Here is a 72,089-nt window from a genome sequence, read left to right as displayed (position 1 = left end):
TTCATTAACTCTATTGTTTAAAAAATCTACAGGGAAACATAACCCTTATTTAATTTCACATTATTTAAAAGCAAACACATTCTAGCTCTTAAAACTTTACCTGTAATTTCTATTTAGTAAATAATACCAGCATCTTCTTAATCCAGGTTCAGATGTTAACTCAGGTGCATATATACCCACATCAAAAATTTTCTTTTTTTTTACTTTTTTATTTTTTTACTATACTTTAAGTTCTAGGGTACATGTGCACAACGTGCAGGTTTGTTACATATGTATACATGTGCCATGTTGGTGTGCTGCACCCATTAACTCATCATTTACATTACGTATATCTCCTAATGCTATCCCTCCCCCCCACCCCACCCCACAACAGGCCCCGGTGTGTGATGTTCCCCTTCCTGTGTCCATGTGTTCTCATTGTTCAATTCCCACCTATGAGTGAGAACATGCAGTGTTTGGTTTTTTGTCCTTGCGATAGTTTGCTGAGAATGATGGTTTCCAGCTTTATCCATGTCCCTACAAAGGACATGAACTCATCCTTTTTTATGGCTGCATAGTATTCCACGGTGTATATGTGCCACATTTTCTTAATCCAGTCTATCATTGTTGGACATTTGGCTTGGTTCCAAGTCTTTGCTATTGTGAGTAGTGCTGCAATAGCAATAAATATACGTGTGCATGTGCCTTTATAACAGCATGATTTATAATCCTTTGGGTATATACCCAGCAATGGGATGGCTGGCTCAAATGATATTTCTAGTTCTAGATCCCTGAGGAATCGCCACACTGCCTTCCACAATGGTTTAACTAGTTTACAGTCCCACCAACAGTGTAAAAGTCTTCCTATTTCTCCACATCCTCTCCAGCACCTGTTGTTTCCTGACTTTTTAACGATCGCCATTCTAACTGGTGTAAGATGATATCTCATTGTGGTTTTGATTTGCATTTTTCTGATGGCCGGTGATGATGAGCATTTTTTCATGTGTCTGTTGGCTGCATAAATGTCTTCTTTTGAGAAGTGTCTGTTCATATTCTTTGCCCACTTTTTGATGGGGTTGTTTTTTTCTTGTAAATTTGTTTGAGTTCTTTGTAGATTCTGGATATTAGCCATTTGTCAGATGAGTAGATTGCAAAACTTTTCTCCCATTCTATAGGTTGCCTGTTCACTCTGATGGTAGTTTCTTTTGCTGTGCAGAAGAAGCTCTTTAGTTTAATTGGATCCCATTTGACAATTTTGGCTTTGCATCACAAATTTTCTGATGGGAACCTGAAAACTGATTTCAGGAGATGACTTTTCAGATCCTCAAATTTCTGTCTGGTAACTGATCTCTGTGAGAAAGTACCAGCCCTCATTTTATCCTTTCCCACTTCCCCTTTGACAATTACCCTTCTCTCTGTAATAACGTGTACCCCTTAGTCAGTTGGCATTTTACCATCATGCAAAAACCTTTAGAGTGCCAAAGGAATAATTTGCAGTTCCTTTAATAGAAGCACCATAAAACCATGCTGCAATTGTTTTTATTAAAAGATTCCTTCTCAATAAATTTATCTCTTACATTTATTATAAAAATTTCTTATCTATTTTGCTTTCATCAAGTGTATACTACTACTAATTGTTACAGTAACACAAATGAGCTTTTAAAAAAGCACTGAAGAGTTAATGGTTGCAGGAAATTAATAAACAATTAAAATTTCAATCTACATATTTTTTGATACAGAGGAAAATAATAAATGATCTATAATAACTTGCAAGCATGATGTTATTACTTTTGAAAAAACTGTAGAGGAATTGAAATTAAAATATAACTTCAATGATAAAAAGAAAAGATATTAAAACTCCAACTATTTCAGAAGCACTTGTTCATGTATTGTTTAAACGAATAGTGAAAGATACCCAATCACTCTGATATTTACATACCATTCAATGCATTTAAAATAACACAACTTTTACATTTAAATATTTAGCGCATTCTGGCAATTACACTCTTTAAAATTATCTAAGCTTATAATGAACATTTTAAAATATCAACTTAAAAATAAACAGAGTTAAATAATGTTCAACATTCTCTTAGGGATTACACAAGCAAAAATTATTTGAAAACCATTTCCCTACATTATTCTGAATTGTTTAGGTTCTAGATTTACTCATCATTTATTCATTCATCGAGTCAACTTATGCTAAAACCTATTAAATGTCAGTAGTTTTGCCAAATGTAGGGGCCTGAGCTTATGGGGTTTACCAGAGATAAAGTAAGCGTTCTTAAAATAAAAGGGTTCACAGTCTGGTGAGAAAAACACAAATAAGTAAATGACTTTAATACATTCCAGTGTTATTGTGAAGAGAAACACAAGCTTTACGGAAACAACAGGAAGTTCACCAAACTTGGGTTGTTGTGGGCTGGGCAATTAGGGAAGACATTCAAATTTCACACGTTGCATGATGATCACTTCACTGAATATTAATAGATTATTAAAATGTAGGTGGGCTGGGCACAGTGGCTCACGCCTGTAATCCCAGCATTTTGGGAGGCGGAGGCAGGTAAATCACCTGAGGTCAGGAGTTTAAAACTAGCCTGGCCAACATGGTGAAACCTCATCTCTATTAAAAATACAAAAATTAGCCAGCTGTGGTGGCAGGCACCTGTAATCCCAGCTACTCCGGAGGCTGAGACAGGAGGATCGCTTGAACCCAGGAGGCAGAAGTTGCAATGAGCCAACATTGCGCCAGTGCACTCCAGCCTGGGTGACAGAGTAAGACTTTGTCTCAAAAAAAAAAAAAAGTTAGCCAGGTGGTGTGTGTGTGTGTGTTTATTGAAAGATAGATTATGAAAACAAACCCAACTAAAAAAAAAAGTAAGCGGGAGGTGAATGTGTGACAGAATGATAATCTGGAATATTCATTTGTGGGTTCACTAGCTCTATCCAAGCAGCATCTCAACTCAAAACATAAAGACCAGTTACCCAGAAGGGAATGTTCACCCAGAGAACAAATGAACCAGATTCTCATCTTCCAACATCAAATAATTATGAGAAGGGTATAAACAATATGTTTGAAAAAAGATGCCATCAAGTTTTTTCTTGGCCCACCCACTAAGAGTAGGAAAATCCTGCACTCTGGAAAGAGAGCAAGCTTGAAGAGGAGGTGAGTTTTGTATACTGTAGGATCCATAAACTCTTTGTCCTACTCTGAGATAACCAAGCACCATGTAGGGACATAATAGAGTTATTTTGAGGTTTGACAGAATCTGAATTCAGAGTACTATCTCTCTGCTTCTTGAGCTCTACATCACCAAAACACTCCTTGACAACAGGGGTGTGGGGAGGGGTATAGAGAGGATGGTGTGAAGGGTCCAGGAAGAAAAGGATCAGAGAGAGTCCTGCCAATGTCTCTAACTTCTCCTAGATGAAGTAAACAGATAAGGAGCTTCCTACCATCCCCAAAGATGATAAAAAATAAAAAAATTAGGTTTGTGCCATTAAAAGTAATAGCAAAAACTGCAATTACTTTTTTTATTTTTTATATCCATAGGTTTTTAAGGAAGAGGTGGTATTTGATTACATAAGTTCTTTAGTGATGATCTGCGAGATTTTGGTGCACCCATCACCCAAGCAGTATACACTGAACCCAGTTTGTAGCCTTTTATCCCTCACCCGCTTCCCACCCATTCCACCCGAGTCCCCAAAGAACACTGTATCATTATTATGCCTTTGCAATCTCATAGCTTAGCTCCCACTATGAGTGAGATGATACCATGTTTGGTTTGCCATTCCTGAGTTACTTCACTTAGAATAATAGTCTCCAATCCAATCCAGGTTGCTGTGAATGTCATTAATACATTCCTTTTTATGGCTGAGTAGTATTCCATTACATATATACACATACGTATATGTATATATACGTATATACATACATATATATGTGTGTATATATATATATGACAGTTTCTTTATCCACTTGTTGATTGATGAGCATTTGGGCAGGTAACAATTACTTTTGCACCTACCTAATAAATAAAGACTTTCTGGGACTTCCTAAAGGTCACCACAGCCAAAATAAAGGCACTCCACAGTAGGTTGTGGAGTAACTCGTTTCCAGCTGGGATCGAAGGAGGTTTAGCCACCAGTTCCAGGAACCAAGATGGGAGTGGAGTCACTAGCTATAGCAAAGGCAGCCTGGAATCCATTTGGATTACAACTGACACACACATGTCCTCTACCACACTCACCCTGGTGCCTCTTAAATATTCTACTAACTGATGTGGGTGGGGAAAATACATATAGGAGACATTCTGATTATGATTGAATGTTAAACCTGTGCTGACTGAAAAACAGGTGAATTAGACAGAGAAATCTAGAAAATATCTAGACTAAATTGTCTACCATTTTGCAGACTGAGTTCTAAGAATTGGAAAGTCAAATTGAGTTACTGAAATAAAGAAAGTTACATTTTTGCACATCCAGAGTCTGTAACTTGGATATTTATAGCCACCAAACATGAAAGGCCTTGTGTGTCAGACTAAGGAGTTTGGGTTTTATCCTGAAGGCAATAAGAGGCAATTGAAGAATTTCAAATAGAAAAATGAGAGAAGCAGATTTGAATTGTACAGAACACATTCTAGCAGCAATGTGGAGAATGGATTGGTGAATTAAAGAACAGAAATATAGAAAACCAGAGTAAGGGAGCCCAGAAAAGAGACTTTTGACTTAATTACAGAAATAAGTAAGAGACCACAGGAATAAGGTGTGATAGCAAGGAGGAAAAGGAGAGGACTCACTTGAGAGTGCTTAAGTGACAGCTGTCTCCTTCCAGCTCAATCCATTCAACCTCAGGAGACTGGTCACTGGGGCAAGATTCTGAACACAATGTTAGCAGTAAACCACCCCCCTACTTAAGCCAGTTTGCTGCTCCTGTGCTGACCTCCATGGCTCCTGAATTCCTGCACATTAGCTATTATGTTTTGTTTTATTTTATTTTATTTTCACTTCTTAGAAGGTGATAAGCTACCATCTGTACATATTAATACGATTTTATATATATTACATACATTGACCATATAAAGTAGCTAAAGTCTAAATATAAAGTATTTCCAGATTAAAACTGTATAATGTAAAGCAGTATTGGTTGGCTGAGTGCATTTTTCTATTCCTACAGCCAACCTGCTTTTTATATAAAAGCTTAGAATGGTGTATGAGTTCAATGCATTCTATGAGAACAGAATTCCTTAGTTCAAATCCAAACTGTAGAACTTATTGGTCCCATGATTTTGTTGGTCCAAGTCAGTCTCTCTTTAACTCTTTTATCTGTGAAACGGGGATAACACTAGGACCTTCTTCATTAGTTCATGTAAGAAACTTAGTATAGGGCCAGGAACAGAGAAAGCACACAATGAATAGTAACAATTGACTCCGTGAGAAATTTGACATTTCTTAAAATGTGTTTACATTTTTAAATTGTATTTAGCACCAAGGAGCTTCCTCACCAAAATTTGTCTTCTCATACTATACATATTCAAACAAGGGGAACTTTATATTAAAATCTGTGAGTACAAAAGAGTAAACAGCCACATAATTCACACATTTTTCATTAGTCTGTATGTTGTTTTGGCCGTATACATACAGATATCTCTACATCTTTAATTCTAAAACATTTTACAGAAAGGCAGGGCAAATACTGTCCTTTATATTTTATGTGGTGCTGAGTTTAGATGCAAAGGTTTAATTTACAACAATAATAAAGGGTAGATAAGAAATAATCCAAATGGAAAGAAGACTCTTGCCAGTTGGGTTATTTCTGCTGAGCAGAATGTTTATTTTTTCATAGAACAAATTAGAAGTTTTCCAGATGGTTTATCTAAAGTATTTTTCTCTCCTCCAGGCAGAGGATAAATTAAAAGTGTTAGGAAAAGGTCATTCCCACCTCTCCAAGAAGCACATTTTCATAATTAAAAGAAGTAAAGTTCAACCACAAATGAAGTGATCTCTACTTAACATATAAGTTACATTTGTACATCACAGGTAATGGTTTAATTTGAAGTCTGTTAAAAATATTTTAAAGCTATTAATCACCTTTTGTGGCCTTTTTTAAATTCAAAACACTAATCTTTATCATAAGACTAGCAAAAGAATGGGTATGGTGGCTCACGCCTGCAATTCCAGCACTTTGGGAGGCTGAGGCCGGCAGATCACCTGAGGTCAGGAGTTTGAGACTAGCCTGACCAACATGATGAAACTCCATCTCTATTAAAAATACAAAAATTATCCAGGCATGGTGACAGGTGCCTGTAATCCCAGCTACATGGGAGGCTGAGGCAGGAGAATCACTTGAACCTGGGAGGCGGAGGTTGCAGCAAGCCGAGAACACAGATCACACCATTGCACTCCATCCTAGGCAACAAGAGCGAAACTCCGTCTCAAAAAATAAAAAAAATAAAAAAACCTAGCACAGGAAATGCATTACACTAATTTACCAACAGCAAAAAATGAAGAATGGTTTTATTCAACTCATTCCTAGCTGAAAACATATAGGTGGGTGCATGATTTGTCCTATAACAACCCCTTGTCAGGGTATTATTGGAGGGAAGAGGGATCCTGTCTCTGGCACCATATTTTACATTAGATAAACAATTTATTTCTAACTTGATCCTCCCAAGATGGTAAAGGAGGAAGAATCTAATATTGAGTTTTACAGGAGAGATTTTATCACTTGTCAAATTAAGATCGCTACTTTTGTGAAACGGAAAATGAATCTTAAAACAAAGCTGAGACTCCAGCAGAAATTCATCTCGATTCTGTAATGGTTTGCAGTTCTACATGACAATATGCTGTGGAAATTAAACAGGAAGCAGGCCGTCCACCTGCCAGTCAAGCAGAAGGGAAGCCTCCATCCAGCCCCAAGCTTACAAACTGGGCCATGAACATGTAAGCCTGTTGATGTTCCTGTTTATGAGGTTGAACAAATAGAATTATTAGCCAGTAATTACGCAAGCAAAACAGGATGATTTCCACAGACAAACATTCTTCTGTTAATAATCATGAGGCAGCTGTAATTACAAATAGAGATATCATGGAGGCATTTATATAGCCACATCTTGGCTTTGCCCTTGTTATTTGAGGGGAGTCACTTGCACTAGAGATAAACTTCATCTTTGAATAGTAGAGAATTTTCTTATAGTTTAAAAGGGGAACCAGAATCAATTTTGATAGAAGATTTAAGGTAATCTCAGTACTTTCAAATTTTAAACTCAGGAGAGTGAAAACAGTAGCATCATCTATGGTCCCTGATAACTGGAAAACATGCTCATTGAAATTAAATTTCTAATGCAAGACACCATCAAGGTACCAATTCATTAGCGTGATAGGGCGGCTTATTTAGTGCACAATTAGGAAGGACTAATCTGTTTTTCATTATGGAAAATTTTCTCTCTCTCCCTCTGATGACTACACGTGGCAACGTACTGGAATCCTTTTATTATTCTGTTATATTAAAAAGTAAACAATGTTATAGCTGTAACATTTAAGTTCAGATGATCCAGGGGAATTTTAAAGACTATTATCACACCTCATGAATATGTTTGAACATAAACTCCAGGTCAATAAAAAGACTCTGTAAGTCCCCTTGCAATACTCTAGCCAGGATGTGGTAAAATAAATTTCCTCAGAATTGTTTAGCTCTTTGAGAAAAAGATGTAAATTTTTATTCCATATAAAAAAGAGAGATCCTTCAATGTTTTCTCAATTTCCTTGTTTCTCCTCTGTCTCCAAAATGGAAGCAACCAGAACCTTCTCAGTTTCCCAATTAGTTTGACTTAAGAAGAACCAGTCTATGGTTGTCTTTATGTGTGTGTGGGGAAACCATTGTAGGATATTTTCTGAACCCAAGTTCTGGACATTAAGGCCATACACTGTCACTCAGCAGTCCACGCAGACAGCCCACCCTTAGGAGTTGGCCATTCTCATGGTCTCTGCCCAAAAGCCATCTGGGAAAACCTTTCTTTGGGGAAAGACATGATCTTCTCATTTCTTGCATTGCTTGTGTATGATTTCTTCACTTACAGTGGGAGGGTCCAAAAAAAAACACTGAAAGGAGAAGAAGTGAGGCTGCTTCCTCCCCATTCATTCTCAGGACCACAGCAGCAGCTCCACAGACATTGTTTACACGTGTGTTATAAACTATTTCACTTGAAGAACGTGTTCCCTGTTAATAAAACAAACATATTTGCTTTTCTACATTGAATGTAAGACTCTGATAGCTGCCAAAATTGTCAGCATAACATATTATGGCTTCTGAAGAGAAAAGAAAAGAATATCCCAATGCTGAAAACTTAACACTATTGTGACACCAGACACCAGAGTGCAAGGTGAGTCATTTTTTTTTTAACAGGGGTTGCAAGAAATGTTATTGGTTTCCACTGCTTTACTAGTTGGACTTACTAATATTTTGTTTAGGGTAATCTACTTAAATTTTATCCAGACACACCTCAGAGATGTTTTGGTTTCAGTTCCAGACCACCACAATAAAGCACATATTGCAATAAAGCTAGTTACACACATTTTTTGGTTTGCCGGTGCATATAAAAGTTATGTGTAACTATACTGGAGTCTTTTAAGTGCTCAATAGCATTATGCCTAAAAAAATGCACCTACCTTAATTTTTAAAATACTTTGTTCCTAAAAAATGCTAACAATTCCAGGAGGCTTCAGCAAGTCATAATCTTTTTGCTCATGGAGGTTCTTGCCCCAATGCTGATGGCTGCTGACTGATTAGACTGGTGATTGCTGAAGACTGGGGTGGCCATAGCAATTTTTAAAAATAATACATCAATAAAATATTCCATATCAATTGACTTTTCCTTTCACAAAATATTTCTCTGTAGCATGCTATGCTGCATTTTACCCACAGTGGAACTTCTTTCAAAATTGGAGTCAATCTTCTCAAGCCCTGCCACTGCTTTATCAATTAAGTTTCTGTAATATTCTAAATCCTTTGATGTCGTCTCAACAATGTTCATAGTATTGTCACCAAAAGTAGATTCCTTCTCAAGAAACTACTTTCTTTGCTCATCCATAAGAAGCAAATCCTCATCAATTTAAGTTTTATCATGAGATTGTAGCAATTCAGTCACATCTTCAGGCTCTACCTCTAATTCTGGTTCTCTTATAATTTCTAATACATCTGCAGTTAGTTTCTCCACTGAAGTCTTGAACCTCTTAAGGTCATCCATGACAGTTGGAATCAGCTTCTTTCAAACTCATGTTAATGGTGATATTTTTACCTCCTCCCATGAATCGTGAATATTCTCAATGGCATTTAGAATGGTGAATCCTTTCCAGAAGGTTTGCAATTTACTTTATCCAGATCCATGAGAGGAATAACTATCTATAGCAATTTTAGCTCTAGGAAATGAATGTCTTAGATAATAAGACCTGAAAGTCAAAATTACTGCTTAATCCACGGAGTGCAAAATAGATATTGTCTTAGCGGGCATAAAACCATTAATCTCCTTATACATCTCCAGCAGAGCTCTTGGGTGACAATGTGTACTGTAAATGAATAGTAATATTTTCAAAGAGGTCTCTTTTTCTATGCAGTAAGTCTCAACAGTGAGCTTAAAATATTCAATAAACCATGCTGTAAACAGATGTGCTGTCATCTATGCATTGTTGTTCATTTATAGAGCACAGACAGAGTAGATTTATAATAATTCTTAAGGCCCCTAGGACTTTTGGAATAGTCAATGAGCATTGGTTTTAACTTCAACACACCAGCTCTATTAGTTCCTAACAAGAAAGTCAGACTATCCTCTGAAGCTTTAAGCCAGGCATTGACTTCTCTCTAGTTATGAAAGTCCTAGATGGCATCTTCCTTCAGTAGAAGATTGATTTTTCTACATTGAAAATCTGTTTAGTGTAGCCACCTTCATCAATGATCTTAGCTAGATATTCTGGATAACTTGCTGTAGCTTCTTCATCAAAATTTGATGTTTCACCTTACGCTTTTATGTTATAGAGATGGCTTCTTTTCTTAAATCTCATGGATCAACATTTTCTTTCTTTTTTTTTTTTATTTTTTCTTTGAGACAGAGTCTTTCTCTGTCACCCAGACTGGAGTGCAGTGGCATGATCTCAGCTCACTGCAACCTCCGCCTCCTGGGTTCAAGCAATCCTCCTGCCTCAGCCTCCTGAGTAGCTGGGATTATAGTCCTGCACCACCACGCCTGGCTAACTTTTGTATTTTTAGCAGAGATAGGGTTTCACCATGTTGGCCAGGCTGGTCTTGAACTCTTGACCTCAAGTGATCTGCCCACCTTGGCTGGGATTACAGGCATGAGTCACCATGCCCGGCGAACATTTTCTAGTTTCAATTTTTTTTTTTTTTTTCTGCAGCTCCTTCACCTCTCTCAGTCTCCAAGGAATTAAGGATAGTTAAAATCTCACTCTGGATTAGGATTTGGTTTAAGTGAATGTTGTTGCTGGTTTAATCTTCTATCCACGCCACTCCAACTTTCTCCATATCAGTAGGTCTATTTTGCTTTCTTATTATTCATGTGTTCACTATAGTAGCACTTTTAATTTCAATAAATTTTCCTTTGTATTTACAACTTGGTGAACCATTTGGTGCCAGAGGCCTAACTTTTGGCCTGTCTCAGCTTTTGACATGCCTCCTTCACTAAGCTTAATCGTTTCTATCTTCTGATTTGAAGTGAGAGAGATAAGACTCTTTTCATTTGAACACTGAGAGGCCATTTTAGGCTTATCAATTGGCCTAATTTCTATATTGTTGTGTCTCAGGGAATAGAGAAGCCTGAGAGAGAGAAAGAGAAGGGAGAATGGCCAGTTGGTGGAGCACTCAGAACATACACAACATTTATCGGTCAAGTTTGACATCTTGTATGGGTACAGTCCATGGTGCCCCAAAACAATTACAATAGCAGCATCAAAAGTCACTAATCTCAGCTTACTTTAACAAACATAATCATCATTAAAAAGCTTGAAGTATTGAGAGAATTACCAAAATGTGATGCAGGACACAAAGTGAGCACATGCTGTTGGGAAAATGGTGTTAATAGACTTGCTCCATGCGGGATTGCCACAAACCTTCAACTTGTAGAAACTGCAATATCCATGAAATGCAATAAAGCAAAGTGCAGTAAAATGAGATATGTCTGTATACTATAAAAGTTACGTACAAATAGGTTCTAAAAAGGTTAACCTAAAAAAAAAGTTAGAAAGGCTTGTGGTAACTTGCAAGAAGTAATTTTCAACAATTAAAATTTTATCTAGGGGTATAGATGAGGTCCTATACTAATAACTTGGTTTTAGAATATCTCCATCCCCAAGGCAAGTGCTCATTATTTATTCCACCTTGTCAGAAGCTCTATAAATACATATTGCTCTTCTAATAGGATAACAATTAAAAGATAGACTAATGAAGGTAAAAATAACTGTAAGAATCTCAGAGTGTGGGCTCCAGCCAGTTCAGAAGGAAATGCCTAACACTTGGGGTGCTCTTTATGAAACACCATGAAAGGTTTAGCTGTGTAATGGCCTCATACAAATGTGGGATAATTTTACTAGCAAAAAATAAGTCAATGTTGCATGCCAAAATATGACGTCACAACCAATGCCATGTGTTTTCATTAAACAATAAGCTGGTTTTAATTATGTCAGAATTTTTTATTATTTGTATAATTCATTTTGTCATCTGCTAATATACAGTAGCAGAAAAATAACAGCAGTCACAAAAAGTTAAAGAAAAAAAAAGATTGCAGGAAACTTGAAGTTCAGATAACTGTCAGGTTAATTAAAAACCACCAAGATTTTATTTTATCAAGAGAGAACCTGGACCAATTCATCAAACTTTGGTGTTCCTTAAGAGTGTAGTTTGAGAACTGTGAACCTAATATATTTGCCACACTTTACAAATGAAGCAAACAAGTCCCAGAGAGGTCAACAATTCACTCAATGATGCACTGTTATTAGAAAAACTAGAGCCCAGATCTCCAGCTGCCAGGCCAGCTTACTTGCTTTCTTTTTTCTTTTTATCTCAGGACTTGTTCCATAGGAAACTGTGTAACTGTTTTTCTCCATTTTATACTCATTGCTGGCTCAGAGGTTGTATATTGACTGAATTTCACTAAGTTCCTATATGTCTGTACTGGTTTGCATACCCCTTACTATTAGTACATGAGTGTATACATTTCTTCTCATCGTCACAACAGTCAAAGTGACAGAGCTATTAATGGCCTTCTCTAAAGTACTCCTGCCATCCTTTGTCTTTGTTAATTTTTGTTATATTGACAGTGAGCTCAGCTCTAGGAGCAAATTAGTCTAAGCCAATTTCTCTTTGCTAGATACACAATTTTCCAGCATCCTTGCAGCTAAGTGTTGGTCACATGACATGCTTCCGATCAATGAGATGCAAGAAGAACTTGTCCAGGAAATACTTTATTTTCCAGCAGAAAGTGATGGGCATGAAAGTTGACCCTCTTTGAACAGCCCCATCCCATTCTTTCTCTGAATGGTGCCATAGGATATGATGCCTAGAACATAAACAACCATCTTATCCCCCACAAAGCAACCACTTAAAGATGAAAAGCCAAACAAATAAGAAAGCTAAAGAAAAAAAGAAGGCCTTAATGGCATTGCTAAATTTCTGCATGAATCTAGAGCAACCCCACCTCTACACTCATCATTGAGTGAAATATTTATGTCTTGGTTGCTTGGACCAATATTAGACAGGTATTCGGTTCCTTATAATGTAACCAACAGCCTTAACTAATATGCTTGCAATTACATGATTTTCCAGTTAGCCATTCCAATGAATTTAAAGTGGTATCCCACTTTTTGTATTCATCTGAATTTCTCTGATAATAAGTAACATTAAATATCTCTATCATGCCATTATTAACTATTCAAGTTTCATCTCCTGTGAATTTACAACCATTGTCTCTTTTTTAATCAATGTATTTATTTTATGTTCTAGATATTAATTTTGTTACCCATTCTTTAGTTCTGTGTATGTATCTTTGTTAAATAAATAAAATAATTCTGATATTGTTAGATTTATTTTTTCTTATGATTTGTGCTCTTTTGTCATGTTTAAAATGTTTTTTCCCATCCTCTGCCCACAAAGATATTCTCTTCTATTTTGTTTATAGCTTCACCTTTCACATTTAGGTACTTAATCAGGAAGGTTAAGGGTGTTGACTTTTGCTTATGATCTCAGGCAGAAATTACACTTTATTTTTACCCATACAATTAATCAGTTTGTCCAGTGCCATCTATGAGACAGGCGATCTCTCTCCCTTTAATTAGTAGTGTCATCATGATCTGAGACAATGTTACCATTTGGACATATGTCTATTCTATTCTCAACAGTCTACATAGTATGTCTTCATATTTGCTAGCATGTGTCTCCCTCTTTAATCTTAACTAATCATAAACATGCAATTTACTTTACTAATTTTGAATCTGCTTGTCAATTTTCTCAAAAATTTCTACTGCGATGCTGATTAGACTGGCATTACATTTGCAGATTAATTTGAAAAACTTATCTTTACATTTTTAATTTACATCATCTATAAATGTAGCTGAATTCTTCATTTACTTACTTTTTAAATTTATTTTTTTCTTGTTTTTATTTATTTTCTTTAGCATTTGGGTATTTTCTATTTATTTATTTTCTTTAGTATTTTTTTTTAATTTCTTTAAAAATAATTTTAGTTTTTCTGTGGTTTCCATTTATTATTTTATTAGGTTATTTCTCGTGCACTTTATAGTTTTCATTCTTTCACAAATGTTTTTAGTTTTCTATACTTTTTTTGCTTTCTATTCTTGGTTTAGAGCAGCAGGCTTAATTTTGTATAAATCTAATAGCTTTTTCTGTATTCTTTTATTAGTTCTAATTGTTGACTGTACATTTAAATCAATCTCTTATGAAGGTAATTTTCATCTGTAAATACAAACCATTTTTTGTTATCATTTCAAATGTTTATAACTATTGTTTCTTTTTCTTTTTTTAATCTTTGGCCTGTACCTTCGGTATTAGGTTCAATAATAACTATCCTAGCTGACAGCATTCTTGTGCATTGAGATTTTACCCTACTCAAAATAAGTTTGGCAGAAAAGAGCTAGAAGTAAATGAACTTTCACACACACACACAAAAACAATGCAAGATAATAACTTAACCTGCCACTGTTTTTATTGGTGCTGACAGAAGACACAACAGTCCTGGTTCAGAGACAAAGCAATTTATTATTCATAAGAATAGCAGTAGCTGGAGTATTAGTGTAATTACACTAGTTCCCCAAACCGCAAATTTCAGACAGTGTCATAAGTGACAGGTGGAGGCTTCACATACAATAGGATGCTCCAAATGAGAGGAATCCTATGTCTAGTGAAGCTGCCACTTTTTTAGCAAGCAGTGGGGAAGACTATACTTTGTCTGCAGGGAGATCAGGTGCATTGCAGAACTATGTGATTTACGTCTGCAAGGCATTATTTCATTTTTCAAAATTTCCAGCTGCATAAACAAGACTGAAAAATAGCCCAGGTGAATAAACAAGGCTTTGCAATTTTGACATACTCAGCAAGATGCTTAATAGAGCCCATGGCTTCACAACACTATGCTATTGCTGGTCTTACATGGAATTATATAAAATTAAACTATCTGCTAAGTATGATGTTAACCTAAGCTTTTTGTCATATAGACTCTATAATTTAGGATGTTTCTTTGTATTTCTTTTTAAGAGATTTATCATAAGGAGATGCTGAATTTTTTAAGCACATTTGCTCTATTTATTGAAATAAGCATGTGATTTTATTAGGCCATAAACAGGAAAATTTTCGGTATCTAGTGAAGATTCAACAATTCTCATAGTTGCAGGATAAATAGTGCTTTATGACAATATGTCTTTTCACACACTTCTAGATTTACTTAGCTAATATTTAACTTAAGATTTTGTATCTATATGTGAAGTGAAGTGAGCTTATAATTTTTTTTATAAACTATGATTCTCTCTAACAACTAAGGTTGTACTAACCAGTCCTAAAAATGAGTTATCCAGCTTTCTCTTTTTTTTTTCTATTTTGTAGAACAACCTGTCTTTTTCTTTAAAATTTGGTACAGCACACCTATAAAACTATATGGACGTGAGTATGGGGGGTGTAGTTTTGATTTGTGGAAATTTTTTTTAATTTGTTTGTTTTAAGTTTTGCTGCTGAGGAGCTCTGATTACTATTTCAATTTTCTTTTTAATGGCTATTAGTAAATTCATTTTTCATTTTTTTCCCTATAAAATTGCATCCCCTTTATTTAAATTTAGAATTTATTAATATAGAGTTGAGTGTGTTCTTTAAATACCTCACACTTTTTTCCTCTTTTCCAGTACATAAATTTAGGTGTTGTTATTTTCACTCTCAATTCCACTGAGTTTTGCTCTTATTTTCATTTCCTATTTCCTGTTTCTTTAGGTTTACTCTGTTGCTCTTTTTCTAGTGACATGTGTTAAATGCTTTGTTCTACTTTAATTATTCTTGGTTGCAAATGTAAACTATAATTTTGTCTCTAAGTACTGTTGTACTTAGCTTCTTGACAGAAAGCTAAAATGCTAATTACTTTTTAATTGTTTTTTCTCTTTCTTCCTATTATTTACAAGTGTTGATATTTTTTAATTTTATTAAGTTATAACCGAAAAACATAATCTATGAGATGCTGGCTTATTCATATTGAAACCTTTTTGTAGCCAAAAACATGGTTAATTCAACTTTGGGTCAAAAATGTACATATATTCTAAGTTGGGTATAAAGTTATTTGTATTAATAAGAATACTAGTACAGATATATATGTATACATTTGATCATATTAATAAAATCTTTTTGTCGGCTTGATCTTTCAGATTTTGATAGTTATATTTTTAACTTTCACTTAAAGTTTTTCATTTATCTATATCTTTTCACATTACTGTTCTTATTTATTTTTATGTTGTTTATATATTTGATATATGCCATATCAAAGAATATATTGTTAGATGCATTCAGATTCATATTTAACCTATTTAATCTACAGTCTATTACCATAATAGAAGAGTCTAACACATATCCATTCGAAGATGGGAAATATATTGGGGAAATATTATCTTCCCATAGTTTTAAAGATCTAATATGTAGCTTTTAATATCATTTTTAAAAATAACTTCAACTTTTATTTTAGACTTGGGTACATGTGCAGGTTTATTACAGGGTATATTGCATGATGTTGAGGTTTGGAGTATGATCGATCTCCTCACCCAGTTTTTGAGCATTGTACCTCTCAGTTAGTTTTTCAACCCTTGCTCTTTCTCCCCACTCTAGTAGTCTCCAGTATCTATTGATGCCATCTTTATGTCCATGGGTACCTAACGTTTAGCTGTTCCTTATAAGTGTGAACATGCGTCAAGATGTTTTTTTTAATGTCATTTGTAGTTTCCTGGGCTTTTTAAAAATAATCAATAACCTGGTGGCATTATCTTCCAAGCTAATCAATACATATATGAAACCTGACATTGTAAGATGGATTCTGAAAGTAATTTAAGAGTTAAGACCAATTCCATAACTCTCACGAGGATTTTTAAATAATCCACAACACTCCACTGTAACACCTTACATTCACTCCAGGGACTACATCCTCCTTCTCTGCAGTTATCACCATAAAAAATCTTTCAAGTGCTCTTATCAAGGGTTCTATATGGTTGGTCTGATGGCTTTGAACAATAGTGGCAATTTGTAATATAGTAGCTTCTCTCTCTTATACTCAGAAAAATCAAAGCATACAAAAACGATTTCTCCTGATGCAGTTTATGATCAAATGAAAGAAAAAGGAGTTTGGTCCAGTCTAGGAAGACTACTCTTTATCTCACAAACCTTTAGTAGAAAAATGTTTCTGAGGTCTATTTCCATGGGTTTTTGTTGTATAAAGACACTTTAGAAAATAGACAATTTTGTCCATTTTAACATTTCATGGCATGTTGAAGACTTTAAAAAAACAAATGTTCTTTCTTTAATCAGCCTGTGAATTAACTAGGCATGAGAAATTTAAAGTCTATTGTAATCAGACATTTGATTTCTATGCCTTCAGAGTGTATGCCTTTCATTCTCCTACACAGAATATTTCAAATAACCTATAAGATATGAAAATCATAAACAGAAAATATTATTTTATAAAATAAGATGAATTTTTATTATAAAAAAGACATAATAAGCATACTGAATACCTGAGATTTCAGTCATCTTATAGAACTGAATTACTATTATTTTCCATGAATCTGTTCTCACTAGCATTTTGAAGACCTACAAATCATAACCATGCAACTTCATTTTAATAGATAAGATCAATCAGTCAATAGAACATTATTTACTGATCCTTATTATTCCCTTTTAAACAATTGAGTGGCTACTATATGCCAGGTAATAAAAAGCTACATGATGTCTCCCTGTCCACAGAAAGCTCACACTCTGGTAGAGGTACAAGGTAGAGTTTTTAATGGTATTAATACATTCATAAGTATAGCAGGGTGATTCACTAATAACAGGCAATGTTTTCTTTTCAAATCTAGTAATTTCCTTTCACCTGGTGACCCCTTTTCCACCCCTATATTGCCACATGGGAGCGACTAGGGTTCTACTTGTGCACAGCCTTAGAGAAAGGAGATGACGAGGAAAAGGTTTAAAATCAAAAAGTCTTGCTCAAGGTGCACCAAAAGCCAAATTCATCATAAATAATGAACTTGGAAACAATTCATGATGATATGAGTCAGGTTTTTTTAGACTGTTTTTTATCTTAGATTTGGTAAAAATTTCCATGCCTAGAATAGAAAAATAAATATTCTAAAGAAAGCAAAATTTTTAGAGAAGGAGCTATGAATGCCCTCCAACCTCCCACAAAGAGTTAGCCTGTATGAACAGAAAGTTGTGGGAGGTGATATGACCACCACCTAAGTACAGAGAATCTTAAAGGGTGAAGGTAGCACTGCCTTAGAAATTCTCCAAGTCACTATGGCCAGAAAATTTGAGTAGCAACAAAGACATGGCATGAAATGTCAGGTGTAGAAAGAGCCCGAGGCAGCTTTCTCATTGTCTCCTGCTGCACAAAATCACTTAGGAGAGCAGCCAAAGTTTTCTGTTCCCTCTAAAAGGGAACAAAAGTTGAGAGTAAGTGAGTTTGTGTCAACAGACCTGACAGTATCTTGGGGGACTGACAAGCAGATGCCACAGAGGAATGCAGCATAAACCAGAGACTGAAATTAAACGGAGCTGTAGATACTCAGGGGATATCCTTAAGGACAGATGCAACAACTGAGGACCAGATTTTGCAGCTTCTGCTACTTAGCCCCTTCCTAACCCTCCCATGCTAAATATCTAGAAACTTAGATGTCACACTGGGGCAAAAAAGTAAAGGAGGGAGGGAATCCATAAATGAACGCATTTGCACCTGAAGTAACTGAAGACAGAATATGCTAATCTGTCTTTCTTAGGGGTAAAACTGGGGTAGGGGACTTATAACAGAAAAGTTGTGTTACAGAAATAGCAGTTTTCTGCTCCCCTAAAATTTGTGAGTAATTAAAGAGTTAAATAAAAAGAATTTTTCAAAGTATTGAAGCTAGTGTCTCCTGCCAAAACCTGTGAAGGGGCTGAAATTTTAATTTTCTTCCAAGTTAGCTTGCCGCAGTTACGTAGATGCTGGTAAAAGACACAAGACTCTTAAGTCAGTGATGGGAGGCCATGTGTTACCCACAGGAATAACACTGGCCAGAGAATTAACATTTTAATGACAGTTCCCTGAGCCCCAGTTCCCACAGGACAACAATAATAGGGCCAAAAGACACCAGCAGTGGGTTGCATTACAGAAGAGCAACCTGAAATTTAGGAAACTCGAACCTTTCATAATGAGCAGTAAATATGCCTGCACTTTGCTCTGGAAGGAGACACTATCTCTATTTTTCAAGCCTATTTACTATCAATCATCCTGAAAAGACCGTCAGAACAAAGGAAAATCAGTGCTTCACTCATAGGCAATGCAGAAATTTTGGAGACCCATAGGGATTTGTCTCCCTATACCATTCCTAAGAAGTGCAAAGTAAGTCTTGACTATGACTAATTATTATTAGAAATTAGAAAGCAGTTAATACGATATGACCTACTATACCAATACTTCCTAACATATACTATGCTATTGGACAAAAATGTTTTCACCAAGTATTTGATTCAATTAAAATATCAAATTTAAAACTGCTTTATGTGTATGATTATTTTAAACTACTAAAATTGGCTAAAGTTTTTTTAATCTATAAGTCAGATTTTCTCATAGGAATTGAAAATATTTATCTGTCTTAGATCCTTCTTTGAACAGAGGAAAAAGGGAATTTTAGAATGTTTCTCATCACTTTCATGAAAGATAGTGCTCTATTTAAAACTATATAGTAATTATTTTAGAATAATAGTACCTCATAAGTTTATTACAATATAAATTTATTTATCTATATACCCCATCTTTGCTGAACTTGTTGGCAGGATTCTTCTCAGTTTAACAGTTAAAGAACACTACAAGCCATAGTGATATAAACACATCCATACAGTGTTCTGATATGTCAGAAATGACTTTCTTTCTTTCTTTTTTTCTTTTATACATTAAGCTCTGTGGTACATGTGCACAATGTGCACGTTTGTTACATAGGTATACATGTCATGTTGGTTTGTTGCACGAATCAACTCGTCATTTACATTAGGTATTTCTCCTAATGCTACACCTCCCCTAGCCCCCCACCCACCCTACAGGCCCCGGTGTGTGATGTCCCTGTGTCCACGTGATGTCCCTGTGTCCCTGTCTCCCTGTATCCATGTGTTCTCATTGTTCAACTCCCACTTATGAGTGAGAACATGCAGTGTTTGGTTTTCTGTCCTTGTGTTAGTTTGCTGAGGATGATGGTTTCCTGCTTCATCAATGTCCCTGCAAAGGACATGAGCTCATTCTTTTTTATGGCTACATAGTATTCCATGGTGTATGTGTGCCACATATTCTTTATCCAGTCTATTATTGATGGACATTTGGGTTCGTTCCAAGACTTTGCTATTGTGAATAGTCCCACAATAAACATATGTATGCATGTGTCTTTATAGTAGCATGATTTATAATCCTTTGGGTATACAGCCAATAATGGGATTGCTGGGTCAAATGGTATTTCTATTTATAGATCGTTGAGGAATCACCACACTGTCTTCCACAACGGTTGAACTAATTAACACTCCCACCAACAGTGTAAAAGCATTTCTATTTCTCCACATCCTCACTAGCATCTGTTGTTTCCTGACTTTTTAATGATTGTCATTCTAACTGGCATGACATGGTATCTCATTGTGGTTTTGATTTGCATTTCTCTAATGACCAGTGATGATAAGCATTTTTTCAAATGTCTGTTGGCTGCATAAATGTCTTCTTTTGGGAAGTGCCTGTTCATATCCTTTTCCCATTTTTTGATGGGGTTGTTTGTTTTTTCTTGTGAATATGTTTAAGTTCCTTGTAAATTCTGGATGTTAGTCCTTTGTCAGATGGATAGATTTGTTCTATCCAAACCAATAAGATTTGTTCTATTGAAACCAATGAGAACAAAGGCACAACTTACCAGAATCTCTGGGACACATTTAAACCAGTGTGTAGAGGGAAATTTATGGCACTAAATTCCACAAGAGAAAGCAGGAAAGATCTAAAATCGACACCCTAATGTCACAATTAAAAGAACTAGAGAAGCAAGAGCAAACAAATTCAAAAGCTGGCAGAAGACAAGAAAGAACTAACATCAGAGAAGAACTGAAGGAGATAGAGACACAAAAACACCTACAAAAAAATCAATTAATCCAGGAGCTGGTTTTTTGAAAAGATCAACAAAATAGATAGACTGCTATCAAGACTAATAAAGAAGAAAAGAGAGAAAAGAGAAGAATCAAATAGACAAAATAAAAAATGATAAAGGGGACATCACCACCAATCCCACAGAAATACAAACTACAATCAGAGAATACTATAAATACCTCTATGCAAATAAATTAGAAAATCTAGAAGAAATTGATAAATTCCTGGACACACACACCCTCCCAAGACTAAACCAGGAAGAAGCTGAATCTCTGAATAGACCAAGAAAAGGTTCTGAAATTGAGGCAATAATTAATACTCTACCAACCAAAGAAAGTCTAGGACCAGATGGAGTCACAGCTGAATTCTACCAGAGGTACAAAGAGGAGCTGGTACCATTCCTTCTGAAACTATTCCAATCAATAGAAAAAGAGGGAATCCTCCCTAACTCATTTTATGAGGTCAGCATCATCCTGATACCAAAGCCTGGCAGAGACACAATAAAAAAAGAGAATTTTAGACGAATATCCCTGATGAACATCGATGTGAGAATCCTCAATAAAATGCTGGCAAACCAAATCCAGCAGCACATCAAAAAGCTTATCCACCACGATCAAGTCGGCTTCATCCCTGGGATGCAAGGCTGGTTCAACATACACAAATCAATAAATGTAATCCATCACATAAACAGAACCAATGACAAAAACCACATGATTATCTCAATAGATACAGAAAGGGGCTTCGACAAAATTCAAGAGCCTTTTATGCTAAAAACTCTCAATAAACTATGTATTGATGGAATGTACCTCAAACTAATAAGAGCTATTTATGACAAACCCACAGCCAATATCATACTTTCTTTCTTTTTTAAAGGCATTTAGTTACAACTTTAGTACAATCTCTTTAATTATTTTTACCTAGTCATACCAGTTTCTGCCACCAGGGTCAAGGGTAAAGAGTTCGGAGGTCACTGTAATTAATATGGTGGTGTCCGTTTTGACCAGAACTGAATTCTGGCATCAAGTTCCTCAGTAAGTCCAGAAAATAGATGAAGAAAACTGAAAAAGGAAGGGTAGCATAATATTTATATTATTTAAAAATCAAAATTAGACTTCTACACTTTTGACAATTCCTAATACTCTGTCCCAAATTCTTTCAGCTAGATTTCAGCCACCTGATGGTATAATGTATTTGGTCTTTGATTAGACAGTTTATCTAATGAAATAATGCTTATGAAGTGGACATTACTAACATTATCTCTCAGGTTAGTTTAAATTATACCTTTAATTAGACATAGTATTAAAAATTATTCTAAGAAAACTGCTTATCTAATTTTAGAAAAAAAATGTAGCTTGGATGAAAGAGTAAGGCATTTTTAAAAAAGACAAATTCCATAGCAGTAAAAATTCTATTTGTCCAGGATGATTAAAGGGTAAGTGGCTAATTAAATATTGTGTCTTTAGTCAACAATTAACACATATAACATAGGCAATGCGTAAGAGTTAACATTTTTCCAAGATTTAAAAAAGACAACCCAATAATTACAATAATTTTTCCCAGTTATCATTCCTCAGAAGACAATTCTAGATTCCAGGGTTATCCAGAGTTATAATTTTTGGCAAAAAAAAAATTAGAGGGTTATAAATATGAAGAGTATAGGAGATTTAGATGAACTAAACATGTGATATACTCTGGAGGCATTTTAAAAAATAATCCTAATGTTTTCTATTTTAGTTTTAATTTTAATATTGTTCTTACTACCAAAATAAAATTTTAGATGTATAGAGAATTTTATTTTTCCTTCACTGGTTTATTTATTTATGATGATTCATTTGCATAAATAAATGACTTTACATTCAGAAATTTAAAAAGTTTTTTAAATTCCACAAGAAAATATTTGTCTAAACACATGTCAATAACACTATTTTTATTAAGTCTTCTGGCTAAAGATACTGGCAGAAATTAGAGCCATTGCATTTTAAGGAAAAAAAAAACAGAAATATTTATGACTCAACTATAATCCATTAGTAAAAAATAAAAAACAAGAACTAGCATTTTATTTCCAAATTGGAGACATATTAAGAGAGAGCATTTCCCAAATTGTAAGATATATTAAGAGGTGCAGATGGTATGTTTTTAAATTTTTTATTTTATTACCATAAACATGAAACAAATAGTGCACATTGTTCTGAACTGAATTGTGTTTCCCCAAAACTTATATGTTGAACTCCTAATCTCCAATGTGACTGTATGTAGAGACACAGCTTGTAAAAAGGTAATTAAGGTTAAATGAGGTCCTAAGGGTGAGGTCCTAGTCCAGGGGCGTCCAATCTTTTGGCTTCCCTAGGCCACAGAGGAAGAACTGTCTTGGGCCACACATAAAATACACCAACAGCAATGACAGCTAATGAGCTAAAAACAAACAAACAAAAAGATTGCAAAAAAATCTCATAATGGTTTAAGATAGTTTATGAATTTGTGTTGGGACACATTCGAAGCCATCCTGGGCCGCATGCACACATGCGGCTTGCAGGCCGTGGGTTGGACAAGCTTGTCCAAATCCAATATGACTGGTGTACTTAAAAAAAGAAGAAGAGACACTACAGATTTGCACACACAGAGGAAAGGCCATGTGAGGGACCCGGCAGGCAAGCAGCCACCTGCAAGTCAAGAAGAGAGGCCTCAGGAGAAAGCAAACCTGCTGACACCTTGATCATGGACTTACAGTCTCCAGAACAGTGAGAAAATACATTTCTATCTTTTAAGCTATATGGCCTGTGCTATTTTGTTATGGCACCCTAGTAAACTGAAACACAAAATTGCAAATGTTTTTGTTATTACATGATAATCTGAGTTTAAGAAATGCTGTGAGCCCGGAAGGCAGAGCTTGCAGTGAGCCCAGACCGCGCCACTGCACTCCAGCCTGGGTGACAGAGCGAGACTCAGTCTCAAAAAAAGAATATCTGGAAGTTGTCCTAGGAACAACTTGTCTCTTTTAATCATTTTGTGCTCTTTTAATAATTTTTTAAATAAGAGTATATCTTTTCTAATGTGTTAACTTTTGTTCTGACATAATGTTTAAGTATATATCTGAATCAAATTTTTACCATTTCTGCTGCAACTGATTTATCTGTCCTGTAGTTTTTATAATCTGCTTTAATCCAATGAACATGTCTCCTTTTAGTGTTTTCTCAATATAGTATGCTTTTTAAGGTGCTCCTTGGTAAAGACTGTTTAGGAAATGATGAGGTAGTATAACTAAAATGAAACTGTATTCTTAGCAAAATCCAAGCCCTGTAATGCTATATGTACAAACAATTGACAAATAAGGATAGTTAAAAATGTCATTTTCATTCCTTCCCACTGCTTCCCAATCAGCCCTGAATATATACTTGCTATGCAATGTCTTCAAAAAACAGTGTTGATGTAAATGCATGTTAAACTGCTTTCCCCCTGAAATTTCCCCACATAAAAATTATTTTAACTAAATGTAATTTAATTCACCCCAATTGCTTTCAACAAAGTATTTTATAATATTCATCTAGAATATTTCAGAATGTAGGTTGACTATGATTTCACCCATCCATTGTTTTAACCACAGATGACCTAATGAACAGCAATTCATTTCAATGGTCTGAAAGTTTCCAAAACCTTTTTTTTTCTGTTAACCCACAGCAAGTTAATTTTAATTATATCATACCCATACACGCACACACACACACACATGCACACACACTACACAAACACACATACACAGTGGATATCAATATCTGCACGTCTATATTCCTCTTAGCAAGTACAATCCTCAACCACTAGATCAATGTATAACTTTTCCATATCAGGCCAATCCTGTCTCAATATCCCTTATCAAAGGAATTTTTTAAAAATTACCTCAATCATAAATGATTCAGAATTTCTCTCCTTAGCACAACTTTTCTTCTTACAACTTTAGCTAGTAACATTTTGTTCCTCAGCAATCCACGTGCATGTGTGTGTGTGTGTGTGTGTGTGTCTCAATAAAGTGGAAAGCAATACGTTTCCAAGAGAATTAAAAATGTATCCAAACCATAAAAACTCTAGAAGAAAACCTAGGCAACACCATTCAGGACAGAGGCATGGGTAAAGACTTCATAACTAAAACATCAAAAGCAATTGCAACAAAAGCCAAAATTGACAAATGGGATATAATTAAACTAAAGAGCTTCTGCACAGCAAAAGAAACTATCATCAGAGTGAACAAGCAACCTACAGAATGGGAGAAAATTTTTGCAATCTATCCATCTGACAAAGGGCTAATATCCAGAATCTAAAAGGAACTTAAACAAATGTACAAGAAAAAAACAAACAACCTCATCAAAAAATGGGTGAAGGATATGAACAGACACTTCCCAAAAGAAGACATTTATGTGGCCAACAGACATATGAAAAAGTGCTGATTATCACTGGTCATTACAGAAATGCAAATCAAACCACAGTGAGATACCATCTCACACCAGTTAGAACGGTGATCATTAAAAAGTCAGGAAACAACAGATGCTGGTGAGGATGCAGAGAAATAGAAATGTTTTTACACCATTGGTGGGAGTTTAAATTAGTTCAACCATTGTGGAAGACAGTGTGGTGATTCCTCAAGGGTCTAGAAATAGAAATATCATTTGACCCAGCAATCCCATTACTGGGTATATAAACAAAGAATTATAAATCATTTTGCTATAAAGAGACATGCACATAAATGTTTATTGCAGCACTATTTACAATAGCAAAGACTTGGAACCAACCCAAATGCCCATCAATGATAGACCAGACAAAGAAAAAGTGGCACATATACACCATGGAATACTATGCAGCCATAAAAAAGAATGAGTTCATGTCCTTTGCAGGGACATGGATGAAGCTGGGAACCATTGTCCTCAGCAAACTAACACAGGAACAGAAAACCAAACACTGCATGTTCTCACTCACAAGTGGAAGTTGAAAAATGAGAACACATTGACACAGGGAGGGGAACATCACACACCTGGGCCTATCAGGGATAGGAGGGAAAGGGGAGGGAGAGCACTAGGACAAACACCTAATGCATGCGGGGCTTAAAACCTAGATGATGGGTTGATAGGTGCAGCAAACCAACATGGCACATGTATAACTATGTAACAACACACTTGCACACTCTACATATGTATCCCAGAACTTAAAATAAAATAAACAAATAAACAAATAAATAAATATATTCAGATGGTGGCTTCCAATTGCATTCTAAATTTTTTGATATGTTTATATAAACTAAAGAAACTGGAGTCACTTAAAAATGTTATTTCCCCCCTACTTCAATCAGACAAAAAGAATTCACAACGACCAATGTCCACATGGTTAGTTCTATCCTAATGAAGGGCTTTAGCATCATGGCAAACTTTTCAGATCAACAGTAAAATGTATTTAGTTATAAGTAGATCCAAACTCTACTGATGATGCCAAACATTTTTGTAATATGAACTTCCCTGCATTTCTGCCAGGAAAATAGAAATGTGGTTTGATTCATTATATGAAAATTTGAAAAATGGTGGAATGCTTAGAAAGCATTTCATTAAGTTTTCAGTCAATCCAATAGAAATCTATAACTTGCCTAGTGATAAAAAAGAGTGAAGAAAAAAAATCTCAATTTTTTATTTGAATAAGTAATAATTGAATTCCTAGTATGTTCCACACACATAAATTGTCTAATTCTCACAACATATAAAATAAAACTATTAGGTTCTATTATTATTCCCATGTGGAAAATACTGAGGATTACACAGAGAAGGAAATATTTCAAGACAGAAGCAATGCTGTACCAGTGGAGGACACGGAGAAGCCTTCTACCCCAGAGTATACAATGAAGGACTGCATTGTATAGAGAGAATTTGAAAACAATAATAAAAGCAACTGAAAGTCAGCCTGCTTTATGAATGTGCACTGATAGTGATAAAATATTTCTCCCAGAAATAAAAATTTATTTAAAATTAAAAAAAAATCAAATTCTAAACAATTGCTGTGATTGCAGTTGAGTTTTCAATTAGCTTACTCCTATTATTTACTCTTAAATAAACATTGTATTCTATGCAGTCATTTTAAAGTAGAAAACACTAATCATGTTTGGATGTGCAATAAGCCCAAGCATATCATTACACCATTAACAGAGAATGTATATTACCCATCACCAGTAATCATGCCACAGCAGGTAAGTTGCTGGACTTTCTCTGAAAGCATTCTTGCTCTTTCTCTAAGAAACTAACATCATGGTTATCCTTTTTCCCTCACAGTCTGTATTACCTAAGTATATCAAGTCATTGATTAATTAATTAATAATTAATAAGGTGGTATTATGAATTAGATGGTGATTTTGAGAGCATTCGGTATAACTTTACTACAGAATTTTGGATTTCCTAGGGCATGGTATGCAAATCAGTCTTTGTAGTTTTCTGAAGAATATAGAAACATAAGGAAAACTGGGGAAAATACACCACTTCATCATCACCTGAGTCAATGCACTGTTCCTCCCAAATGCAAGATCTCATGAATCACGGTAGAAGTTGGAAGCTTTGGTTTTGGCCTGAGCAAGTTCTCTGTCAAATATAAAATTATAAAGTGGATGTGTTTTTTTCAACTATGTGTTGACTTTTCAAAGATTCTAATAATCTTCCCCTCAACATATTGGTCATGCCCAAGTATTGCATAGATGGGAGGTCTAGAAGGAGTCAACTGGTCTAAGGTTTATGATAATGGTCACAAATGGCAGGGCATCCCCATCAGCCTTACGAGCTTATCTCCTTGGATTGCACTAGTTGTGCCCAGGGGTGGTGAAAGGAAAGGGTATTGAGGAGCTGAGGTAGGAGGAAATTCTCCCTGCATCCTCCTCTCTCATCATCTCCCAGCACATGTGCCTCCTGAACAATCTCTTATATCTACAGCTTGATAATGCCAAACTAATTGGTCTATGTGAATCCCTTCTATGCTCTTGCTGTGTCACCCAGGCTGGAGTGTAGTGGCGTGATCATGGATCACTGATGCCTTGACCTCCTGGACTCAAGTGATCCTCCCACCTCAGCTTTCTCATGCCAGATTCTTTTTCTTTTCTTTTTCTCTCTCTCTCCCTCTTTTTTTTTTTTTTTTTTTTTTTTTTTTTTTTTGTTAGAGACAGGGTCTCCTTATGTTTCCCAGACTGGTTTCAAACTCCTGAGCTCAAGCCATCCTCCTGCCTCCACCTCCCAAAGTGTTGAGATTACAGGCAGAGCCACCACACCCAGCTACTATCACTATTTACTTACTCCTGAATTATTCCCAAACTATCTCCCAAATCTCTAAAGGACTAGAGAGAAATTAAACCACTTCTGTGGCTTGTACATATCAAGTCATACTAAACCCACCTCTGTCTGCTCTCTTTAACTTTCTAGATATCACTGAAGATGAGCAGCCATATCCCTGAGCAGCCACACACACTTTCCATCTATGGCCTGCACCCAACTTCCTCTTATTTGCTTCAGTTATTATGTGCACCTTTTGCATTTCGTCACTTAAAATGTTGCTCCAAATTGGGGATTTTGAGGATGAGTTACACAGTCTCTCTTCTCTGGGAACTTTGCTCCCTCCAATGTGATTCATATGACCGTGGAGGAAGGCTCCCAGCAGTCATGTTTGTTCCCTGGGATAGTACATGCTGGGCAGAACTGTTAGCTCAGGGTGGGCACCTGACCCAATTAGGATAGTCAGAGCCCCTTCTCATAAACTCTGTGAATAGCACGAAGAGATGATCTCAGCTGAAGGAGGTTTCTTAGGCAGAAGACAAGGAAAACTTGTCAGCTATATGGGCACCTTATTTTCTGCATATTGGCCATGATGCTCATAAAACTGGGCCTGAGGAATAGAGGGAGAAGACTGAAGTGACCATGCAGAGAAGAGAGAGAGAAAGAGAAAGAGAGGAAGACACTGAGCCCTTGTGTGGTTCTGGCACAGAAGAAGTGCTCAATAAATATCTGTTAAATGAATGCATGAACAAATGTGAGAATGACTCCAAACAGCTGTTCATACCCTGACTCCAAGATCTTCCTAAGGTCTGTGAGGAATGCATTATATTAAAATAACAATAAGCTTTCCATTTTAGCTAGGTCACTCTTTTCCTTTTATCCAAAAGACTAAAGAAGAAATATAGTTTGTTCCTATACATCCACTAAGGTCAAACTCAGCTAAAGAAATCAATGTGGTAACATTTACAAATCCCTTTCAATTTCAAGTCCATAAAATAGGCAATTTGCTTCTATATGACTTTACGTATTAGCACCAAACATTCTGAAATCTGGCTTGAGAACATTTACCTACAGAGGAATCACACTGGGAAAATTACATACACACACACACACACACACACACACACACACACACAGTATATCCATCTTTATTATTTATGTAACCATTTGCTATCCCTTTCAAAAATAGAATGATATTGGTTAGAGGCAGTGTGGCATGGATCTTCTTCAAACTGAAGACCTATAAAAAGGCCATAGAATTGTCCTGTTTCTCTGATTAGATGTTTTAGGCATATTATAAGCATCATTCCCACCTTCTTGATATCCTATTATATATAGGCCATACTGAGAATCACATGATAGCCTAGGGCAGTAGTTTTCAATTTGGAATCATTTTGTCCCCAGGAGGACACTGGCAACATCTTGAAACATTTTTGCTTGTTGCAACCAGAGCAAGGAGGTGCTACTGGCACCTAGTGGGCAGAGGCCAGAGATGCTGCTAAACATCCTACCACTCATATGCAGGACAGCCCTTCTTAACAAAAATTTGTTTCCAAATGCAATAGTGCTAAAATTCAGAAATGTTGGTCCATGAACCACCCATCCTAAAGTCCTGGAATACAATTAAGCTAGGATAGGTGTACTGTTTGTAACAGGAACAGAGACTGACTGGCTGGTAGGACTTCCACAGAGGGGCTGAGATGACATAACCATTAGCCAAGCACTTCAAAGAAATACAATAAGACCCCAAGGAACAACACAGCTAATAATATGTCCTCTACATAGATAACAGGAAAATCACCTGACAGACAGACAGACAGGCCATCACCAGTGCTTCTTCACAGAGATTCACTGAACCAGTTTCAACAAAGGTTTAAAGCTTCCTGAATCTTTCTTTCTACACAAAAAGCCACCACCACCACCAGAGAAAAAAGACTACCGTCAGACACTTCTCTAACTTTGCTCTCACTCAAACACTAACAGAATATAATGCCCATTCGCAGTGGCATCTTCAAGCACAAAAGATGAATATAAGAGTGTCCGGGTATATTCCAGCTAATAATCAAGCAGAAAACAATGTCCAGCAGAGGGGAATTGTAGATGCAAGCATAATTCATACGCTCCTAAAGTATAAGCTTCAGAAAAATCCTGGATCTAATTACTAATATCATTGAATGAAAATATTGTTAGAGTCTGCAGTATCTGTTTTGAATGAATTCCGTGTTGTTTAAAATCCAAGCACATTATTTAAAACTTTAGCATACCAACTTATGTTAACGACTGCATGTAACTTTAATTCAACCTGACACACAGTTGGAAATAAAAGATAATTTAATGGCATTCCAATCAATAAACATTAATTATTTTTTCTTAGTTCTAGGCTGATTTTTTCTGAATTAATATAAACCCACCTACAAACGCATCTCACACAATGTCATCATATCATAAATCCATTTTATTAACCTGATAAATGTTTATCATCACAATTGCACCACAACACTAAAATAAACTAGGCCTTTCTTCATATGCTCTGCATCAGCAATTTTCAAACCATAGGTCACAGAGCAATTGTTATGTATCTGCTAATCTATATTTGTGTGCAAAGCCCAGCCTTTGGAATGATGTCTCTCTTATGCTGATTTTTCTCCAAGTGTAGTTGCTGTTGTTATTAACAAAATAAACATTTTATTTAAAATTGTTGAATTAATACTAACATATTCTCCATCGATAGTTGGTCAGATCAATATTATTATCCACTGAGCAGACCCTTTTTTGTTATTTTACAAATGAGTTCTTATCTTCAGAATGCTAAGAACCAGTATCCTGTGTGCTAGGAGAACTGAATTTCTGCTTATGTTCCTTGCATTTATGTAAAAAGCAAGTCATCTAACCATGGGATATTCCTTCTGATTCCACATTTGCTCACTGTGGCATTCATAGCACAGCTGTCCAAATCCACCTTGGAATTCATATTTTCCTCCAAGATCAAAGTTTAGTGTACTTAGCTGTGGGCTTTGTTGATCCATTCCTCTTGAACTTCGTTTGGGCCCATAATTACATGCCCAATATAGAGAAAAATGTCAAGAAAGAAACAGATTTCAATTTCAAGCTTCAGAGGAGTTCTGATAATAAAAATGTGGTGAAAATGATGAAAACTACCTTGACTGATGTACTCTTGTTTTTAGGGACAATGTACTATATGGTGGTTGCAAGAAAGGATACGTGTCAATTCTGAGATTAGGCCTTTGCCAGGGGAAGTTGCCATTTTTCAAAAGGAAAAGCTCTTTTTGATGTAGGAAAAACGTCCAGCCATGCTACTTGCTATGCAAAAACAGTGGGATTGCTTTCTGCATGCCAGAAGCAGGGCAAAGGTACAACCCACCCACTGCCGGGGCCCATTAGCATCTTTTGTCATAATACATGGCAAATGGACCAGTAAGTACCCACTGCCAATTAGAGTGATGATGAGCCAACCTAAAATAGGCAGGTGAGCAGACTAAGTGCCCCTGTGGTTTGCCAATTACCTAAATTATCTGCAGTTGTTTTAGTGCACAGCTACCATGAATACAAATACAAACCACTCTAGTATTCAGGGGAGTTAGGCGCGGCTTGGTGTCAAAAAGCAGAGAGAAAATAAGCAGGATTTTCAGAAGCTGAGTTCTAACAATTGTGATATCCAGTTTCACCCAGATGAAATACTCTCCTGCATTTTGTTTGACAATTCTGTCTCCTCTAGGAAGGACTCCCAAAGCAATGAAGCATCAATTCTGCGCTCGATGTCACCAATCAATTGCACAAATCACTCCCAGTGATTCTCATTAAATGGACATTGGAATGGATCTACAGCACTGAATGTAAGAGTTAGTAGCAAAAGACCTCAATCAAATAAAACTACCTTTACCAGAAAAAAAAAGTCATTCATAGAGAGAAAACAAGAAAGAAAAAGCAAAAAAGAGACTTGCAAGTCCTGCCATTCCCTCAAATTATAAAAAAACATCATAAAAGAAATCAACAGTGTCCTTTGTTGCAAACACTTCAGAGCAATCATGACATCCGAGCAGTAGTCTTGTGAAAAGACTCCATCCTAGAACATCTACTTTGGTAACAGCTCCACTACACTATCAATGAAAACCACTTTCAATTTTCCATTGTTCTCACGTTTGCAGTTCCTAGGAACAATGAGATAGCTCAACACTATTTTAAAGGCACTACAACATTTTCTAATAAAAAAATGATGCTAACTTATGGGTTTAACATTTTCCCATCTTTCAGAAAATTACACACATACTTGCCTCCAAACTTGGCACTGGATGTGGATACACGATCTAATGCCATTATATTCATGTTCTCTTAAACTTCTTAATAGGTTGGCATAGAGTAAGCGGTTTCAAAAGAACAGTGCTGTGCTCTCTGGATAATATGCATGGTGGCTGTGCTTAATGTTAATAGCAGCAGTCAGGAATCTGAGTTATATTGCTCCAGTATTGAACTAATATGTGATCTTTGACAAGTCACTTAATCTTTCATCTTTCTTAACTATAATGATAGTTTATCTAAATTATAATAGCAGATAATAATACCTGGATTGGAGTAATGTGGTAAGACTTGATTAATTGTCATATGTGAAACACTTTAGGGTCTTTGAATAAAATGTATTACTAAAGTGCAAGGCATTAATATTATTCACCCATTAACAATGTTTTTCTGTGTAATGGTCCAATATACTATCAGTTTAAGACACATATGGGGATACTCTTAAGGTGTATAAGGGAATAAGCATTTTACCGTTCTTTGCATACACTGATGTTGTACAAACCAGTCTACTTTATAGAATATTCAATATAGTTACTAAATTCCATACTGACTGTTTTGTTATGCTAATTGATAATCTAGTGTGCTCCGAAGATTAAAGAAAAATGAAATTAAACTGAAAAATCAAAGGGTAACAACTTTATAATGCCTCTTTCATTTAGCGAAATACAATTAAAGTCACACAGTGGTGGAATTGACTGTGAATACTAAGATGACTATAATTGACAAAGTAAATGTTACAGAGCCAAGCTGAATAAAAGCAAAGGAAAATGCCAATAAAATTCAGTGTCATGGGATATCTATGTGGGCTCACTAAAATAAACTATAAGACATCCATAGATGTCACAGAAAAGGATGTTCTGAAGAATGCTTATGTCACTAGAAAAGCTTTTAGAATCAGATAAAAATGAACACATTTTAAAGTAACACAAACATTCATTGTTGTCCTTACTAGAGGAAAAACATGATGCTGCAAAAGAATTAGACTTTACTAACTAAGCTTATTTATTATTATTACTTGATATTTGTAAACGCATTGGACTCAATATTATTTCCTGCTTTAAATAAAAACATAGACAAAACATGCATAAGCACGCGTGTATATTTGCACACACACACACACACACACGAGGTCTATGAGTGCAGTATACAATTTAAATGTCCAATTGAATAATGACTTCGATGAGTTTCCCTGATGAAGCTAGTAGGATTTGGCTTATTCTGTTATGTAAGTTTACAATTAAAGTTCTTTACATCATTACAGCCTTAATGGAAAAAATGTGTACACTTAGATACTGTTGCGGGGGGTGGGTGGTATACTGATACAAAGTCATAGGTCAGCAATTGCATAATATCTTTAAAATTCTTATAAAATTCTTCTTCTGGGAATTTAGCATCCATAATGCTGTATTTTTGCATTCTGATTTTTTTCACCAAAAATCTTGGAAGGACAGAGTAACCTTTACTAAAGGAAAACTATCTCTGGAGTAAGCGTAACTTTTAAATTCATACAAAAATGTATATATGTTTTGTTTTAGAAATAAACTTTTCCCCAAATATTTAACAAAAAGATGGTATGTCATTGTTACTCCTACATCTATCTGTAACTCTCAGCATACCACAAAGATACAAAGATAGAAATTGTGAAAAACAGTATGAGGTGAATGAACAGGGGACAGTGATGGAGTACAGATAAATGGAAAATCCTTACTTTGTTACAATGGCATCTTTAAGAAACAGGGTGTGCAAGGGTTCAGAGGGGCAAGGGTTAACAAAGTTGATTTGAGACTGTTTAAAATAAATGTACATATTTACTTTTAATTAGCTTACTTATTATAGTACCGTGAGATTTAAGAACACATATGTCATATTTTAGCAGAACTGACTGTACCAGCTTTCTCTATGTGATGAGATCATGGATGATTTTTTAAAATAAACTGTCTCTCTTATTTGAATTTTTACAATGTTTGTACTACTTTTATGATTAGAAAAGGAAAAAAGCTATTAACATTTTTGGCACAACACTGAATGTAGTTGCTTCCTGAAACACTGACGATTGCTCTAAAAATTCCAATTTTTTTATCATCACTTCTAAAATCTCAGTACATCAAACTTATAAAATTAAAATAGAAAAATAATATTTATATTTATGAACACTAAAGTCCCAGAAGCACCTAAATATGTTTCATGTATTTGAACAATACATCTATAGATTTCATGAAAAAAAATTAAGCAAAATTAGGGTCTTCTGAATGTATCATTGGTTGATATAAATAATTATATCATTATTTATAGCGAAATTTCAGGGAGGCTGCTCCCAACTAAAAATAATAAAACATTCTGGATTCAAGAAGACACCTTTTTAAAGAAGCTATACATCTTCTTCTGAGCCTGGGTGCCAGAAATAGCATTGAAATCATTGATAATGCAAAATTCCTCCTCCACAACTAAACAAGTTAATGTTCATCATGCCTGCCAAGGACATCAAAGAGAAAATAAATTCCTACTCTTCTCATAATATTTCTAGAAGGGAATCATTGTTAACAGAAATAATGCAAGGGAGTGGGACAATGACAGTCAAGATTTATATGCTGATCTATTTATACAGGTTCCTGCTCAGTTGGATTTCTTCAAAGTCTAGCCTTCTCTGTAAAAGGTAGTCATATTAGCCACAATCACTCATTCACTATTGACCATTTAACCAAAAAACAACCATAGTAACTCCCTATAGATACACAAATTTAGCGAGATACACACTAATTTTTTTCCAAAATTTCAATCTCTCGTATTTTAAAATATATATGATGAATGTCTACTAAAGAAATAAATAAAATTTACTCTTCTGTGTATGGCATTGTACACTTTGTTGAATCAATATTGGGCCATGGCATTTCTTAGAAATTGCTTTTTTGGTTACATTAGCTAGGATATAGTCTGGGTAGTGCTGTTATTTACCAAATTCAGATAAAATGAGAATGTATACAATTCTCTGGGAATATATTATAGTTATGGTTCTGTAAAATATGTTATCAGGTAAATTGTTGAACAGCATTCTAGTAAGGCAATGTATTCTTATCTTCAATCATAATGTCTTTTTTAACAAAATCTTTCAACTTTCCAAGTATTCAACTCATTCTCTATTATTTTGATAATAAACATTATAGCATCTTGTATTAGAAACTGACCAGAGAAGAGTGTCTGCTTTTAATGGACAGGGAAGTGCAATTTTAAGAGGAAAGTATTGGAGTTGCTCACTTGCATTCTATTTCTCGTTTCACCTCATACTGTCTAAGACCATGGGCAAATTACCTGGACACTAAATAGTTTTTCCAGTAAGATTCTCATGGTAATATCATGACAACTGAGTGAAATAATCCATGTAAAGTAGTTAACATAATAACTAACATATACTAAGATTTCATATCATAGTTATTATTAGAATTCATCTTCAAAATAATAATTTTATAAAAAAGAACACTGCCATCTTGCAGTCTTCATGGAAATTGCTATTAAAGAGACAGAAATAACAGTTGATTTTTTTTTTACTAGGAAAATATATTTCATTCTGTTTTACTTGCTGCACTGCTTTTTATTTAGGGTATCTTTTATTTCTAAGTTAAACACAAAACACGGTAATCAAAATTATTGGGCCTAAATAAATTTAAGATTCTTCTTCCACACTTCTGAAGATATTTTCAATGAAAATGTTACTTTTTGCCCTGAAGGATGATAAAGAACTCTGACTAAATCTTTCACTTTTCACTAATTGTTTTATATTCATCTAGAGGTTGAGCTATAAAACATACTGTCTTTCAGTAAATAAACAGTGCTGACTTATTGTCCATCATTAAATAATGCACCATATATTCAGTAAAATAAACCGCCTTTTTTTCTTCTTTTTAAGAAATCAAAGTGTGGTATCATAGAAAGTATTTGATCTTTGTTTCCAGTTTTTGGAAAAGAGTTCCTTAAATCCTTGGGACTTTCTGAGGAATTAAGGTGATAGGAGCATCTTTTGTTCTAATGAGGCAACTCTTGGTGGGCCCCTAGATAGCTTCAGGATGGGAGCTGTCGCCAGAAAGACCAAGTCTTAACTAGAAGCTTGGAACTCTCAACCCCACTTCCAACTTCCAGGGAGGGGATAGGGGATGGAGATTGAGTTAATCACCATTAATTCCAGTGATGTAGTCATGGCTAGGTAATAAAAACCCCTAAGTGATGAGTTTTGAGGAGTTTTGGGTGGGTGAATGTATTCATGTGCCAGGAGGGTGGTGGACCTCAATCCATAGAACAAAGGCTTCTGCACCCAGGACCCTTCCAGCCCCTTCCAGCCCTATGTACCTCTTCATCTGGCTATTCATTTGTATCATTTATAATAACAGTCAACATGAGTTAGGTGATTCCCTGAGTTTTATGAGCTGTTCTTGCAAATTATCAAATCTGAAGGTTGGGGGGGATCCTTGACTTTGTATCCATGTTGGAAAGAAGTTCAGGTGACTTGGGGGTCTGGTACTTGCCACTTGTGTCTGAAGGGAGGTCAGTCTTATGCCACTGAGTCCTTCAACCTGTGGAGTCTGACGCTGACTATAGTAGTTGGGTCTAGAATTGAATTGAATTGTAGGACACCCAGTTGGTGTCAGCATTGGTTGGTGTCAGGAGTGGAAAAAAACCTCTTATAAGCCCTTGGTTTTTTTCTCATAACTTAATCAGATTATTTCTCTTCATTCTGAAGAGTTTTTTCCCTTTTTTTTCTTAAATATGTTATTATTTCAATAGGAAATAACAGAAAAATTATTACTAAAATTATTCATAGTTGTATAGTTTGGAACTGTCTTCAAAAGTCTTTTCAGAAACAAAAACGAAGCTCAAAATCCCAAATTCAGCTTGAGATATATACTATGCCTCTATATAGTACATCTGTCTTTTTCTTCAGTGGTGATTTATATCTACATTACACTTTAGTCACTGTTTGAATTTTTCCTTTTTCCTGAAATGTTAATATTTTTAACATTAGTTTGATAATATTATTATAGTATGACTTGAATTATATATGAATATATATAGAAAAAGACACATAAGCTTTTTCTGCATGCATATAAAGGTAAGCAGAATTAACCCTGAAAGTTTTATATACATAACATTCAAAGGAAAACCTATTTTTATTATGTGCTATAATTGTGACTGTTACATTATAATGTTCAATGCCTATGGGGACAAAAATAGGACAATAAAAGGTTTATTTGATGTATATTGCTTGATTAATTTGCAGCAGTCATGGAAACAAATTTCTACTTACTAGGAATAATAATAATGTTGCAAACACCTATTTTCTGGTAGTTAAAAGCACAGGAGGAAAAAAAAATGTCCATAATAAAAGCAAAAACTAAAACCAGAAAACAAGCAAAGGAAAGCAAGCAAATGATAAAATAAATAGGAACAAACATACATTAATTTAGGGACTTCCTTTGCCCAAGAAAAGTCTTAAAAATGTGATTTATAGATTTGTAAAAACTCTTAAAGTAGAAGAGCTTACATGAATCATTCAAATTATAATTCTGTATTTCAGAACTCAAGTTAAATGTTTATCTTAAACATTATTTAAAATATTACTTAAGATTTGGGCTTTTTCCCTTCATAACATGCAGAGTTGTTTCATAATCTTATTGTTTAAAAATATTCATAATTATTTATTTTTAAACTGTTTAATAGAATTGAAACTTCTCTTTTCTTTTTAATTCCTCCACAAACTCCAAATTAATAGCCCCTTCTGAAATACTATTGCCTCGACTGAACATATTATTTCAGAGAATTTCACTGGGACTGTACGAGTTTAGGCCAGTCACTCCCTCATGTAACCTTGATCTTATTTCTCACCATAAGATCATATTAAATTTCTAGCAGCTGCATGATTTTGTTTGGGTTCAATGAAGAACACAAGTTCTTTTCACTTTAACTGTATGGTCAAATTTCTCTCATCGGGTACTCATGAGGTAGATTTTTTAGCCCAAATGCAAACCTTTATATCTGTCTATAAGGCCTCACTTTCTCGGGATCATTGACATCCTAATTTTATCATCTGTTAGATTTGACATATTTTCCACTTTTGTGTCATGTAAAAATATGTTAAAATGTACTACATTCTCATTCAATAAAGTCCTAAATTTCATCATTTAGTATTAATTGAAACCTTACAAATAACTTTTGTACATTTAAGTACTCTATAAAAATGTTTCCACTCACATACTATTTTCAAATATAGAACATAATAGCCAAGGCCATCTGAATCATCAGTAGGTTCTCTCCAATTTAGCCATTCAATAAATCAACAATTTCTGAATATGGATGTCTATAATACACAACCAAAACCAAAAAAGGGAATGAGGCTGAGAGAACATAACTTGTTCCTAATATATCTGTATCTATTTCTACCAACCACACATGTTATTCTAAGGACTAACAGACCTACAACTTGATCCTCTGCTCTAGAATATTAAAAATCAATATTAAACTTGAAAGACTGTAGTCTCTAGAATTTATGTCTCTATCCATTTTTTAAAATGAGACAATTTTTGATCACTTCTAGTCTGGGAACTCTTCTTTTCCCAGGATTTCTCCACAATTACAGGAAGTGGCTTTGAGATAAGGTCTACAAATTGTTTTAGAAATCTCAGAGATTTAAGATTCAAGGAATTGTTCAGAATTGCAGTGCAAAGGAATAACCAACTCATAAAATGTAGATTAACCAATAATATAATTTAGCAGGAATGGAAAGTCCTTGAACAGTAGTCAGAAGGCCTGGATTCTGGTCTAGGTTACTTCTTTAAAAGTAAATGCCATGTATCATTTCAAAGCCTAGTATGTAGTAGATGTTTATTAAATGTTTGTTGAATAAGTGAAACCTAATTTATCTAAGTTTGGAGATAACTAGTTGACAGCATGTAAGTACTCCCTCACTATCTCAATCTATTTATTGGGCCTTAACACTCCTGCCATATTTATTCAGCCCTTGGTTATTAAAGATTATTCTCCTTAATTTCAGAAAGTCAAAAAATAAATTGATAATTGAATTAATATAATTCGAACTGCTTTCTCTATGCCATCTGTGTGAAGAGTTGAGAAGCTGTATTTTTTTCTATATTTTATATGAAAGAATACCTGGAGAATGAACTAGGAATAACCTCTTAAATACTGAATGAAAAAGTAATAGATGAATGAAAGCTAAACTTAAATCCAAATACTTTACAAAAAATTAATCAAAATGTGGCTGCATAGAACACCTTCATATTTGCCAGCACTTCTTGGACTAATCTTGGAAAATTTCTCTTTTTCAGTGTAATAGAATCTGCAAACACTCAAGACTTGGGGTTATTAAAATACGTTGCTTGTATAGTTAAAAAATGAATATGAAATTTTAAAGCTAATACATGATACACTAAATATCATAATATTCCAAATATAATACTCTATGTAGATTTTCTTAATAGCATGGTGGAACTCCCAACAAACAATTGAACATGTGTCAGGTATTGCATTAGGTAGCAGAGATACAATGATGAAGACTTGGCATTGGAACTGTAACTGAGTTTAACCAGGGAGGAAAATTGAGCATAATTAATATGAACATAATATGAAAACTGTGATGGTTGAAGTGCTACAGATGCACAGGAAAGAATAAATTAATGCCAACCAAGAGTCATGTAGACAAATACAAGACTTGAAGAAAATATTGAGCTGAGTTTTAAGAGAAAGTGAAAGTTGACCAACTAGAGGTATGGAGGGAAGGCATTCCAGACTGAAGAAAACAGAAGAAGAAATAACAAGGTGTATTGTGTCTAGGGTTAAGTGTAATTAGATGACTGGGAGAAAGTGATTTGAAATGAGCATATAAGTGTAGACTGAAGTCATATTATGAAGTCTGCACTATCGACAGGCATTTGAATTTTTTACCTTGTAAGCAGCAGGAATTTATAGAATATTTTTCAGCAGTGAAGAGACAATAACATATAGTATGCAGTCTTAGTCCAATCCTGCTGCTATAACAAAATACCACAGATGGGGTAATTTATAAGAGATAGAAATTTATTTCTCACAGTGCTGGAGATGGAGATGTCCACAACCAAGGCTTGGCAGATTCAGTGTCTGGTGAGGGCTGGCTCCCACTGCTTTAAAAGTGACTCCTTGTTGCTATGTCCTCACGTGGTGGAAAGGCAGAAGGGCAAAAGGGCCAGGCAGCTCTCTCAACCATCTCTTATAAAGGCATTAATCCCGTTCACCAGGGCAGAGCCCTGATGCCTTCATCACTTCCCCCAAAGGCCTTAAATACTATCATCTTGAGATCAAAGTTCCAACATGAGAAATTCAGAAACATATACAGTCAAACTATAGCCCATGCTTTAAAAAAATTATCCTAAACCTCATGTCAAGCATTCCCCTTAAGTAAATAAATAAATATGTTAATGAAGGAAAGAGAAGTATTGAATATTTTCAGACCAGATAACTTGGTAGAAAAAAGGTGATGAAATTAACTGCTGTAGGGAGCAAGGAGGATATTGGATTTGAGGATGAAGTTAAATTTCATTCGGTTCAAAGTTGGTAGTGAGCTAGAAATCTGGAAAAGGAAAAGCTCTTAAGGGCCACATGCCAAGCTACCAATTTCCAGCCTCAATAGAGTAGACAAGGTGTGGTGGGAGGGATGGGGAGAGGGAGAGACAGAGAGAACCTGAGCTTTCTGTATTTCTTGCCAGGGGAGGGAAGTCATTTCTATTGGAATTGTTAGAGCAATCAACAATAATTTTTTTTTTTTTTTGAGACGAAGTCTCGCTCTTTCGCCCAGGCCAGACTGCAGTGGTGCTCTCTCTGCTAACTGCAACCTCCACCTCCCAGGTTCACGCCATTCTCCTGCCTCAGCCTCCCCAGTAGCTGGGACTACAGGCGCCTGCCACCGCGCCAGGCTAATTTTTTTGTATTTTTAGTAGAGACGGGGTTTCACCATGTTAGCCAGGATGGTCTCGATCTCCTGACCTCGTGATCCGCCCACCTTGGCCTCCCAACTGGGATTACAGGCATGAGCCACCGTGCCTGGCCACAGTCAACAATAATTTCAAGAGAGATGAGAATGAGCAATGACTGTACATGGCACTGAAAGTTAACTTGGGGTCCACAAGCTATCACACTGTTCTCTTCACTTTAAGATTCAGAAACTGGTACAAACATTCTGAATCCATCCCAAAGATAGCATTTACGTGTGTGTGTGTGTGTGTGTGTGTGTGTGTGTGCAGTAGAATAGTTTGCTGAAATTTTTTAAAAATCATGATTCAGCACAATGAGGAGTTCACATGGAATTAAAAGACAAAATTTATCCATTTAATTAATAGTTACTTATTAAAGACAAGGGTGAGACAAATGAAGTAAGAGATCCTGCCCTTAAGGAGATATCCGTCTAGCAGAAGACACAGACAGGCAAGGCAAACAGAGCAGAAACATAACAATTAATGAAGACTCACTCTATTGCTCATAATTTATATTCATTTATAATGGTTATGCACTATAACCTCAGCTGCACATAGTCAAAAATTTGTCTTGTTCACCACCATATCCCAGGGCCCAGGAAGAGTCCCTGGCGTATAGAATCCCCTCAGTAAATACTTACCCTAATTGATGAATATGCCATGAAACAAGAATCACGATAACAATTTCAAAGATTAGAAAACTAATGCTAAAAAATGGTTGAGTAACTTGCTAAGAGTATGTAGCTAGTTAGTGCCAGAGTTAGAAAGTCAAGGCTACAAACATCTGTATAAGATTTCCTACTCAGTCACACATTTGCCTTTTAAATATCATCCACACACAAACACTCTGAAATGAATATGCAGAAGAAAAAAAGGTGTGGTCTTTCCTTAGTATGAGTCAATTTGTACAGCTGAAATAGGGAAAAATATTGTTACTCAATCCACCTAAAATGCCAGTGCCCTTAAAAACAGCGCTATTAGTAATGGAAATATGAAGTCCCCAGGATTGTGAAAAGCCTGCATAACCAAACAGCAGGTCTTATGAGACACTCCTGCTTCCAGAGCTCTGGCTTGGCTGCTCTCCATTTACTTATAAATGGCCAGGGCTGCAAACCCCTGAAGGGCTAAACATCTACAACTTGTGACAAAGATTCTCCAATGAGGAAGCACTGTGTACTGTGTATTCAAACTCTCCTACTTTTTAGGTACTCTTATCACTACACATTCAGTAGTAGTTGAGCATCTAAATGGCCTTTTAACTCAGGTCTGAATGAGGCCTATAAGATATAGTCCTATCATTTCATTTTATTGGAAATAAATACATAGAATAAGATATATTTGTATTGTAGACTTATCCTTTCAAGCTGAACAAGATGAAAAATATATTTTCTTGAAATGGAAGTTTTCCAGGGCTCAAAAATATTTGGTCAGCATTTCTGGAAATCTATAGGAAACCAGTTATATTTATGCTGTATGAAAGTCTCATATTATAAAATGAGTTATAAATTAAACCAAAAATACTGAACACAGGTTGTCATCTCCCTTTTTCTTTTTCTCTCATTTATTTGTTTTATTAATAACCTCTTATTGCTGATGGCATACAGCACATTTGTGCAATATATCTTTCTATGATAAACATTGATTTTGAGGAAAGAAAAATCAAGTTAAATAAATGATACATGCAATAGCATTTTTTCTTGTTTACATTGTAAAGTCAGAGATACATTGTTTCTAATATTGATTTAAATGGGAATGAAAAATGTCTTAGTTTTCCTATTGGTCGATGATTCTTATTCTTATTGCCAGAATTAAGAATCCAAGGCCCATCCAAGACTAAAAAAGCAAAACTCAATGAAGACTATACATAAAACACACTAAGGATGATAATTTCTCAGTAAAAAATCTGTTTGTAAAACACTAAAATGCATTATTATTCATACTCATTTTATTTTGGTTGTTAAATGGCATCGTCTAGTGAGGCGAATGGTGTTATAAAGAGAAAGATAGCAAATATTTTAGGCTTTGTGGGCCACATATGGTCTCTTAACCACATGATTAAGTTTGTTGATGCTCTTAATTTGGTTGCATAGAGACAGAAATGTTTTCTGAAAAAGGGGAAAAATAAAACTTTCCAATTCAACTGTGTTTTTTTCTTCTTTATAGTTGCATTCACCAAGACTTGTATATTAACAAGTCTAGACGATTTCAGGTACCGCTCTGTGCCAGCAAAGGGTCTCAGAACTTTGCCAACACAATCTCATAGAGCATGAATATTCAGTTGCATGAAGACTCACTCCTAATAACACATGCAAATGAAGGCCTGGTTTATAGTGAACTACATGTAAAATGCTCTGTGTAAAAATCCACAAAGTCCTGCTGGTCTGATTCTGTCCTTTCATTTGGCAAATGGCCATTAAGTGTCTGCACATCTCAGATACTATGTGAGGACCAGGGAATCCAATGGAAAGCAAACCTTGAAGGCCTTGCCCATACGGCCCTTGATGCAGAGAGGGAAAGATAGAAAATAAACATGTGTGCAATGGAGAAAATAAACAGGGCCATGTGATGGAGAGCAACAGTGACTGGAGATGAGAGTCAATTGCTTTTTAAAATATAATCCTTACAGAGTGATTATTAACCTCAAATTCAGTAATCCCTCCCAGGCATACTCAACTCAGTTCAACAATATTCACTCAAATTGAGGTCCTACATGTGAAAAAAAGATATATATTTTTTTCATTTTGAATAAATACATTCATTGTTTTTACTCTGGAGTGTGAAATATAAATAGGATAGTCAGAAAAGTGCTGATTTGCTTATAATACTAAATATTACATGAAAGTTACCAACCTCTTATGTAAAATTTGTCAAGATGAAATAACAACTGTCATGGAACTTCAGGAACTCTTTCTAATAATCTCGTAATCTTCAAAATTTTCACAAAGAAACCTTGTCGCTTGAGATCTTTTGCAAAGAAATATGATCTTTCACAAAGAGATCTTGTCAGTAAAAAAATAATAGCCAACAGATAATGCTATTGAGAAAAACTACATAAATTTTACCAAGACTATTATATGCATTTACCAATACATTACCAAACACTGAGAATAGTTAAAACAGTCCTTGAAAATAAATGCATTACATTTGCTATCTCTAATTTCACATCCTGTGTTTTTCACATTCTTGCTAATCCTCAAAATACAATAACCCGTAGTATGTAGTATTAACAGATCTCCTCATAGTTATTGCAAATTAGCAAGTTCCCATAGCATTATATTTCATTCCCTTACTATTAAATACATTCAGATTATGCTATTTATTAGACTTGGCATTCATTCTAAACTGATTTATTTTGCTTTTCATGTCACTATTTTAAATTTATTTTAAATATAATCTTAATCAAAATAACAAGGTAGAGCACACATTTTTCTGCATTAAATACTGCCTTTGGGACTTTAGTGAGCTCTTGAGGTTATGAGTTAGATTTCAAGAAAGTTTTCATAATCCTCATAAGAGGAAACAGTTGGAGAAAAGCCACCAAGATCAGGTTTTAAAATGTGACTCTTACAGAGAAAGCAAAATGATTAAGACAGTTTGGCAATGAGGAACAAAAGATTAGGGCAAGCCAGATCTTCTCAAATGCAATGAGGTTTAGAGAAGAAGCGTGAATAGTTTTATTAGTCACATAATTTAGATTATTACTGTAAATGACTGTTTGATATAAAATGGAGAAGTTTACAATAAAATCATGGAAATGTTTTTATCTTAAATTTATTACACAGTAGGCCCATATAAATTATTGTTAGATACTAAATAGAATGAAATGTAATACTTGCATTTTATTTTTAGTATATCATAGGGATCTTCTTTTTTTCTTTCTTTCCCTTTTCATGAGGAGGAATTTCTCAGACTAGATCTTTTCTCTACCTTCACTCATTTATGTGACTGGTAAATGTTGGTTAGGAAATTGGGCACGCTCAGCTCAGGCCCATCAGGGCTGTTTTATTTCTTTTGCTTTTTGTTCTTGGCAACCCATACTCGAGAAGCAGACCCTGCCCTGCCTTCTGTATGTTAGAATCGTAGGAAGGCAATGCCCAACTGGAAGGTTCTTCATGTTCCAGAGCTGTCTGTGACTGAGTGGGCAAATCAGTCGTATTCAGGGACGAAATATTAGGCACATTCTCCAATCAGTTATTTCACCACCATTCTGTCTCTTGTGTTCCAATTAGGTCTGTATTGGTAGAGGAAAATGTCATTTACTTGTTTCACCAAACCCCAGTAGTAGAGGGAGCCCCAATACATTCAATGTCAGGAAGGGTGGGTTCCAAGACTGATTTTACCATTAACCTGTTCTACCACCCCAGAAAAGGGCTGCTCTAACATCTTCAAATTTTATTTTGCCATAACAGTGAGGTTTGTCCTGGACAATCTCCTAAGTTCTTCCCACTGTTGATCAATAAAATTATCTAAAATGGTGTTTCAATCCACAAATAGTTATTAAAATTAAAAAGGCATTTCATAGAAACAAAATACAAGTATCATTAACTGGCTACTTACTGTTTCCTAGAACTACTCAGCCAAACATTTTTTATTCATTAGCTTGTTTTTAATTTTCACAATATTCCTTTGAGATATCGTCCTTAACTCCTTTCTACAAATAAAGAATCTGAGTTTTAGGGATCAGACATCTATCTCAAGATTAGATAGCATTTTAAATATAGATTTTGAATTCATCTAAGTTAGTGTGGCTTTAAAATTAACATGGTTACTTAACAAATATCCTTATATCAAAATTCCTTATTATATCTTTTATATGTAATTTAAATGAATTCAATTATTCTGGCATTAGTCACATGATTTGTCCTTCAAACCTGTTATTTTTCTTCTATGGATTTATTTGTACATACATATACTAAAATAGTAAAATAATTCACATATATAATATGATATATAATGTTAGTATATACTACTGATTTTATACAGTATTATATTATTGTTTAATATACATAAATATATATGCTTTTTTACTTTTCTGTATCTTCATATTTTTAATCAACATTAAAAACTCTAAAATGTATCCAAACAAAATTCACAGATCAAAAAAATTGCAAAATAACTATACCTCACAGTTACTATGAATGTGTTAAAGAAAGCATGATTAAGGTTTATATCATAGAAAAAACAACAGATACAGAAAAACAGAAAGAAAGTAATAAATGCTTTCTCATTATATTAATTTATCTTCCATGACGATTAAAATATCTTTATGTTTATACCTTTGCTTTTTTTAAAAAGAGACCTAGAATTCACAAAATGACTAAACCTAGCAAAGTTGAAAAATCTATCAACATCTACTTTTTAGTAAATAACAATTAAATTTCATCTCCATAATTTTCAGGTTTTGTATGAGATACTACTTTTCTTTTGCACTCCAAAGTCAATGAAGAATGTTAATATTTTATAAAGCAGTAAAATATAGTGCTTGAATATCCTTTATATCCTCACCAAAAGAGTGACTTCATTTATGTTTTCTTTTAAGTAAATCCACTTTGGATTTCAAAGGTAATGTAATCCGTAATTAAAATGCCTCACAAAAAGTGTTGTGGAGGGGGGCATCAACCTCCCAAAAAGTCATTATAGAATTATAGCCAATGCAGCTGAATTATTTTGTAGAAAGACCCACTGTTAAAAAAAAATAAAATAAAAAACAAAAAACAGTGTAAAGCAAACTAAAAGAATGAAGTTGATATCCCGGACTGCCATTTCAACACTGATGCTTGCTACTTATCAGCATCATGGCCAGATAGAGGACCTCTTCAGGTGTCAGTTTCCTCTCCATTGACCCACTCCATAGGGTCATTGTGAGGTAATTGATGCAAGCTTCCTGCAACATGCACAGAGCTCAATAAATCATAGCTATTATGTTAAGGAGAATGTAATGTTGTGTTCTTATATTTCCAAACAAATGCTAATAAAATCTCTTATTTCCCCCCAATATTAGGGAGTAATCAATAGCTTTATTGTTCAAACAAAACAATAACCTTTCCCATAAAGGAGTATCAACACATTCATAGTCTTCCTCATGTCTTAAGTTCACATAACTCTTCCTATTATTGTGTTATAATGAAGTCACTCCTTAAAAAATAATAAAAAATAGAACAATACTATTATTGCTTAAAACTGAAGAACCAAACTTAGAAAGTATGATAGATGTGAAATACTATAAACCTAACAGTTTACTACATTACAATGAATTATGTCTAGATGTTCATGTGCTTAATAAATATTTTCAGAGTAATATTAGCTTCAGTATGTTCCTAAATGCATTAAGCTGGTCATCATTATAGAAGTAATGGTTATGTTTTTAATAGACCTATACACATTCACCCATTTATTTTGGTTACTCTTATGGGCTAGTGTGAAGGGTTTTGGTATTTCAGGGCAATAAGAAGTTTTACACACACACACACACACACACACACACAGGAAAACATGTGTTGATGTATAGTTATCACTGACCTGATCATGAAATATAGTGTTAAAGATTCAATAGGGGAATTGAAAGACTGATATTAGAAAGCAATATTACATTGTTGTGCTTCATTTCCCAGCACATAGATTGTCTGACTGTGTTCAGAGGATGCAACATATTTGAGATTCTAGGTCTATTTCAAATATATTGAAGCCTACACAATACCAGGCACACTTATAGCTTTCACTAAATAAGTAAACAGTCTGTAATGCTCCCTGTAACTTTTCTGATTGGAGAAAACCACAAAGATAATATTTTCCACTAGTCTGAGACACAGAGGCATTTCAGAAACATGCACTATTTTATACAAAATCTGTATGTAAAAAAATCATTTAAATGTCTTTTGAAAGAATATTTACAGTATGATCTTCTGAAATGAGCAGCACTATACTTTGGTGGCCCACTTCAGTTTTATTTGTTTTGTTTTCTCTACTTCCTTCTAACCATATATTCTAGTTGCCTGTCCACAAAATATATACCTAGCCTATGTTGAGGTGTAATTTCTTTTTTTGCAGAACAAAGATATTTACAATCCTAAACACCCAAAACAAATGCTTTCGGTATTTTATTTTTTTTGGAGGTATTTAAAAATAATATACCTTTTTTTGTACTTGTACAAATTCAAGCAAATGCAATTATGGCCCCTCTGTTGTAGAAGAGTGCATTTAATTTATTAGGTAGCTTGTTTTGTATACATATTCTCCTGGAGCATCTCTGACTTTCTCAAATATTAGGTTACTATACATTGCAATATTTGATATACCCTCCACTGTGCATCAATCCTCAGAGAGAGTGAAATATTTTATTGGATTGATTGAAAATCAAAGGCACATGGAAGCGATTTGTAATCTATAAAATGCTCTCTCTGCACCAGTGCCACCCACCAAGAAGCAACACAATAGGTAACTTAATGATTAGAGAAATAGTGATGATCTAAATCAAGTTACTCTTAATCTTTAACATTCAATGTGTGCATGTGTGGCCTGCAGGGAATGGATTTTGGAAAATGACCAAAGACAGATCATTTTGCTAGAAGATCTTAATGCTAGATGAGAAAAGACATAATCTGCACAGTCAGATATACAGGGATGCCATTTCCAGACATTAGTGCATACAGCCAGCTTGCACCTTAGTTTTATCACCTGTAAAATAGGAATAATCATTTTTACTTCATAGCATTGTTTAAAAGATTAAATTTCATGCATGTGCAAAGCTCCTACCACATAAATCTTCTGGTATATCTTTGTCTTTTTATAAATATTAGTGGCATTTACTCTTCCTTTGTCTTCTCCATTATTTAAATTAATATCAGAAATCATTTACTGAGCACATTATATGACAAAATAGTAGACACTGAAGAAGGTGGCCCTGAAGCAGCCCAAAGCCAGTGGGGAGATACTCACACAGCCCGTTCACTCACACACACACACGGATACTCAATCAACAGCTCTTTTCTGTTAACAGCGTCATCATCATTCTTCCATTTTCTCTTTGCCCACAGACTGAACCCAGACTGGCCATTAATCATCAGAGCCCATCAGAACCACTTCCTTAACATCTTTTGCATCTATTTTACTCTTCACATTCTTCTGCTGGCCACTACCCTGCTTTGGGCTCATATTGGCTTCAGTAATGCAATCGTTTCTTAATAGACTTTTTCTTGCCACCACTATCTGATGCATACTTTGCATGACTACCTTGGTTATCATCATTAAAACAAATTTCATTTTTTTCCTACTTTCTAAACCCTGTAATTTCCTCATCGAAAACAAAGCCTATGTGTTCAGACCAGTAAAGACCTTGACCCCCCTACAACTGTATCTTCTAATAAGCAGTCAACCCATCCCAGGTCATAATGATAATAAATGTTCCTCAGGTGTGAGCTGCATCCTCTTGCCTTTCCTCTGTTTCTCAAGTTGGAATGATATACTTTCAATGACATATCCTTCCCTCACCACAAGACATTATCTTGTCAAACTTTATCCCAACCTTGTGATACTGATCTATCTGGTTGGCATGAATCCTTCTTCCCCATATTATCATTTCTATATTATGACCTCCATTAAGATAAACTCTCTTAGAGATATGTGTCTGCCCATATATGTCCTCCACTGGAAAAGTGAGGTCCTAAAGGGCAAAGACTGTCAGACTTAGCTATGGTTTTCTCAGGCCTTAGAATAATGTTTTAGTTAGAGAAGCTTTAAAAGAGATCCACTCAAATGCAACTGGTTTCAGTTGTACTTGGGCAAATCGTTGATACCAATTTATCTTGCTTTTCTCTCTCATTCATTTATATGTTGCGTTTTTCAACTCTGTAACATCCTTTTCTAATCTTTGACTAGTGATATTCAATCCCATGCTCTCTTTTGTTTTAAAGAGTTGGTTTCCTTTTAAATGGAGTCTATAGTCAATCAACTTCCCATATTTACTATAGAAGAGCCATGTAACCTGTCATTTGCCCAATTCATTGATGCAGCATAGGAGAAGAAGAGTTGAAACCAAGCGTTCCAGAACTCCCAGTGGAAATGGCCCATATTGATTGAATAAATGGAATACAGATAAGAATACGTCAGATGCCTACAAGAAGAAGATAACAACACCAGTTGGGATTCAAAAATAATTACCTACATAGGCCAGGTGTGGTGGCTCACGCCTGTAATCCCAGCACTTCGGGAGGCCAAGGCAGGCAGATCATTTGAGGCCAGGAGTTCGAGACCAGCCTGGCCAACATGGTGAAACCCTGTCTCTACTAAAAATACAAAAATTAGCTGGGTGTGGTGGCTACTAGGGAGGCTGAGGCAGAGCACCTGGGAGGCAGAGCCTGCACCTAGATTGCATCACTGCACTCCAGCCTGGGTGACAGAGTAAGACTCCATCTCAAAAAACAACAACAACAACAGCAAAACACAAGTAATCACTGACAATTTGGGTATTCTTTTCATCTATTGATATGTAACAACCCAAAAATCTTAGTAGTGGTTTAAAACAATGACAGCACTTAATTTACTCACAAATGTGAAATTTACTTTTCTCATAAATCTCTGGTTTAATTGTATCAGCTGGGGTGGCTTCAAGTCTCGGGGCTGGAAACAAATGAAGACTCATTCACTTACATGGCTGGTCAACTAGTACCTTGCCTGGAGCCTTGGAAAAAGCACTTATATCTGGCCTTCCCAAATGCCATGTGGCTTCTTTGCTGCATGGTGGCTGGATTCTAAGGGTAGGAATTCCAAGAAGAGGAGGTGGAAACAATAATGCCTTTTTTGACTTAGCCTCAGAAGTCACATAACATCATTTTTGCTATAGTAACAGGCCCATTTAGATTTGAGGGGAAGGCACATAGACTCCATCTTTTGGTGGAGGAATGCCAACATCACATTGTAAAAAAAATCTATGGAATGGGATATATTGGTGAGCAAAATTTGGAAAATATAATATTCTACAATGAACTCAAGGATGACATCTGCAGGCATAATCCTTCTGTCTCCTGAATAATATTCCCCGCTGCATAGTATGCAACATGAGTTGTTATGATAAAGGCAGAGAAGGCATTAGGCTTAGTAAAAATGTTGCCCAGTATACTAGGGTTTTACTCCCTGGAATTGAGATTAAGACATTTCATAACTTACTACAGATATTCTCAAGCTCTACTGTACCTATGAATTAACTATGGCACTTGTTTAAAGATGCAGATTCCTGATACCAAGAGATTTTAAATCAATAGATCTGACTTGGGTACACAGTATATGACAAATACCCTCAGAAATTCTGAGTTAGTTAATCTAGCATCCACACTTTGAGAAATACTGATTTATTCTGCTATTTTAGTACATGACAAAAGATAAAAAATAATACATTTGTATGAGTCTTTCCAATATACAACTAGTGTTTTGAAGGAGTAGGGTGGGAGGCAAATGACTATGCTGAATGCAAGCTGAATAACCAGCTATGCTGATATGTTTTATTTTCTCAGCCTTATTGCCTTGCTATTTAGAAGTAACTAACAGGTACTTGCCAAATGAGATATGTGGGAAAGACTAATTGTTGAATATGGGTAATCTCTATACATGTTTCTTCATTTCAAACTTTAAATCAACTTGGTATGTATTTTTCTTTTTTTTTTTTTTTTTTTTTTTTTGAGACGGAGTCTTACTCTGTCACCCAGGCTGGAGTGCAGCAGCACAATCTCGGCTCACTGCAACCTCCACCTTCTTGGTTCAAGACATTCTCCTGCCTCAGCCTCCTGGTAGCTGGGATCACAGGCACCCACCACCACGCCCGGCTAATTTTTTTTTTTTTTTTTTTTTAGTAGAGACGGGATTTCATCCTGTTAGCCAGGCTGGACTTGAACTCCTGACCTCAGGCAATCTGCCCACCTTGGCCTCCCAAAGTGCTGGGATTATAGGCATGAGCCACCGAGCCTGGCCTTTGGTATGTATTTTTCATAAAACGAAGCTGAAGTTTAGCAGGCAAAATTGTACACAGTAAAAGAACTATGTGGATGTACCACCAAGATTCAGTTTCTCTGACTCCAGAGATACTGTCTTTTTGTCTATATACTTCAATGCTCAGCATCTTTGTATAAATCTAAAATTGGTTTCATATTCTCTATCATTTATGTGAATAATTTACTTAAATACAGACGTTCTACAAGGACCACCCACAGAGTCCCCCATCACTATGAACTAGAGAGTATTTGATAACACTTGCCATAAACACATTTCATTCTGAAGTCATCTCATCTCTGAAATGCAGCACTCAACACGGAGATTCAACCAAATACTCTGTGAAATGCTTTACAAGATAAAACGCTCCTCTTTGTGAAAAAGATTGGCACACTTTTAGGTAACCCTGTTCCCACAACTGAAGATGAATTGAGTTGACCTTCTGTCTGAGCAAGAATATAAGTTTCTCTCTTAAACTTTCTCATTTCAGTAACCACTTTTCCTTCTTAACTGTAAGTTTTTCACTTTAGCAAACAGCATAGACTATCTGCACTGCAGGAAACTGTGAGAATTCAGTCATGAGTTAACTGCCTCCTAACACAGACCAAAGGCTCTTGTAAGACATATGATGTTGGAGGTAGTATAATGGGCATGTTAACTATCCCTACTCCTAGTCTCCAGGCTCTAGCCCACTATCAGCTTTAATCATCAGAAAGTGGAATACCTTGGCCATTTCCTCTTATCCCCTGCAGAAAGGGCTTCACTGAGTACAATTTAATGTTATGTTCTCAGCCAGTAAAGTGAATCAATACCAGAGATGTCCATTTTAGCAGTATCTTTGTTTCTTGCAGACATTGTTATGTTATTCAGTACCTCTTAATCAAGAAACCACGTGATAAATTTTGTCTGAAATTTGGTCCCAGAAAGTAAGTTTGCTTCTACAGATAAACGTCTTTATTTTCTTTTGTCAGAGAAGAAAAAATTGTGTAAACCAATGTGATTATCTTTTTGCGTTTCTTGCTCGGAAACTTAGAGCCATTTTAAGTGCCCAGCTGTAGTAACTGGCTTATACCAAAGGCCTGTTAATCTTCTGGCTCCTTTTTAAAAATGTCTGATCATCTTACATTTTGATGTTCATTATTTTTAGGATTAAAAATTATTTTTTAGTATTTAAAAATGGATTATAAAATATTCAGGGTATAAAAATAAAGATAATTTAAAACATGCCCCAAAAGTTAATGGTTCCTTACTCCAGTATTTTGTGAATTTTATTTCAATAAAAGTGAAGTAACATGATTTTCTGATTAGTTCTGATATGCAGGTATTAGAAACCCACAGAGTCTTTTCTATTCAAAATTACCCCTTTCAGTTCTTATCATCACATTAGGGAAATCATGTCATTGTGAAGTGTTGCTATCAATCATTTGTCAGTTATCAAGATGACGGTGATGGTAAATAGTGTAGTCATGTCACATCTGGACCACTTTTAACCTCTTTATTTCTGTAGCCCAGATCACTCTGCCTTAATACAAAGATTATACTTGTCTCCAAATATCTAGAAGAGAATTCTAGGTAAAAATGCATTAATAGTATCCTGACCTAGATTTTCATAATGGATTGATATAGGGCTAGAACTGCTTTATAGATTGTTAACCTAAACAAACATTTCTTTTAGCGAGTAAGAGAGCATGGAATTTAGTGAATAAAGAGAAAACCAGATGTAAAATGTTATGCTGAAATTTATCTGTATAAGCTAAAAAATAGGTAAGTCTGCTCATCCTCCTTACAAATTTGTGATAGCAATATTATAGTTAATACTTCGCCTACTTCTGGTTTTTTTTTTTTTTTTTTTTTTGAGACTGAGTCTTGCTCTGTTGCCCAGGCTGGAGTGCAGTGGCACAATCTCGGCTCACTGCAAGCTCCGCCTCCCGAGTTCATGCCATTCTCCTGCCTCAGCCTCCCGAGTTGCTGGGACTACAGGCGCCCACCACCACACCCGGCTAATTTTTCGTATTTTTAGTAGACGCGGGGTTTCAACATGTTAGCCAGGATGGTCTAGATCTCCTGACCTCGTGATCTGCCCACCTAAGCCTCCCAAAGTGCTGGGATTACAGGCGTGAGCCACCGCACCCAGCCTCGCCTACTTCTTTATTTCTTTTGTAACCAAGCCTGTATTTTAGTTCATCAGGTGCCTAAAATATTACAAATATTTAGCAAATGTATGATCTTCTCAACTAGGTCACTTGAAAGTACTTTACTGTTCAGTTATGTCCCATATGCATTTTAACATAATATACCCAAATTAAACACAATAAAGGACTTCAGATTGTAAAGTTAAAGGAAGTGAAAGCTCCTTATAGGAGACATTTTTACTGCTACCATGTATTATCTTTAAAGGACAAATAGCTCTAATTTTCAGGCTACATAACTCCCCTCTCTGCCCCTGCCTCATTCCCTAGATGTGTTTTCAGAAAAGAGTCCTTCTAGCTGTCACAGTACTAAAGTGAAAACTGGATCCTTGTCTCTCCTAGAAATATGAATGACTATGACTTATAAAAGAGTAACTTCACTGGGCTTCCCATCTTCTTGGTGGTCAAAAGGTGAACTGATTGCCTAATGCTTCAAATTGCTTAACAGAGCTTTACAAGGAAATGCTTCTCACAAACAGCCACAAAATGAATACACACAACACATACCCACTCATACATAGAGGAACTTAAATCTTACAATTTTTAAATAAAATATCTCCTTGAGAAGTATGTGGCCTTGGGGCATCTTCAATGTTTTCTTATCTCCAGAAATATCAGAGACATTAACTACAGAGGAATGAGGTGTTGCCCCTTAATAATAGTTACTACCACTTGAAGAATAAAGAACACTGTTTAGTTACAAATTCTCATTAACTGAAAATTAATTTATGTCAGTAAAGGTTGTATAAAGCAGACATTACATTTCCTTCCTAGTTTCACATAACTTCCATGCAAAGATAAAGGATAAATGGCATGGAGAAAGCATTTTTTAATTAATTGGTTACTCTTTCCAAAAAAGACACTAAAAATGCTATGTTTGAGGTATTCATAAAGCTCCATAAAGGTTTTTGGTTAACACAAGTGAATGAAATAGTACTATTTATGCTCTGGCTACCAAAAGGCTAACACCACCCTTAAAAATTGCTTTTTAAGAGATTAAGCTGCCTGAAACCCAACCTAACATCATTTTGTGTAGTAAAGCGAAAATTTGTGTTAAAAAACATTAGAATATGTGCTCTAGAAATTTATTAATAATATGCTGAGTAATATGAGTTTTATCATGAATATTAAAAATAACACTTAGAAAAAAAAGGTGAGCTACTTGAATCTATGGGGATCTTACATCTTTTAAAAATATGGATACTCTTCAGTTTTATTGCGTGTACTACTAGAGACAGTAATGTGCCTCTATCTCATTTCATTCTTGGAAGTGAATTATGAAACACGTACATGCACCTCCTAGATATATGAGAAGACCAAGTATCAAGCATCCACCTTCTCATTTTTTTCCTTATCCACTATGATATTAATAAGGCTTATAAAAATACATTGTATTCATTTCTCTTTAGTCATTCCCAACTAGTAAGCTAGGTAAAGTAATTATTAAATTTAATGAAATATATTTCTTTTATACCTTAAACTAAGAGGTGACAACGTGCTAGCAGCCGTTGCTAGCTCTCAGCGCCTCCTCTGCCTCGGTCCACTCTGGCCGCTCAAGGAGCCCTTCAGCCCACCCCTGCACTGTGGGGGCCCCTCTCTGGGGCTGGCCAAGGCCAGAGCTGGCTCCCTCTGCTGGCTGGGAGGTGTGGAGGGAGAGGTGTGGGCGGGAGCCAGGCTGCGCATGGTGCTCGTGGGCGATGCTTGTTCCGGGTGGGCGCGGGCTCTGCGGGCCCCACACTCTGTGCCGCCGGCAGGCACCTGCTGGGCTTGAGCAGGGACAAGCTCCCTGGGGGCTGCCGGAGTACCTGGGCTAGGTGCTGCAAAGTCCCACCGCAAGTGCCATTGAGAGGTGAAGTCAGGTGGGCCTCTGGGTCAGGTGGGGACTTGGAGAACTTTTCTGTCTAGCTAAAGCGTGTCCAGAATTGGTGGGTTCTTGGTCTCGCTGACTTAAAGAATGAAGCTGCGGACCCTTGCGGTGAGTGTTACAGCTCTTAAGGTGGCGCGTCTGGAGTTTGTTCCTTCTGATGTTCGGATGTGTTCGGAGTTTCTTCCTTCTGGTGGGTTCGTGGGCTCACTGGCTCAGAAGTGAAACTGCAGACCTTAGCAGTGAGCTCTTAAGGCAGCGTGTCTGGAGTTGTTCGTTCCTCCCGGTGGGCTCATGGTCTCGCTGGCTTCAGGAGTGAAGCTGCAGACCTTCGTGGTGAGTGTCACAGCTCATAAAAGCAGTGTGGACCCAAAGAGTGAGCAGTAGCAAGATTTATTGCAAAGAGCAAAAGAACAAAGCTTCCACAGTGTGGAAGGGGACCCAAGCCACTGCTGGCTTGGGCAGCCTGCTTTTATTTTCTTATCTGGCCCCACTCACATCCTGCTGATTGGTAGAGCCGAGTGGTCTGTTTTGACAGGGTGCTGATTGGTGCGTTTACAATCCCTGAGCTAGACACAAAGGTTCTCCACATCCCCACTAGATTAGCTAGATACAGATTGTGGACACAAAGGTTCTCCAAGTCCCCACCAGAGTAGCTAGATACAGAGGGTCGACTGGTGCGTTCACAAACCCTGAGCTAGACACAGGGTGCTGATTGGTGTGTTTACAAACCTTGAGCTAGATACAGAGTGCTGATTGATGTATTTACAATCCCTGAGCTAGACATAAAGGTTCTCCAAGGCCCCACCAGAGTAGCTAGATACAGAGCCGCGATTGGTGCATTCACAAACCCTGAGCTAGACACAGGGTGCTGATTGGTGTGTTTACAAACCTTGAGCTAGATACACAGTGCCGACTGGTGTATTTACAATCCCTGAGCTAGACATGAAGGTTCTCCATGTCCCCACCAGACTCAGGAGCCCAGCTGGCTTCAGCCAGTGGATCCCACAGCGGGGCTGCAGGTGGAGCTGCCTGCCAGTCCCGTGCTGTGCGCCCGCACTCCTCAGCCCTTGGGTGGTAGATGGGACTGGGCACCGTGGAGCAGGGGGCAGTGCTCATCGGGGAGGCTCGGGCCACACAGGAGCCCATGGAGTGGGTGGGAGGCTCAGGCATGGCGGACTGCAGGTCCTAAGCCCCACCCCACGGGAAGGCAGCTAAGGCCCGGTGAGAAATCGAGTGCAGCGCCAGTGGGCTGGCACTGCTGGGGAACCCAGTACACCCTCCGCAGCCGCTGGCCCGGGTGCTTAGCCCCTCATTGCCCAGGGCCGGCAGGGCTGGCCGGCTGCTCTGAGTGCGGGGCCGCCAACCCACGCCCACCCAGAACTCCAGCTGGCCCACAAGCACTGTGTGCAGCCCTGGTTCCCACTCACGCCTCTCCCTCCACACCTCCCTGCAACTTGAGGAAGCTGGCTCCAGCCTTGGCCAGCCCAGAAAGGGGCTCCCACAGTGCAGCAGTGGGCTGAAGGGCTCCTCAAGTGCTGCCAAAGTGGGAGCCCAGGCAGAGGAGGCACTGACAGCCAGCAAGGGCTGTGAGGACTGCCAGCATGCTGTCACCTCTCAAAAGGACTGTAAACGCACCAATCAGCACTCTGTGTCTAGCTAGAGGTTTGTAAAGGCACCAATCAGCACTCTGTGTCTAGCTAAAGGTTTGTAAACACACCAATCAGCCTCTGTGTCTAGCAAATCTGGTGGGGACTTGGAGAACTTTTGTGACTAGCTAAAGGATTTTAAACGCACCAATCAGTAATCTGTGTCTAGCTAAAGGATTGCAAACGCACCAGTCAGCACTCTGTCAAAACGGACCAATCAGCTCTTTGTAAAACGGACGAATCAGCTCTGTGTAAAATGGACCAATCAGCTCTCTGTAGAGTGGACCAATCAGTAGGATGTGGGTGGGGCCAGATAAGGGAATAAAAGCAGGCCACACAAGCCAGCAGCAGCAATCCGCTGGGGTTCCCTTCCATGCTGTGGGAGCTTTGTTTTTTTGCTCTTTGCAATAAATCTTGCTGCTGCTCACTCTTTGGGTCCGCGCTGCCTTTATGAGCTGTAGCACTCACCAAGAAGGTCTGCGGCTTCACTCCTGAAGTCTGCGAGACCACAAACCCACCAGAAGGAAGAAACTCCGGACACATCTGAACATCTGAAGGAACAAACTCCAGACACACCATCTTTAAGAACTGTAACACTCACCATGAGAGTCCGCGGCTTCATTCTTAAAGTCAGCGAGACCAAGAGCCCACCAATTCCAGACACAATACTTGATGTAGATTGTTGGAGCTCAGAAAAAGATACCCCTAAAGTATAGTGCTTTGGCATGTTGAATACTTGGAAGTAAAGGAAATTGGAAGACTTCAGAAACAGCCCCAGAACGCTGGCATGACATCTCAGACCTTCTAGTGCCTTCCTGTCTCTCACCCCTCAATCTTCTTTGAAGCAAGTCATAGAAATCAGAATTCCTTATCCCCAAGGCAGGTAATAGTGAAACTGCCTTTGCAAGAATTATGACGGGGAAAAAATTCTGACAGAAAAATTATGACAGTGAAAGAAATCTGACCTGACTCCCATCCTGCTTGTAACTTCTAAGCTGTCCTTGTTCACTCCTGGGCATAGACCAGGCTAACTAAGAGAGAAATTTAGTTTAACTTTAAAACAAAGATAGGCTGGTGTCATGGCTTATACCTGTAATCCCAGAACTTCGGGAAGCCAAAGCAGAAGGATTGCTCAAGCCAAAGAGTTCAAACCAACCTGGGTAAAATTAGACCCCATTTCTACAAAGAAAAAAATAAAAAATTAACTGGGCATGGGGGTACGTGCCTGTGGTCCCAGTTAGTCAGGAGGCTAAGGCAGGAAGATGACTTGAGCCCAGGTGGTTGAGGCTGCAATGAGCTGTGCGTGCCACTGCACTCCAGCCTGAGAAACAAAGCAAGTACCTGTCTCAAATACATACATGCATGCATACATACATACAAAGATAATGACAGCCTCTTCCTGAAACTAATCTCTTACTTGCTCAGGGACCAAATCACCCTTGGAAAACTAACAAATTAGGCATGAGGTTAGACTTATGGCTCAGGAGTCATGCAGTCAGAGGCCACAAGATTCCTAACCTCCTTAACTGATCCTATAGATAACATCACTCCTGTAAAACCTATGATTGCTGTTTAAGGTAATTATAAGAACTTGCCTTCTGATAGCCCAGCTGGCACCACCTAGACCAGCAAACTGGCTCAGCTGGTTTTGTGATCCTACCCAGTAAATGAAGACAAAAACAAGACAGCTTCAACCCCCTATGATTTCATCCACAACCTAGCCAATCAGCATTCCTTATTACATAGCCCCTGCCTGCCAGATTATCCTTAAAAATATCCATAGCCTACATTTGGGGGGAAACTCCTTTGTATAGTAATAAACTCCTGCCCGGTCACTTGGCCAGCCCTGGGACTATTACATTTTTTCTCTGTTGCAAAAACCTGCTGCTTTCAGTGAATTGGGTTTTCTGGACAAGGAGCAAGATGAACTCATCAGGTGATTACAATAGTAACTAGAAAACAAAACATAGAAATATTACTTTAACCTTCTCCAGTCTATCTGGGGGCTTGCCATAAATAAATTCACTGACCTACCCTTGTCTGATAGTAGATTATAAAAACTTCCATTCCAGAGAGATCCTGCCATATTTCCAGGAGGGAGAAATGTTACAGTGGAGAGGCAAAAAGAATCTGAGCAAAAGGCCTTTTAGAATGGTTTTCCTTCTCACTCAGTCTATTACCATTAGATCATACTCTTGTCAATCACATTTCTACATGGCTATCCATGTTTCATTCAACCTAAGCAAAAAACAAGTACTTTTCCCTAAGTCTCTGGATCTTCATTTCTGAAGGCTTTACATGTCATGTAAAACTTTGACTAAATTTGTTATGCTTTTCGCTTGTTAATCTGTCTTTTGTTATAGGCATGTTGGCCATGAACTTTATCTTACAAGATCCATGCAAAGATCCACTTTGGTGAACACCACCTAACTTTTAGAAACGTATGCCCTCACTGCTGGGCCTAACATGACTACCGCTCAGGAAGCCTCTGAAACATAAACAGAGGTAGAGATCCCTTCATTTCTGCAAATTTGATGGAATTTATCATGGGAAAGAGAAGCTTTTCTGAAACAATGCTTAAGGTTTAGAATTAAAGGCATACAAATAAATCTTATTTTTAGAAATATGAAGCCAGAAAATATAACTATTTCTCAAAGAGAATTTCCCTTAGGCGTTAAAACTTGATGATAAATTAGAAATGACAAAGCATTATAAAAATCTTAGACATTAGAAGCAAGAAGAGACTATAAAGTTTCCTGATTATAAGGATGATTAACCTTCAGTAAGTACTCATCATGGGCTTGACGTGATGAAAGTGCTTTCATATGAGTATCTCCTTTAATATTTATAAGAAGGGTATTAAGAAAGTAGTACTATTGTCCCCATTGTATAGATGAGGAAAGTAAGGCTTACAGAGGGTAAGAACTTGCCCAAGTTCACACAACCATCTTGAAAGGTGCTCGCAATGGCGCCTAGAGTTCTAGAGCCCAAGTTCCAGGCACTTTTTTTGACTGGCTTTCTAACATAACCCCTTATTTTTATTCAAGTAGAGTAGGGAAGTAAAACGTCCAGAGCCATTTCACCAGTTACCAGCATAACCAGAACTGAAATCAAGGCCAGATTAGCACTTAAAAACATATTACTTCTTAAGGAGCTAGACAGATACCATTCTTTCTGTGTCATACAAAGCAGCAATGCCCCTGAAGTAGGAGTTTGGGGCTTTAGCATGTCATTTGGAGTGGTCGACTTTCCCCTACTTTTCATTTTCTCTTCACCATTTTCTTTATATCAAGTCTCATAAAATAACCCTGAGTAGATTATACTGGCCAAGTACACCACTTCGAGGCTGGTCTGGTGTGTGTAAATTGCCTCTCAGTGGGTGGCTATTATATTTATATTGGTTTAAACTGTTTCCATTGCCAATCCATTATGCTGGAATTCCCCCTTGCTGAGGGCAGCTGTGTTATTCTTTTCTTTGACTGAAGCCCAAGAACTATCTGTGCAACTCTTTGGGAGCCAACCCTTTAAGAGTAAACATATTGAGTCATACAAGGCCACTCAGTATCCCACTGCCACTTGCTAAATCAGGAGCATTCCCCTTTGGCCCCAACCAGTTCACACTGCTCATTTTTCAAGAAGATAGAAATTGGAGTGGAGTGAGAAAGTGATGTGATGCCTATTTATGCAGAAAGTCAAAGGAATGTACTGAAAATAATACTTGTACAAGTAACTGTTTCTCTAGAAGGCAAACGCTTCAAGCATAACCATGACTGAGGGTCCAGATAGCCTCAGGTATGTCCTGATGAGCACCCTTCAAATCAAATGCGACGCTGTGAGTGCCCCTTTCTGAACAAAATCTCCAAGCAAACACCTATAACTATCTCAGGACTGAACATACATTCTTAAAATGAAAGTTTCTTAGTCCAGGTTAGAGTCCAAAATCAGTGACTGGAAGTCAAGAACTAATTGAACATCTGTAATACAAGTTTCTGTGCCTCAGTTGGTGATATGATATAATTAGGAGGCAAGTTTACAAATTTTATTGTTCCCTTGGGTACCAGGCTTATCACTACAAACTGATGACTGTTGATAAACCCACCCAGCTGTCCTGTAAATGCAGACCCTTGGTCGCAGGGAAAATAAGGGTGAAAATTTGGATGTTTTAAACTTATTGACATAACAGCAGAGAAAACCAAAAGCCTTTATCTGATGAAATGAGTCAGCTTCATGGTTCTTAATTAGGAATTCACATTTAAGAGTGGTAGTTGTAAGGACAAACACAAATTAAAACTAAGGTGCTTAATTCTCCCTGTTGAAAATGAGAAAAGAGCTCCTCTCTCCCTTTCTCTTTGAGCGTTTGCATTTGAAAACTTGTAATTATAAGTACCTTCTCTTCTCTTTGAAATGTATGTAAATCCTTTTGAAAACCAGATAGGCCTTTTGTCAGCTTTAAGAGTCAGGAATGCCTTTCTCAAGGATTCAGGAGCCGTCTCTTTGAAATGTAAACATCAAGGGGTATAGCACCCCTATCTCCAAGTTTCTCTGGGAGATTAGGAACCTAACTTCAGTGGGCACCTTGCTCCAAGTCACAAAATTACATCCTGCCACAAATATGGGAGAAATTTGGTTTTTTCTCTGGGTAAAGCCAATTAACACAGACGGTCACCCTGGTAATGGTTGATTTGAGGATGAATTATGTAAGACAAATAGTGCTGTTAAATCTTTTCACTCATGGACTAGTTATTGTTTATATTGAAAACACGTATGCAATGGGTCGTAACTGGTTGGCATATTGAAGGGTGAGATTTTGCAGTCTTTCAGCTGATTGTCTGTGATTAACATCACATCATGATTTAATGCTAATTCAAAAGTAAAAGTGGGATGGTTCTTGTTTCTACTATCTTCGTGGAGAAAATTTCTGGATTGAGAGACGATTGTGTTTTTAATTCTATTTCCTCAAAACCACCAAATTTTGAAGGGAGAAAAAAGAAATTTATATGGACTTCGGTGGCCATGCATAACAGAGCAAGTTTTCCTTGATTCAGGAGACCTGAGTCCTCCCATCCGATATACCAAGCTGCACTGTTCAAACCAAACTGTTTCAGTTACAATCCCAGTCAAGCATGAAACGTTTGTTCTGCTGTTGCTTATATGTGCAATGTACTTTGAGTTCATTAAATTGGCATCACCTTGTTACAGTAAAGTCTCTAAAGCCAAACAAAACTAAAGTAAACAAAATCAAAGTTTTCAAATATTCATGTGAAAAATGGAGAAATGTAAAGTTGAAAGTCGTTTAAAGAAAATTTTAATTGCTACAAAGAAAATAAAATACCTAGGAATACAACTTACAAGGGACATGAAGGACCTCTTCTTCAAGGAGAACTACAAGCCACTGCTCAAAGAAATAAGAGAGAACACAAACAAACGGGAAAACATTCCATGCTCATGGGTAGACAGAATCAACATCATGAAAATGGCCATACTGCCCAAAGTAATTTATAGATTCAATGCTATTCCCATTAAGCTACCAATGACTTTCTTCTCAGATCTAGAAAAAACTACTTTAAATTTCATATGGAACCAAAAAATAGAGCCCATATAGCCAAGACAATCCTAAGTAAAAAGAACAAAGCTGGAGGCATCATGCTACCTGACTTCAAACTATACTACAAGGTTACAGTAACCAAAAGAGCATAGTATTGGTACCAAAACAGATACATAGACCAATGGAACAGAACGGAGGCCTCAGAAATAACACCACACATCCACAACCATCTGATCTTCAACAAAACAAGCAATGGGGAAAGGATTCCCTATTTAATAAACGGTGCTGGGAAAACTGACTAGCCATATGCAGAAAACTGAAACTGGACCCCTTCCTTACACCTTATAAAAAAATTAACTCAAGATGGATTAAAGACTTAAATATAGAACCTAAAACCATAAAAACCCTAGAAGAAAGCCTAGGCAATACCATTCAGGACATAGGCATGGGCAAAGACTTCGTGACTAAAACACCAAAAACAATTGCAACAAAAGCCAAAATTGACAAATGGGATCTAATTAAACTACAGAGCTTCTGAACAGCAAAAGAAACTATCATCAGAGTGAACAGGCAACCTACAGAATGCAAGAAAATTTTTGCAATCTATCTGTCTGACAAAGGGCTAATATCCAGAATCTACATGGAACTTAAACAAATTTACAAGAAAAAAAGCAAAAAACCCCATCAAAACGTGGGCAAAAAATATGAACAGACACTTCCCAAAAGAAGACATTTATGTGGCCAACAAACATGTGAAAAAAAGCTCATCATCACTGATCATTAGAGAAATGCAAATCAAAACTACTGTGAGATATCATCTCACTCCAGTTAGAATTGTGATCAATAAAAAGTCAGGAAACAACAGATGCTGGGGAGGATGTGAAGAAATAGAAATGCTTTTACACTGTTGGTAGGAGTATAAATTAGTTCAACCAAATTGATCTTCCACACTGTGGAAGACAGTGTTGTGATTCCTCAAGGCTCTAGAACTAGAAATACCATTTGACCCAGCAATCCCATTACTGGGCATATACACAAAGAATTATAAATCATTCTACTATAAAGACTTACGCACGCATATGTTTATTGCAGCACTATTCACAATAACAAAGACTTGGAACCAACCCATATGTCCATCAATGATAGACTGGATAAAGAAAATGTGGCACATATATACCAAAGAATACTACGCAGCCATAAAAAAGATGAGCTCATGTCTTTTGCAAGGACATGGATGAAGCTGGAAACCATCATTCTCAGCAAACTAACACAGGAACAGAAAACCAAACACCACATGTTCTCACTCATAAGTGGAAGTTGAACAATGAGAACACATGAACACAGGGAGGGGAACATCACACACCAGGGCCTGTCATGGGGTAGGAGGCAAGGGGAGGGAGAGCATTAGGACAAATATCTAATGCTTGCAGGGCTTAAAATCTAGATGACGTGTTGATGGGTGCAGCAGACCACCATGGCACATGTATACCTGTGTAACAAACCTGCACATTCTGCACATGTATCCCAGAACTTAAAGTATAATAAATTTAATAAAATAGAAAATTTTAAGAAAGCAAAAATAATTTGTTTTATATATGAAATGTACATGTATAAAAACTTGTAATAAAGTGACATCTCAGCAGGGTGATTCATTTGGACTCAATTTTATTTCTTGTATTTAAAGTATTTCCCAGTAGTTCCCTAAATTTAGTAAATATTAGAATCATCTGGAAAGTTTATTTCAATGTAGTTTCATTGGACCAATTCCTGATATTTTTGTTTACTATGTATGGAGTGGATTCCTGAAATTTCCTTGTATACCCCAAGTGATCCATATGACCCAGAGACCCTCAATTATTAATAAATGCAATAAATACATAACATGATAAATTCTAGCTTATGTTAGAACTAAAACAGACCTGGCCTCACTTTTGAATACAATAAAACAATTATATAGTGAATTATTATTCTATTATTCAAAAAGACGGTTTAGTTATTACATTTTTTATGTGCATAGTCAAAAAAGAAACATACTTACATTGATGTGTTTCAATATAATGTTGGGGCTCAGAACCGATACCCCAATGTATAGCGTTTTGGCGTGCTGAGCACTTTGAATTAAAAGAAATTAAAAGGCCTTAGAAGCTGCCTCTGAACCAACGACTTTCTAACTTTCTCTTGTTTCTCTCCTACCCCTCAAGCACAGGAGGGGCTTTCTCTGGAAGTTCCCTTATTTGACTGAGGAAAGTTCTTCCCCCAAAAATGCAATTGAAACCCTCTCCCTAGGAATCTCATCAGATGACCGTGAAAGATTAAGCACCAAAGAAGAGAAAAAACTAACAGTCTCCATCATGCCCAGACAGACTTTTCATCTATTCTTCTGAGGGTAGCTCTGAGAGATTTCCGGGGAGACTTTATCTGCATAAGACAACCTTTGTTCACCATAAAGTTCCAGTCCTCACCTTCTTCCGTTGTCGCCACCTCTGTCTAGATCTCAGGGGAAATTTGTCCTAGGCCATTGTCTGTTCTCCAGTACCATTCAGTTTCCAAAGAGAATCATTTACATGATACTGTCTGCTCTTTGGGCCCATTCAATTCTATGAAAAATCTTTTACTACCTCTCAAAATTGCCTATATTTCACCAATTTTCTCCTATGAAGAAGGTGCTATTTAAGCTTCAGCCATCTGGCCCTTCCTTGAGTCTCATATTTTGTGTACTGCCCATGCATTTGCACATATATCAATTTGGATGCCTTTTCTCCTGTTAATCTGTCTATATTGTCAGTTTGTTTATAGACCCAAATTATTGAATCTTCAGAGGGAAAGTTAAACTTTCCTACAATAGCTAAAATAATAAAACAACGTAGAGTTATATTTAAAAGCTTTATATCAATTTGCAATACCAGAAACCAAGAATAAAGTGTGCAAAATCACATTAAAATGAAAAAAAAATTAGAGTTAAAATTTCATGCCAGAAGTTTTATAGAACAATAGAAACTTTATTTAACCACAATGGAAAAAAGAATTTGGCATCTGAAATGTCAAATGAGTATGTTTTTACCATGTGGAGAGAAAGGTACCATTGCCCTGGAGAGGCACAGGTGGTACCTGGATAGTGTATGAAGCAGGGATTTCTGGGAGGCAAGTTCAATGGGAATTACTTTGGAAATTTTTCCTTAGGGGCACAAAATTTAAACTTCTGCCACAATGGAAAGATTAGCACTGTTGAAATTGAACTCCCTTGGTGAGAGTTGTAGCAGAACAGTATCTCCTGTTAAACCTGCTGCCGGATTCCAGCTAACACAATCTCAATTTCTTTGCTTTTTAAAGCCCCCCAAAGCTTTATAAAATGCGGCCGATACACTTTCTCTTATGACAAAGATCAGTACTGTCATATAGGAAAGTATTCCTGACTCTATCTCCATGATATTTCCAATATCAGCATTGCCTTCTTATAATATTTCAAATCAGTGAAGTCTTTAGTCATAGAAATCATGCACTTCAGTATTCAACCTTACAAAATGATAGGACAGTTTCCAAAACAAAACAAAAATGAAATACTGTATGCATCCAATGTGTTGTAAAGCTGGTTTTCTATTTTTTTTTTTAAATTCTTCTCCTTTTCTCTATTCATTTTTATGGCATTGTCCCTCTTCTGTCTCTTTTTTCCAGTGTTAATCTTTTATGTATTCTATTGAAACCGCCTTTACAAAATTATGACTGAGACAGTGAAAGAGATCTAACCTAATTAGCTCCATCTTGTTTCTAACCTCCAAGCTGTCCTTATTCCTTCCTGGGTGTAGGCTGAACTAACTTTGGGAGGAACTTAGTTTATAGTTTAAAACAAAGACAACAACAGCCTGTTTCTAAAACAAATCTCCTTCTTGCCTGGGGACTAGACTGCCTTTTCAGGACTAACAAATTAGCCACAAGGTTAGAAATTATGGTTTAGGAGTCATGCAGCTAGAGGCTACTAGATTCTGACTCTCCCTAAACTGCTTCTAAGATTAGTGCTTGAGATCCCTGGCCTTGATGGATCAGCTTGCACCACCCAGATCATCTAAACTGGTTCTTCTGATCTTGTGGCCCCCACCCAGGAACTGACTCAGGGCAAGAGGACAGCTTCAACTTCCCATGATTTTATCTCCTACCTAACCAATCAGTACTCCTGGCTCACTGGCTTCCCCCTACTCACCAAGTTGTCCTTAAAAACTCTGATCCCTGAATGCTTGGGGAGACTGATTTGAGTAATAATAAAACGCCTGTCTCCCGCACAGCCAGCTCTGAGTGAATTACTCTTTCTGTATTGCAATTGCCCTGTCTTGATAAATCAGCTCTGCCTAGGTAGTGGGCTAGGTAAACCCACTGGGCAGTTACACTATCTTTGTCATTGTACAAATATTCACATGTGTCTTCTTTTTCTCAGTGAGTACATTGATTTATTTTATTTCCTTGCTGGCTTCTATTTTTCACCTTTGTTTTCCATATAACTATGCAATAATTTCTTCTATACTTTCTGCTTTACACCACAACTTTCCTGCTCTCCATAATTTCATTTACTTTTACTCAGTTTTACACATTACTTATTTCCTCTCTGTTATGCGTTGAATTGAACTGTGTCCCCCAAAAAATTCATATGTTGAAGTCACTAGTAACTGTAAATAAATTTGACTGTATTTGGAGATAGGATCTTTAAAGATGTAATTGAGGTAACAGGAGGTCCTATGGTTGGGCCCTAATCTGACATGACTGGTGTCCTTATAAGAAGACAAGATTAAGACACAGTCAATACAGACTGAGGAACAACCATGTGAGGACCCAGCAAGAAGGAGGACATCTGCAAGCCAAGGAGAGAGGCCTCTGAAGAAACCAGACCTGGACTTCCAGCCTCTAGAACTGTGAGAAAATGCATTTCAATTGTTTAAGCCACCCGACCTATGGTATTTTTATTATGGCACTCCTAGAAAACCAATACAGCCTCTATTTCCATCTTTTCTCCTCTTTGCTTCTTTTTTACTACACCTCATCCCTGTTTTCTGACTATTCAGAGCAGTAGGCATGCCCCAGCTCTCTTTCCTCCTGTTTATTTGCATATCTTCTTATTTCTTGATCAATACATGGAATATGCAAAAGTGCCTATTTTGCTGGAATCATTGTTCTTTGAGTGTTTCAAGTTTCCTGTACCATAGATTCACCATCTGTCAAATGGAGATAATAAAAGTATTAGTCTCATATAAGCCCATTGCAATGATTTAATTTGTTAACCAATAAAATGCCTATAACAGTGTCTGGCATATAATAAGCCCAAGTAAATATTGGTGGTGGTGGTGGTGGTGATTATTTTTCTGTCATTCAGTAAGTGTCCACTGAGTGTTTATCCTGTGCCAGGAGCTGTTTTGACGGAGCTCAGTCAAGTGGGGAAAATAAGACACAAACTAACCAATAAATTAATAAATATCATCAGATTTTTATAAATGCTATGCAATACATTTTAAAAGGTGATGTGACACATAATTATAGGGTGGCTATTTTTGAGTGGTCAGGTGGCCTCTGTAGAAGTAACCCTAGCTCTAAGTAGAAAAAAATAAAAAAGCCATCCAGGAAAGTCCCAGGGGGCAGTGGAAAGAGAAGCATGTGAGAGAGCAGGAATGGTTGGTATAAAGACCCTTAAGTGGGCACCAGTTTGGTGATTTTACAGAGCTGAGAGAAGTCTAATATGCTGCAGAATAGTAAGCCTGAAGGTAGGTTACACAAAATGAGATCAATTGAGGATCTATGGAGGGCCAGTTCATACCGGATTTTATAAGCCACTAAGGATTTAAGAGGTTAAGCAACCTGCTGATGTTAGCCCTGCACACCATTTTCTAGAGAGAGCATAAGAGGCACTGCTAGACTCATGGGTGCCTGAAACCAGGGTCTCAATGCTTTCAGGGTCTCTCTCTTTCTTGCCTTCTCTTTACTGCTTCTTTCAGCATTGTTCTGCATCCTATCTTTATTTTCTTTCCTTCATTTTTCTGCTGACCTGAGAGGAATGATTCAAGGAGAATTCTACTTGGCCCAGCTTGGGCCTCAAGCCCATTACTGTGTTAAATTAAGTTTAGCCTAAAGCTGCCTCCTTTTAAGTGTGGCCTAAAGGTTTCTCCCTACATAAGGAACTGTAACCTAACTGGATGTGTAACTAGACTATAATCTACTCTTGTGTCAATCACTGAGTTTCAGCCAAAGATAGTCTACTGTTCAAACCATGTTCAAATAAGGCAAAGGCCAAGCTGTAACCAATTCAGCTGTTTCTGAACCTTACTTCCATCTTTCATACATCACTTTCTGTTTTTCTGTTCAGAAATCTTCTTCTACCATGTGGCCGTGATGGAATCTCTCTGAACCTATTCTGGTTTGGTGGCTGTCCAAATTGTGAATCATTCTTTGCTCAATTAAACTCTGTTAAATTTAATTTGTCTAAAGTTTTTCTTCACTGTTCTGAGTGCATATTAATCACCTGGGAAGCATGTTTCAAATGCAAATTCAAAATTCTGTAATGTACATCTTTAACAGTAATTCTGATGTAGAAGGTCCAAAGCCCACAATTAGAGGCATCTTGTTGTATTCTGAGGTGATCTTAGCTAGTTTTGAAGTAGACGAAGGATGTTCCACCTTTTTTTTTTTTTTTTTCTTTTTGGTTGAAGAGCTCTCTTGTGGAAATACTTAGCAAGGATTTCACAGGGCGAGACTGGACATAGAGAGGACCAATAGGAGACTGCTGAAATCATTCAAGTAGGAAACAATAAAAGTCTGAAGTAGGGCATTTTTGTCCAGAGATAGGAGAGAGTGAATTAAAGAGATATTAGGACTATTTGATCCCAGTGTGATGTAAAAAATGAGGTCAGGAGAGAGGCATGGGAGTCTGGCTGCAATCACTAGGTGGACCATTGTGCTGCTATTCATCAATACATGAAATACTAAAGGGAGAGGGAAAAATGAATGTTTGTCCATGCCAATGCAGAACAAGAGCATGCTATTTGAATAGGCTCTATTGTCAGTTTTTCCCAACCCATCTGCCATTTCTGGCCAGCAACAATCATAATATAAGCCATTGTGATATTAAAAATGGAATGATTAAATAGAAATATCAAGCACTATTATTGCCTCAGAGATACTTAATATTCTGACCCATGAAATAGCTTTGAGACAGGGTCTCACACTATCATCCACGCTGGAGTGGCACAATCATGGCTCACTACAGCCTTGGCTCAAGGGAGCCTCCTTCCTTAGCCTTCCAAGTAGCTAGGACCGCAGGCACATGCCACCATGCCTAACTAAAAAACTTTTTTTTTTTTTTTTTTTGTAGAGATGGGGTATGCTACGTTGCCCAGACTAGTCTCAAACTCCTAACTTCAAGCACTCCTCCTGCCTCGATCTCCCAAAATGCTGAGATTACAGGCATGAGCCACCATACCCAGCCATGTTTAATTCTTATTTCAAGTGTGAAAACCTTCTTATCAGAGCAATAGACAGTATAATCCCTTCTTTCCTGGAAGTTTCCAAAGAACCCAACAAAAAGCTGATTCCTGAGAAAACATGGCCACTAGAAAGACTTCAAACAAAAGCATTCAAGTTGTGTAGGTAGAATTGCAGCATCATGCCCCTCCTGGGGTTACCATAAAAAGCTTTAGACTTGCTGGGAATTGATAAGAAGAACTCTAAAACCAGAAACAAACCTTACTGGGTCAAGAGCCTTTAATATGGGGACTGCAAGGGACAAATATAAGAGGATCCAGCCACACCAACAACCAAACTCTCCCATATCCATGCCGATGAACTTTTATTACTTGCTACTTTGGGACTATCTGGAGTAGGATATAAGAATCTTGTGTATATAATATTGTTTCTACAAACTTAAGTACAAAAAGTATTGTTCTTGTTATAGAATGAGGGCTCAGTCATTCCTTAGTCCTCTGCAGGAAATTCTCAGGTTTTGTGAATTAGAGATTCTGCACCTGGGCCCTGTCAGACTATTAAAATCAAGATGGGTACTCAGAATGAGCAAAATTGGAGAAGCAGCCACCCTTTAACAAGTCATATGTGTGTGGACTGCACATTACTATAGCATATATTTCAGTAATAAATTACAGTAATGGAATAGGCATTTGTTGAACTATTAATAAATTGCTTCCTTCTTTCCAACACCTTAAATAGCATATAACAGAGTCTTCCCCTACTCTTGTCAAGAGTAACCAGGAAGAGAATGAAAACTGTGCTATCTCCCTCTGTGAGCTTTCTCTCTTGCTAGGTTGGGATCTGAAACCAAACTTCTGTGATGCTGTAGCTCAGATTCTTCCATGATTGCAAGAACTCCCTCCTAATGTTAAAAAATAATTGCTTTATAGTTT

The sequence above is a fragment of the Pongo abelii genome, chromosome 5 (assembly GCF_028885655.2).
Source record: "Pongo abelii isolate AG06213 chromosome 5, NHGRI_mPonAbe1-v2.0_pri, whole genome shotgun sequence".
Classification (NCBI taxonomy): domain Eukaryota; kingdom Metazoa; phylum Chordata; class Mammalia; order Primates; family Hominidae; genus Pongo; species Pongo abelii.
The sequence above is the reverse complement of the archived record's forward strand: the minus strand, read 5'-3'. Positions refer to the sequence as shown.